The sequence below is a fragment of the Anser anser genome, assembly GCF_964211835.1.
Source record: "Anser anser genome assembly, chromosome: 7".
Taxonomy (NCBI): domain Eukaryota; kingdom Metazoa; phylum Chordata; class Aves; order Anseriformes; family Anatidae; genus Anser; species Anser anser.
Window position 1 is genome coordinate 34,765,394 of NC_139727.1, and position 72,089 is coordinate 34,837,482.

The following is a 72,089-nucleotide window of genomic DNA, read 5'->3' on the forward strand; positions in this document are numbered from 1 at the left end:
TGTCTACAGTAGCTATGACAGAGGTGAAGTCTTTGGGGCTGCTGTGATGCCCATTTCTGCAGTGCTCAGAAAGGGTGAAGAAACCTCTGAGCAACCTCTCTGTCTTTTTCATTAAAGTCCATGAAACAGTGACAAGCTAAAATAGGCCTTTCCCTAGGGGGAATCTCTTTCATAGGACATAGCTAAAATTACTGAGGACTCTCTTGCATGTACTCCAGAACATCTTAAACCTATATTACACCTAAACTGAGGAACAGATTGGGTTTTTTGTGTGTAGCAAATTGCTTGCTCTGAAAGAATAACAGGAGGAGCAACACCAATGCCAGAGCTATCAGGCTTTACCCTGCTTGTAGTCTAGCTGTATGATCACAAGACAGTTGATAGCATATTTCATGCTAATGCTTTTTTGTGATCTTTGTGCCACTTACAAGTATCTGAGATAAGACCAGATCTCTGGAATAGCAAGAACAGAAAAGAAAAATAAACCTGTATTCCTGGATATCTTTTGTCCTTTATGGTGTTTAGCCTATGCACATTATGCTGACAGTTTAACATTTTTTTTTTTAAGCTTTGCAGGAATCTTTATCAGACCTTGTTGGGCTTAAAGGATTTTGGCATATGAAGTCCTTTCTAATGGTGACAGTAATTGCACAGACTGGAATGAGTTAAGTGAGGTCCAATTCCATTGGTTTCTCCTGCATCGTCTAAACTGAAGCTTGGGTTTGATAGCAAGCCAAATTTTTAGTCCTCTGTTTTCAGTATCTGTAATGCTTTAAACTGAAAAGCCAAACTAAATCTCAGGGGGAGTCACATGGCTCACAAATGTGGATGCAAGTGGGTTCATATAATTTTTGTGCAATATTTTGTGTGTGAAAGTCTCTCAAACTCTTCTTGGCTTTTAAGTTTCATAAGAGAGTCTTTAATTACTCTTTGAATATGCCATTACATTTCTTTTTTACTCACAGCATTTTTTAAAATAGTGGTCTGTTTTGTTTCTATATATAATGGAAGTTAATAAAATATGTGCCAGAAGCCAAAAATATGATGAGCTATAAGGCATACTCCAGACTGTAAGGAAAAAGAAGAAAGAGCTGGCCTTTAATTCCACAGCCTATCAGTATTTCCCCTTGGAATTACTTTTGGTCTGTTTCCCCCAAAATGTCTGGCCTGAATTTAAATAATTCTCCCCTTTTCTAACTCTATAGCTCACCAATTTGTGTTCATTTAAAGCTGTCCACTGTGCCAAAAAACGGCTATGGTCCAAAGACTTAAGTCCAAAGACTAATTTTGAACTAGAGGTTCCCCACATCTTTTTCTTGGACATCATCAGCGTATCTAGGGTGGCTTATATCGTTTGAGCTAAGACAGCTGAAGAAGGAATCTCAGCAACATGTTACACTAAGCTACTTGCAATAATTTACCAGCAGTCCTGGCTAACTGGGGAGGTCCCAGTTAATGAACATGACTCTGATCTACAAAAAGAGCAAGCAGAAGGATCCATGGAATTAGTCTGACCTCAGTACTCAGGAAGCCTATGGACCAGATTGTCTTAATTGTCATCTCACGGCACATATAAGACAATCAAGTGATCGGATGCAGCCAGCATGGGATTATGAAACGCAGGTCCTGCCTGCCTAACCTGATCTCCTTCAGTGACAAGATGACCTGCTTAGTAGATGAAGGAATGGCTGTAGATGTTGTTTACATGGATTTTAGTAAGGGATTTACACTGTTTCCCATAGTATTCTCCTGGATGAGGGTGCACCCTCAGCAAGTTTGCAGATGATACCAAGTTAGGTGGGACTGGATCTGGCTGAGGATAGGAAGGCTTTGCAGAGAGGTCTGGACAAGCTAGATCAATAAGCCAAGTCCAATCACATGACATTCAACAAGGATAAGTGCTGGGTCCTGCACTTGGGTCACAATAACCCCATCCAGCAGTACACACTTGGAGAAGAGTGTCTGGAAAGTTGCCCAGCAGAAAAGGATCTGGGTGTGCTGGTTGACAGCAGGTTGAACATGAGCCAGCAGTGTGCCCAGGTGGAAAAGAAAGCCAACGGCATCCTGGCCCGCATCAGAGAAAGCATGGTCAGCAGGACTAGGGAAGTGATTGTCCCCTTGCACATGGCACATTGAATATTGTGTTCAGTTTTAATGCCCTCACTACAAAAATGATATTAAGTTGCTCAAGTGTGTATGCAGAGAAGAGCTATGAAACTGGTGAAGGGACTAGAAAACAAGACATACGAGGAGCAGCTGAGGGAATTTTGGTTGTTTAGTCTGAAGAAGAGGAGGCTGAGGGGAGCCTCTATTGCTCTCTATAACTACCTGAAAGGAGGTTGAAGCAAGGAGGATTTCAGTCTCTTTTCTCAGGTGACAAGTGACAAGATACATGTAAACAGTCTCAAGATGTGCTAGGGGAGGTTCAGATTACATTTTAGGATGAATTTCTTCATTGAAAAAGTGGTTATGCATTGGAACATGTTGCCCAGGGAAGTGCTGGAGTCCCAATCCCTGACAGTATTTAAGAGAGGTGTGGGAATAGCACTAAGAGACACAGCTTAGTGATGGGACTTGCAGTAGGAAGAAGCATGTCTATGAAAGAGCCAGCTTGCTGTTCCTGTATCTTCAAGTGACAGCTGGGGCCCAGACTCATCTCTCCTAGCTGTTAGGAAGTTGGTAGTCTGGTTCCTGTAGGCAGTGCGCAAAGGCAGAAATCTTACCTGAGCTGCCACCCTGTTTCCACTTCATAGAGGGAGCTTGATAAAAGATGCTGGGATCTGTTTTATGAGCACTGGCTGTTTGGTGTAGGAAATAAATTTGTGCTTCTATCAATCCATTGAACTAAATATCGCAGAAACAATTGGAGTTCCAAGTGTTTGACTTTAAAGTAGTTTTGCACACCACTGCTTCTGCACATGTGACATAATTGTCTCAACTGTGCTGAATCTTTTGTTTTATACTCTGCTGTATCGAGATGGTTAGCAGATTCTCAGGAGCACAAGACTCTCTCCCACCAGTTATCACAGACAGTATATTTGTGACAAGTACTGGCTCTTCCCCTTCCTACCAAACTCAGCTAAGTATGTTCCAAATAATTGTGTCAATTTTGCTGCTTTTGGTAGGGACATGCCGTCAGCAAGTGATATGCTAGGAGTGACCACTGGGTCTTTTCAGAAATGTGCACATGGCACTAATGGTTCTTCATACAGAAGTCCATTAGATGTCTGTGCTGTCACCTTGCAGGTGGCATGTGAGAAGCTATCTTTGCTCAGCTCCTTTCTATCAATACCCCAGGTGTCAGTTATTGATAAGCTGCTATCAAAGCCAAAGTTAGTTGAAAGCTCATTTGACCTTTTAAATCACAGCTCCAGCCACTGTGATATTTCTACTGTTTTAGGCAATTTGCAGTCATGAGACAGCCATTGACTTTAAAGGCGATTGTAATTTTTCAGCCTGTAAAACACTGAAGCCTCGTCTTGGAATCACAGAATCTGAGTTGGAAGGGACCCACAAGGATCATTGAGTCCAACTGCTGGCTCCACACAGGACCACCCAAAAATCAGACCCTGTGTCTGAGAGTGTTGTCCAAACTCCGGCAGGCTTGGTGCCATGACCACTGCCCTGGGGAGTCAGTCCCAGTGCCCGACCACCCTCTGGGTGCAGAACCTTTCCCTAACCCCCAGCCTGACCCTCCCCTGTCCCAGCTCCATGCCGTTCCCTCGGGTCCTGTTGCTGTCCCCAGAGAGCAGAGCTCAGCGCCTGCCCCTCCGCTCCCCTCGTGAGGGAGCTGCAGGCCGCCATGAGGCCTCCCCTCGGCCTGCGCTGCTCTGGGCTGAACAAACCCAGGACCTCAGCCACTCCTCATATGTCTTGCCCTCTAGGCCTTTCACCATCTTTGTAGCCCTCCTTTGGACACTCTCCAATAGTTTTGTGTCCTTTTCATACCAAGATGCCCCAAACTGCACACAGTACTTGAGGTGAGGCTGCACCAGCACAGAACAGAGCGGGACAATCACTTCCCTCGACCAGCTAGCTATGCTGTGCTTGATGCACCCCCGGGTATGGTTGGCCATTTTGGCTGCCAGGGCACACCAATGACTCCTGTTCTACATGAGCATGTCAAGGTCTGTAGAGAGGCAATATCCTTTATGGATATGGTTACTGCTGCAAAACCAGCAACACGTACAAGGTATGCAGCTTTCCTTCAGGTTTCTATCATGATTTTCTTCATGTTCAGGAATGGGTGGAAAGGGTTTGTGGCTATACCTACCAACACTTCCTTATTTCCAACCCCCTGGAATAACAGATCTGAGACCATCTCATGATGAGGTATATCTCACCACTCTGTTGTTTCTTTCGGACCTTGTGCTTGCGACTGTGTGCTAAATAAACCTGTTATTGCCCTATATTTCAGGTTTGCCAGTTTTACTTTTGTAGTACTGCATTGCACTACAGTAATAAAAGGGCATTTATTTCATCAACCAGAGTGGATGACACATCCACAGGCTTTCTGTCTAAGTAAAGTGCGATGTTGTGCGCTTGTGTGTGGAGATGTCTGTGTATTTACTATATCTGGATCTACTGGGCATTCCCAATTCCCTCTCCCTACCTTTCTGGTCCTGTCTTAAACCTGCTAAAACAGGCCCTCTCTGAGATAGCACTGCCGTTAGGGCCTGGGAACATTTTCTTGTGATTAGTCCATCCAGCGTTGTTGCACTCTGGTTCTCACCAGCATGTCTTCCTCACTCTGTCCCATATGTTTGGGCTAACCTTCCTTTCCCCTTACAAATCATTTCTCTGTGAACTACTGGCATCTCTACCCACATATTTTTGTAAGCACCTCAGTAGTAAATGTATGAAATCAGCATATCTTAAAGAGCATCGCAAGCAGGTCAAACTTTATTTTCCTAATGAAAAGTCTTAAGAATGTTTCTTCAGGCTCAGCTGCAGTTCAGCCTCTCACTTTCTTCCTTCTAAATATGATTTTATTTGGTATCTTAAAAACAAGTTCCAGGAACTTCCATCTGGTCTTGTTGTGAATCACAAGCCTACTGTGTCTTTTCTGTAAATACTGGCTTGGCTTTGCACAAATTTACATAGAAAATGATCAGAAGAAAAACTTGCATTGATTTCACTGGAAGAAGTTGAATTTGTTTTAGTTTGTTGTTGGTGTGAAAAATTGAATGCAAATATTTTGTCAAAATAAAAAAAAGAATGTTTGGAAAATGTAAGTGGATTGAAATGACAAAAATCACAATTTTGTTTCAACAGAATTGAGAGTTTGATTCCAGCTTCCATACCTTAAATAACTTATTTTATTTTTACAATGAAGTTTCAGATTGTCATCCAATGGTGGTTTTAACCTGGGGAATGGGTGTATTCTTTTTCAAACTCAGATCCCACTGCCCTATTTAAATGAATTATTGAGCAAAACAACAGAAATTCACAAAACTTTCTGAATTTAATCTTTATTTTATTTTATTTTTTCCAGAAAAGTAAGAAGGTGGCTTGTGCAAAATACTAAAAGCAATGTAAAGGTCATCCAGCACTCCTGGGAAAATAGCGTGTGCTTGAATAGTTGTTGATTTTGCAATAAGTTAGTACCTTTTTCTCTATATCATTCATATATATATATCATATATATATCATATATATATTATTCTCAATATCAATAACACAATGCCCATCAGGCACACGGGCTAGGACTGCCCTGGTGAAAGACATTTTGGATGCTTGCTCTTTTTTCACTGTTCACAGTCCTGAGATCCTGTCAGTTACACTGAATCCTGTTTTGTTAGCAGCGTGTTTTTTTTTTCTTGCTTTTTTTTTTTTACATAAGCAAATTTGAATAATATGCAGCAAATTGAATGACAGATAGAATTTTGAAGGCTAGAAACCTAAAACCTTTAAGCAGTGATTTAAAAGCTAATTATTATGGATATAGCTATTCAACGTTCATTTCTTAATATTGTTCCCTCAAGAAATAGTGATTTAGTCAACCAATTATTTTATCTCTTTTAGGGATACTTCCTTAATTGCAAAACAATCTAAAAATATAATCAGCATGCTAAATACATGTGGTATCTTGTTTAGAATGCCACGTTGAAGGAAGAATGCAATTAAACTGTCAAAATGTAATTGTTTCTCATATTTAATTTAAAGAGGCTGATTCACATTTGCTTTTCATGTTTAGGAGTTAAAAAACAAAGCAAGTTACTAGTACAGCTACTAGTTTTTAATAAAGACAACAGAAGCTCGGAGCACTGACAAAAGCTGCCTCTGTCACGAGATATTACTATCAAAAGAGAGGCAAACATTCACAGTTTTTCACTCTTCTCATAATCACGGTTCAGAATTCACTATTGCAGTATGTAAGAGGATATTTATAATTTCAGGTGCAGCTCTAACATGAGATGTGAAAACTGCAAGCTCTCCATCTGTCCATTGCCTTCAGAGCCACTGCTTATAGATATCTCCCCCTATGGCTGTTTTTTCCTTGATACTGGAGGAAATTTGGAGGAAGAAGACCTTGAGCCAACATTCGAATCACTCGTCTTCTCTATCTCCCCTGCTCTGGAGGGAGGCAGGCAGATATGTAGACCTGCAGTTGCTTTGCCTTTGTACACCTGTGTCAAAAACCACCTGCCGAGTGATGGCTAGTCCAGATTTGCCTTTTTAACCACTCCAGACTGAGGGACAGTGTAAGCAGCACAGCAGAACAGTCGTGGGATTGCTGTTTCATAGGAAACAGGCTTCAGTGTAGTGGAAGGAAATGCTAGACCCATTTAACCAAATCCTCAATCTTCAAAGGCAACTCTAAGCAGAGAATTCTCCTGCTTATGCAGATACATACAGATATTTTCACCAGCTTTTGATTGCAAGTCAGAAAGAGTAGGGTTTTCAACCTTTTATTTTAAATGTCGTGTTAGTTCAGCAGTCCTGGGCATGTTTTTTGGTAGGAAAAGCCTTCTTAAAAGTTGTATGACATCCAGTTAAGTGGAGTGAAATCTGCAAATCTTTGAAATTAATTCAAATTTGCTGGGCCCATGTAAATTTGACAGAAGATTTTCAATCTTACTTGACTTCTGCAAAGATACAAGCCCTGTGGAATCAGTAACACTGGAATTTAACCCTTAGATGACCTTAGATCATCTTAGATGACCTTAGATCATCTTAGACCTTAGATGGGGTGGGAATCTTCTAGCATGTACAAAGCACCATACTGAATTTCACTTTGTGGTAATAAACACAGTATCACAGGTCATTCCAGCCAACCCACACAAGCTCCTTACAGGCCTCTGTACTCAGTGGCCTGAGTTTCCTGAATGGTCAAGATGCAATTTGAAGTCTCTTTAGGTACTGCTGCCTTAAATAGTACATATATTGATGAACAGACATACAAATGCAAACACCAGAAGAATGCATAGCCTGTACAGATATTTGCAGAAGTGATATTACAGATATTTGCCTTAGGTATGTTAAATAATAGTTTATTTGGGGAATTGTACTCTCATTAAAATGCTTCCATTTAACTTTGCTTAGATGAAAATATGTTTTACTGTGATTTATTGTATTTGTATTTTCTTGTATATTATTGGTATGCTACTATAAAAACTGAGTGGTTTTACTTTTACTTTAGATTACATATTTTGTCACTTCTGTAACTAGAACAATAAATAACACTAGTAGGTTGTTATTCCATCTATGGTGCAGCCTTTAGAGAGGGCTGAGACATTGGCTTAGCAAATGGGTTTCCCACATATTTGTTGCCAGCAGAATACATCTGCAAGTTTATTCCTACCTACAAATGCAGGATCTAGCAAAAGGGGTAAAGATTTGTATGCCTCTATACTCAAATATCTTCCCTTCTCCTTATAGTACTCTCCTTGTCTCATAACATGGTCCAGCCACAAGCAAGACATGATACAGGAAGGGAGAATTCTTGGTGCAAACTGAAGTTCTTAGAAGACCCTGAAGGCTCACAGTTATGCCAAAGCTTAATGGACATGGATTTACACTAAACTGAAGGTGGCTTACCCGTCACTATAGAAGGAAATCTCTGTTGAATAGTTTCTGCTGTAGACTTACGCGACACGGAAAAAAGCCTGTCCATATGGTTGATGGGAATGGTGCTTATTAATGAAAAAAGTGTTGGCTGACTTGTGGAGAGAGTACAGATGGGCCTATAACACATCTCAGTGTAATTTACACAAAAGGCATGATTTTTGGTAGCACCATGGACTGGCCACCAGACTTGCCCTGTGCTTCCTGCAGGGCTTCTCCCCTTCTGAGGCTGCACAGAAGCATGTGGGGATCCAGGCTCCTGGTGTGTGTGTGTGTGTGTTTGTGGCCAGGGAACATCAAGGTGCTGAAAAGCTGCTGCCTGAGCCACTTCCAGGCCCCCCTCTATCAGATTTACCAGTCTGGGGGCGCCAGGCTAAAGAAAATTGGTGTAGCTGCCGCTTTTCCCTGTGTCATCACCACCTTTTCCAAATGCTTCTGACCTGAAACCAGGGCAAGTCTGAACGTGGGATGTCGCATTTATGCCTGCTACCTCATAACCAAGGAAGGGCCCCACATCCTCAGCCAGAAGTGTGTGTGGGGCCTGCTTTTTAAGAATCCTGCAAACCCTCAAGGCCTGACCCAACTCTCAGTGGCTCCACCAAGGCTTCAGCAGACGTGGAAGCAGATGAAAAACTCCTGCGTTCCTACAGCCATCCTCACATGAAAAAACTTATTCGTGTGTGCCAGGCCGGGCCTTGAATTCAGCTCTGGGAATTTCATACTGGATTTGTGTCCCGTAAGAACAAGCATTAGGGTTGCCAGTTTGAAATATGACAAAACCCAGCCGCCTCAGACAAATGGCTGCTACCCACGCTCAGCTTCATCCGCACATGTGCAGTGCTCAGGATAACAACTGCCAAGTCTATAGTAAAAGAGGCCAGGCAGGAAGCCAGCCACATGGCAACTCTAAATGATATTAATAAGACTTTATAAAAAGTTAAAAGCACAATGTAGCTTTTCAAAGTGTTTCTTAGAGATCTCTACATATGCATAGGTGTTTCATGTCTATGAGATAGAGGCTTGGGGTGAATTTAATTCAGTATACTTTTCTGGCTACGAATTTTTATTTTTGTTTTTATTTTTTCTCCTTAAAGCTGATGATATAAACTGGGACTCATTAAAAACACCTTTTGTTTTGTTTTTAGAAATCTTGAGTTTATGTCATTTGCTGCATCATTAGAAAGTGATGTAGCATCAGCAACTGTTCCAGAGGAGTCCTGTCTTGCAAGAAACAAAATATTCTTCCCTCAGTCAATGGCAATAAAAGGGTGCTTAGCACCTTTCAGGAGATGCTGAATGCCTCTCCCAGGCCTAAATCCAGAGATAGCATTCCCAAAGGACAGATACAAGGATATTAAAAAAGACTTTGATCAAAGAAATATTGCTTCTTTCCTCCTTTCACTAAGCAGATGTGCAACGTGTCTTGGGAAAGAAATAGAAAAATTCCTGAGTGATTTATTTGATGAACCTAGTTTTAACCCAGGTTATTGCATGCCTGATATAGTGATGCTGGTTATTAGTTTCCAGTTGAAAATGACCAGATAGAGGACATATTCACTTCATCAATATAATACATTTATTGGTTGTCAAGAGAGTCACATCACACAGATATGTAAATCTGTCACTTTGTCTTAAAAGTGTATTTCTCTATTACAATGCTGCTTGATGTATGTTTTAAGTCAGTAAGGCCTTTTAAATATTAAAAAAAAAAAAGACAAGGGGGAAGATTTGTCTATTCAATCACAGGATTTAAGACATTAAAAGCAGATGCATCATTTATAAAAGTAGGATTTTATCAAATGCCATTGTAAATGAAAGAATCATATCTACCATATGTAGATATGTGAATTAAAGAAACCTTCTTTCCCAGGAAAATTAACAAACTCTTTTGCTAGCATTAAGATGGATTAGTCTGTGAAGCCAGTTACCAGTTGACCACAAATCTCAATTTGCTATGTCAAAACTAAAATAGAATAGATTCTTTGTTTACATTATATAAAAAATAAAAGTTTTTCATTCTGTTTATATGCCCACTGAAGTAATCCTACCTTCAAAAAAAAAATACATTGAACATTGGTACTAAAGGAACTGAAAGTAGTAATTTAATTCACTCTTTACCATTACAAATAAGAAATATCAATAAGAGTAAATAATAAAAATAGCAAGAAGCTCACTGATATCTCTTCAAAATATGCAAAACTGGCTTTCTGAAATACAATAACATTGTATATTTTGAGACAAAATATAGCACCTAGCATTACAACATATCTTGGTACCAATGCTTCACAAGGGGCCAATGGTGCAATGACAACATGTGTTTGCTAGCAGCTCTCCCTGCTCTGTATTAAGACCAGGTTGCTCAAGCACTCTTGAAATACTGAACTGTCTCAGTTTTTTCTGTTGACCATATTTTTTGTGATGGGACAGAGCAATATGGCATGCCACTCACTTGAATTGACATGAAGCCTACCAATGGTGACAGTGAGATTCGTATCAGGCTCTTAAGGAAATATCTTAAGACAATGGTATTGCTCTAACTAGAAATGACTTTTAATAAGAACAAATATTTATATTGATCATGCAATAATGAGTGAATTATTGCATGTACATGTTACCTACTTTAGTACAAATGCAAAGGAAATGCAGGATTAAATATGAAACCTCTATCTGCCAATTAAAAAAATAAAATCAGCAGATCTTCTGTATGTAAATCTGCCACCAAACTAAATAAAGTTCTGTGTTTGCAGTGCCTCTAGAACTGGGTGCTGTATCATCATGAGTAAAACACATGGTAATCTACTGGCTGGGTGTCCTTGCTAAAAAGAATGTCGCTAGTACAGAGAAGAACATGATAATTAATTCATATGAAACCAATTTAGAACAAGGCGAGGTAAACATGATAGGAATTATTACAAAACATGTCAGAAAGGAAATCAAAACAAGGACGTAGCAAACCACAAAATTAATAGAGAGATTTTTAGCTTTATTTGATGAGAGGTGATAGAACAAGGACAGGAAGAGAGGAAATCTGTCAACCTAGTCTAAGGTGTTCTAACCTAAAATTTGAATGTATTCCATGACAGAAATTTGAACCAGATGAAAAGTGTGGTTCTGGGTTTTAGCCTTTCCCACTAAAACAGAGGGTTGTTGATATCCAGATCTTTGGTTCCTAATGTAACCAAGCTTCAGTTCATCAGGTTACACAACAGAGTCTACATCATAACAGCACAGCACTTTGCAAAACATAATTTATTTTCATGGAAAACTAAAAAGACACTGAGGGTGATCTTAGTCTGAGCAGTTTCACTGTTTCCAGGGTGCTTAGCTGGCTGCCTGGGTTTCCTAATGCTTCAATGAACAGAAGGTCAACTTTGGGAAGGAGAAGATGCAATCATAAAAATGATTTGCCCATTTTGTCATGATAGGAGAAGCTGCTGTACAGTAAGTTATAATTCATGACTAATGCTTCTTAAGTTCTCCCAAGAAAAGCCATTAGACTGTGAGACTAAGTATGGAAGCACATAGTACAACTGGATGGGGTTCCCTGGAAGATATCATGGCATGAAATTTGGGATGGTGACATTACCCAGATGCATTGAAGTCAACGGTGAATCTAGACATAATGGTGCTGAGGATGCCATAAGGCACAACAGTTCTGCATGGTGCATGTGCTACATTAATTGCAGAGAACATTATTGATTTCCTTTTCAGATTTAAAAAAAAAAAAATGTTGAGGCTGTTTTTATGTCTGTTTTCCTGTTCTAAAATAGAGATGGAAGAATGGAAGTGTTTTGGTATTGTTTTAAAAAATTGTTAACAGCAGTTTCTGCACTGGTATAAAAACAAATACTGATACTCCACTTTTTTTTTTTTTCCCTCTTTTTTTTTCCTCTCCACACAGCTGGACTGCTACTTTCCATCCCAAACTACCTAAGGCTCCTGATGTTTTAGGTATAGCATGCACCCGTGTGGACAGTTGCATCCTGAATCTTTCCACCCTGTAGAGATTTCCAGAGCTTCCGGAGCTGTTTAGCTGCAGCTCTCCCCCTTTCCTTTTTCCTAGGAAAAGGAACACATTTTGGGGATCCATTTCATTTGTCCAGTAACTCCAGTGCAGGCCCCGGTTTATGCCGATCCCTGCGGGGCTGCCTCGATGGAGAGGGAGATGGGGCTGGGACCAGGGAGCTCGCAGGTAGCTAGGAGCCAGCAGAGCTGCAGATACATCTCAGAACAGCAGGCACTGACCCTGCCTGCTCACATCCCATCCCCTATGGCACCTGCCTCTCCCTTTCCATCTTGTCCACCCACAGCCCCCCACCGCTAGCACGTTATCTCCTGCCCATCCCCTGCCTTGGTCCTCTGTTCTTTCCCTCCTCCTTCTGCCCACCAGTGCCCTGGTTTTCCCCTGGCTCCTACCCCTGCACACACACGTCTGCCTGCACGTACCGAGCATAGCAGTAGTAGTAGCTTTTATTACTCTCGGTTCTTTATTAATGCCACATGTGCTGTTGTAAGGTTAAGTTATTAAGTGATATCCAATAATTGTCTCTGCTCTAAAGTGGACGTTTCATTTAACTATACTCATGTGGATCTGTTTCAGTACCATTTATCATGACCACATTTTAAGAAACATTTCAATAGGCCATTTCTCTCTTTCCTTTCTTTAACGTAACTAGACCTAAAAGGTCCCGGTCAAAAATTAAATACAATTACCTTTGGAACAGCATAAGTAAGTGTGAGGCTTGCATGTGCTTTGGAATTTAAAATACATATTTTACAGGGCTATCATCTCAGCTGCAGAGTTAATTTTACTGTATTTGTGCACTTGCTGGAAATGCTTACATGAAGGCATACAATGACCTGTTTAGTTTGCAGGAGAAAATTATGTCATTTGCAAGCAAGCTTTCAGCTGTGATATTTTATAATTGTTTAGATGAAAACCTGATAATCCTCTACTCCTTCACATAAACTGCAATCCATCTTTAAAACTGTGATAATTCATAAAACCTGCAGCTTAATAAACTAACAAACCCCAGGCCTATGTTATTTTAAGGGAAGTCAATCTTTGATCAGTCAAGCTGAAATGGGTCTGATAAGTGGCGGCCTTCCTCACAGGGAGCAGCACTCCAGTTTGTTATTGCTATTTGCTCATCATCCTCGAGTGCAAAATAAGCAGAAGTCTTTCCGAGCTCCTTATCTCTTTTCACTTTCTTCTCTAGATCTCTGTCGCTTTAATCCAGCATGTCTGCTGCTGGTTAACAAGGAAATCCTGTGTCAATTATCGCCAACAACTTCCTGCTGTGAAGCTGTGGGGAATCAAAGCTTTTGAGAGCCTTTTTCACACCAGAGAGTAGTGCAGGGCCTAATTAAATGGCCCTCATATCCTGCAGCCTACTGGTGGCCAAATGATAGAGAGCTAATGAACGCTAACCTAATTTTTCCAAGAATTGTTTTGATTCTTCCGGTCAGCTGTTCTTACGGAGCGGCGGCTCCGTGTTCGCGCTCGGGGCCGCGCAGAGCGTCGAAAGATGGCAAAGATGGGAATCTGCTGGGTTCATTGTACGCGGGCCTTCGATTATATAAATATATATATATATTGCATATCAGGGAGGATATTTGTTAAAAATTGCTTCGCTGAAATGTGTTGCCCTCTTTCCTTGATAGGAATTGCTTTGGTGACTCTTATACACATGTGGGCTGCAAAATTGTCCTATAAATCCCCCTCATAAATGCTATCGCTACAGTATTATTTTTACAGAATCACAGAATAAGGTATCTGCCATCGCTCGTGCACAGCTGCCCCTCTCCCCCCGCCTCTTTTTCTTCTCCTTTTTTTTTTTTTTTTTTCCCCCTTCATTCTCAAATTGTTTTACCAAGAACTTGATCTCCTGCCTGAACAAAACTGCAGCTCTTGTACGGCTGCTGCTTGAGATTAACTGACCTTATGCTAAAGTTGCACACAAAAGAAATACAGATCTGTGCATCGCCTCTGCTTTTGAGCTCGGATGAGCACCCCAAGTCCCCAGCTGCTCTGCCCAGTTGTCACAGCGTCCTGAGCACCGTTAGCATTAGCACAGTGGGATGTCTCAGCACCTCTGAGAAGCCCAAATGAGGTTACCCGGAGCAAAACAACCTGAGGAGTAAATAAAACACCTGAGCGGACAGCAAGATGCTGCACTTACCCCGACCGTTCGTTTCCGAGGGTCTTATCATAGCGCATGTGCGTGAGGTGACAGACTTAGAGGTACCATGGGAGCCCTAACTCTGAATTTCCTGACTTTTATGGTTTTACATTACAACTTTAATGTTCCATTAGCATAGTTTTTTGTAGTTAATTTCCTTGGGGAGCTTGGGAGAGTTTTGTTTAAAAAAAAAAAAGTGGGGAGGGGGGTGGAGAAAGATGGTCAAATCTGCCCAGCTGTTTTGAAACGTTTAAAAGGATTTAATAGGATTTTTTTATTGTTATTTTATTTTATTTTATTTTGTTTCTAGAGAGGAAAGAATCCAAAATGCCAAACAAAAGTATGCACACCTGCTTTCAAATACAAAAAAGCTCAGGGTCCATCCTACCGCATTCCATACCCAGAACTCTGGCAGGGGCTGGTTGACATAAGATCCTCTGTTAAATTTTATTTTATTTTATTTCTTTAAAAGGCACAGGTAACCTACACATGCCTTTGGCAACAAAGCTTGAAAGCTGGAAAAGCCTCACCTAACCATGATACTGTTGTAATACTAGAGCAATATTAAATAAGCTTTTTCCTCTTCAGCACATTTAATATTTATTTACAATACTTGGTGCTTCTCACACATCCAAATGGCACCTTCATCCAAGGGCTTGCAGTCCAAGAAGAAGTCAGAAGTTGTGGGGAAGCAAAACACACCAGGCAACTTATAAACAGACAACTTGATGCCCTTGGGGTTGCATGGCAGAAAGCAGTTTTTCATCTCAAAAATGAAAGCATTCCATGAGATATTGATAAGCTGAGGAGCAAGGCACCAATGCTCAATGACTTTATTTCACCGTGGCCATCTTAAATGAACCAAGGACCCCTCTTGCTCTTCATATCTCAGCTTTTCAGGATGAGGGAGATCCTGGCCAGATATGGTGCAGAGACCTTCACCCAGCCCCAGGCTGGAGCAAAGGTGAGCAGAGGGAGAAGGCTTCTCAAAGGTGAGTTGGAGGCTTTTGCAGCTGGTATTTTCTGGCCACTGCAGCTCACACACCTGGGTGTGAGCCCACCATGCATGTGAAAAGTCTCCTCCTTTGGTTTATGCACGTGAGGGATCATGCCCTTGATATTTGTTTTAATAACGAGTTCTGGAATCTTTTTATTTTGTTCTTCTGCGTTTATGAACATTATATGTCTCAATTTTAGCTCTGCTGGTTGCAGAGAAAGTTAAACTTCAGTAAAACTGGGAAGTCTCGCGTAACCACATGATTCCAGGAGCTGCAGAATCAAGAAAAACACCTGCAAAACACTATGATTAAAGTGAGCAAGAGCCAAGTAACGTTCCTCTCCCTGGGACAACGAGTGCTGAATCTGCTCTGAGAACACGGAGAATTCTCCTTCCCTCCTGTCCCTGTTAGCCCCCTGACCTCAACCCTGGCTGTAGCTCCTGACCAAGGCAGTGCTGACTGCAGATTGCATTTCTCTGGCATAAATAACTCCCTTGCATCCCCGCTCCATCCCCAGCAGCCAGCAGGACTGCTGCCACTGATTAAACCAGCTCTGGGATTGACGCAGCAGAAGGGGCAGGTTTGAAGGCACCAAGTCAACAAAGGATCTCAGCAGGTGAGTGTCCCCTTCCTGATCCTCACTTTCATGTCTGGAATTACAAATGGGCTTCTGAGTCTTGCTGAGATGTGGATTCAGGCAATATCTCACCACGGGAACTACCTCCCATCTTTCTGACACTTAATGGCACAATAAACATTGTTTACCTCAAAAAGTGCAAATTTTATTTGCTAGTTTTGGAGTTAATGAAATAGTTTCAGAGAGAGTTATTGCCCATATCAGTACATTGAAACATGGCCTATTGCTGTACAGGTGATGTAATTAAATCTTACAGATATTCCTATATTTTTACACATTTAAGTATCAGCTCTGAAAGCATTGTTTTTGTGATTTTTTTCACTCTAACAAAATTTTGAAATATCTACTTCACTTAGCTATTAATAGTGATAGTGGATATTCTCTAACAGATGACAAATAGCAGTGAGGCTAAAAGGAAATAGATTTTAAACAGTCATTCTGAACTTCCTCCCAAAGTGCCAAAAATGTTTTAGGGTTTACAAACCATGGACCATATTTTACTCCCAGCTCCAACAGTATCTATTTAATACTATGCATAAACCAGAGTTTGATACATACTTTTTAGACTTCCAAATATATTTCTTAATAACAAAATAAGTAAATACACTTTCAAATCTCATGGAGAGCTTTACCTGACAAAGTAATGGACTAAATATCTTCAAGGATTTGATGATTCAGTACAAGAACATTTCAGCTAGTTATATTTGTTTTTTCTTCCCAGACTTAACCTGTTTCTTTTATTAAAATTGATAAAGATTTGATCCTGCTTCCATTTTAAGCATCACTGCACCAGGTCTGACACAAATTTATTAATTTTTTTTTTTTTTTTAATGCTGGTCTGCTTCTCAGATGGAAACAGGGAGTATTTGCTTCTATTCACACCATACACCAAACTATGAATATTATTTCAGTTATGATTTCCTATGTGTCTGTACTAAGGAAAGAGTGGAAATAAAGGACAAAACCAATAAAGATTCAAAACCAAAAGCATATGTATGGGAGAGTAATACACAAAACAAAACAGGGGCTGTTAAACAGATGACTCCACTGAAATGTAAAATATTCCACAAGTTTTGGCAACTTTGAAATGCTACACTTTCTACATTTCATCTATTAATCATTCCGAGGGATTTTTTCGGTTAGCCAAAAGGCAAAGTATTCCCTAACTGCATTACTGATTGTGTGCATATTACTCCAGCCATAACTACGTTGACAAATAGGATGAAAAAACAAGGAAATGGCAATAAATTAAAAACGATCAGCAACCAACAAGCATCAGAAAAAAGTGAGATTCTTAGGTAAATGGCAATAAACCAGACTATAAAAATCAGGAAACAGACTGGCTGAATGTCTAGAAAAAGGAATGAAAAAAAAAAAGAGACAATTCTGATGGAAAGTTTTCAGACAAGAATTAATTGCTTTACCATTGAAATGAGTCAAATAATGGGAAAACAACAACAACAACAAACTGCTACACAAAACAAGTCCACGATAGGCATGTCCCTGTAGATTACAAGCAGACAAAACTTCCAGCACCAAATAAAAAACCTTTACCGTTTAGGTTCCACATTATCACCTTACTTTGGGAGGGTAAAATGATAGATGTAACAAGTTTTTGCAATTAAAAAATAATAATAAGAAAAAGAATCTGCATATTAAATAACTCAGTTGTAGAGTAAACATAAAAGTCAGCAAAGGAACAGTAAAAATACCTTTGCTCATAGCAATATGCTATTCATTTAGCTGCCTGGAGAATATCACTCGTGAGTCCTTTAAGTACTGTCACAACAAATCATTGGAAACTGATGAATACACAATCCAGGATCCCAAACAACAAACTATTACAAACTATCTATGTGTGAAAAGACTGCTGGAAATTCCTCTAAGCCTCTGTAAATAGCTTTGAGTGGGGCTGGTTGAGGGCCAGACGCCCACCAGAGGCAAATCCTTGCTGATTCCTGACTTCAGTGTAGCTTTGCATTTTATACCCAGTAAATATTATTCCCTTCTGAAAATGTGAGACCTGAGTTATTTTCTCTCTGGTCAGGAGACTTAAGACAATAATGCCTCTTGGTCCAAACTGCATATGTGGAAGACAAATAATCCTGTAAATATGTGAATTTTTAAAAACTGGATAAGATTTAGTAGTTCCTAGATAGCTCTTATGGAAGCAGAGCATCACAATGAAAAGATAATCTAGATTGGCTTGGGCAATCTGATCTCACCACAAAGTTTACATTTAAACTTTATGTTCCTCTGCACAGGCTTACATTTTATGCAGAGTATCTCCAAGAGCACCACAATAGTAGCAGAAGAGCCAATACAGTTATATGTGTATTACAAACACATGGCACTTGCCTGGCCTTCTCCAGCTGGAAACACATCCTGAGGTGTATGGGGGAAAAAAGATAAAAAAATTTGAAATGTTAAAAGGGTAGGTTTATTTAGATATTTCAGAATGTGCTCCGTTTGTCCTGTACCAAGCCAAAATACCTCCCTCATCTGTAAACTGGCCACTTAAGGTTGTTTAATTTGTGTATCCTCATTAATTAAACTATTGAGAGGAAGGGATGTTCAGATTAAAAATAAACAAACAAAACCACTCTTTAAGTATTCTGTTATCTTAACCACTTCTGGAAAGCTGATGCTTTCCCCATTAAAGTACCAGAACCACTGCAGTCAAAATAAATTTGCTAAAGTTGCTGCAGGGAAATGAGGGGATGGCTGGCTGAGTGTCAGGGATGTGTCTGACCCCGTGAAATAGAGATTCATGCTTCTGATCATTAAAAATACTTTAGGAAAATAGGCACAGGTAAGGGATTGCTTTCATGGTGAAGGCATGTGGCTGAATGCTGATAACCTGACCATCACAATGGGACTCCATGCACTGAACTTAGTAGAACTACTCATTTGAGTAATTTAAGCAAAATGTGTCCCTTTAAAAGAACTTTCCATCCATAACAATGAAATTGTTACATTTGGGGATTGTAGGGCAGGATGACTCAACACAGTGTGCTAGGAAGTTTGAGGAAAGCAGAATTTTTCCTCTAAGTTGCAACATATTTCCTGAGTAGAAGCTGGCTTGCATCCCCCCACCCCAACAGATCAGAATAAGTCACAGCTTCCCATAAGAGGCTGACTTTCTTTATATGATGGAAACTGTATGAGTACAATGAAATACTTTTTTTTTTTTTTTTGGTCCTTTTTAACTGAAAAACAGAAATATAAATGTGGATATTTGTAGGGAAATCTCAGGATTTTGAAAATATGTAGAGCATTTGAACTTACAGCTAAGGAAGGTATCATAGACTGAGTACCTTCGTGATCCCCCTCTTCTCCTGCCTCTCTTTTTTTTTTCTTTCTCAGCTAAGGTAAACTGATTATCAAAGCTGGGTCAATTATCAAAGCCTAGTGCTTTATAGTGTGTGAGAGACACTAAACTCGATAGACACTCCACTTAGTTAACTGTGAACATCAAATCTTTCTTTCCAGGAATGGCTGTTCCAAACGTCAATAGCTGCTTTAGCCATGTTTGATAGGGAAAGTAATGTCTGAGACGGTGCTTTTCAGTCCCTAGCTGTAAACGAGGATTACTAACAATTTTGATGTATTTTGTTATAAACTGAGACCAACTGTGAAGTGACACTGACATGTACCAGCAAGAAAAAAAAAGAACTGACAAAAATCAAATGCTTTTCTATGCCAATTGTGCACAAAGGGTTGGATCTAAGTATTATTATAGCTGAGCCTTTCATGTTGCTATAGCCGTGCTTGTGTTTGCATTTCCATAATAAAACCTATTTTCAGGGGGTTTATAACTCGGCTGTAAGAAATTTACTCTCTGCTCCAACTTGGCATAACAAGGTATCAGACGGAGAACTGCAGCCCTTGAGCTTTGAAATTTCATCTCTGCTGCAGGAAGAAGGTTTTGTTTGCTCGCTTGTAGGTAAAGCTCCCTCTGCAAAGCCAATTTGGGCATGCATAGGGGATCTGATGATCCCAGATATGTTGGACCGAATTCCATTTCCAAAGCTGTTTCTGTCTGTAGAAGTCCTGGTGAAATGTAACCTGGGAGCTGAGCATGGAGTTGGGTACCAGGTGATGTATGTGCTCGGCATCTTTTTAAAAATCGCTCCCAAACCCAGCTTGTTCATTCCTTCACAGGCTAGGCGAGAAATCTCTTACATTAACACACAGGCACACATTTTGCATTTGAGAAAAAAGTGGGTGAAATCAAGCAGGAAAAACTGAAGAAAGAAATTCCTTTCACACAGAGCTGACAGTGGGGGCAGCAGCCTGGTTTCTCATAAAACCAAGTCTCAGACTGACGGTCTGGTTCTGCTGGGATGCTCAGGGGCCACCGTGAGCAGGGAAATCCAGCTGCTCTGCAAGTGTGTGGTGGGAGAGGGCAAAAGGGATTTTATGTCTTCTTCTCAGACAGCTGGAGCATGAGAACTTGCAACATGGATGCATTAAGTGGAAGCTGTGCGTAGCACAAGACACCGACCGCAGAGGTTGGTGCAGCAGGTAACGGGCTCTGGGGGACCCTCTGCCGAGCAGCTGTGCCGTGTTTCCCACTGGAGCCCTTCCAAGCTGTGTGTCTTTATTCCTGGGGGACTGTCAGTAAGACTAGGAGCCAGGAAGTCATAAAACCTCATTATTACTATTTATTGTTAGTAAACATTTGCGCAACGGTAACATCTAGAGGTACCGGCCAGGTACCGGCTGTTCCTGGGGCAATCTTTATTTCGGCTGAGCAGTTCGGTGACCAAACGAACATCAGGAACATACAGCTCTTTGACATCTGGGCTCCCCTATGGCCTAGCATGACCTGAGCTTCTAGAGCTCAGCAAGCAGGAGGATGGGGCCTGGGACTCAGCCTGGCTGCAGCACCTGGCACACCGAAGCACCGACACCTCCAACATCAATGCACTTCTCCCAGCCGCTGATGTGAGGAGGGAGTGGGGGAGCTGGGGGGAGAGCAGACAAATCTTTACAAGCTGCAAAGTTACTATATCTACAGCGCACAGGCAGAGCCAGAACCATGGGGAGTACAGGATGGAAACAATCTGCGGAGCAGATTTGCCTGGAGCTATGCTGCCTTTGGAAGGAGCGATACCGTGAGTGCCTGGGGGGGCCCTGGCACTGCTACACCTGTGAGACAGGTACCCCGACCCTGCTGCCCCAGGGGGGCATGGCCTCTGCTCCTAGCAGGGAGAGACTCACGGAGGAGAGGAGGGGGGATTGGGTATCCCTGGTCCTCCCAGTCCCTAAGGAGCTTGGGGAGGAGTACGGGGATGTGTCTGTGCCACCAAGGGTGGTACGGGAGCCCTTCGTCTGCAAGCACGTGGTGATTTCACTGTCCCTTCCCATTCCTTAACACAACTGGGAAGGGAAAGGACAAGGGATGAGGGCTAGAGATGCTGAAAATGACGTCCTGCCACCCCTGGGGCTGTTCAGCCAGGCCTGGAGATGCCAGGGAGGCACAGGGACACGGGTGGGTGCAGGGGCTAGGAAGAATGTGAGAAATGGGTGACCAAGGGGTGGCAGATGCAGAGGTGATGTTGTCCCTCCCTCTCTCTGCAATTTTTCATGCCACTTTAAATACCAAGAGAAAACATCACTGCTGCATCACGTTCCCTCTCACACTGGGGCAGAGCAAAGCTGCCCTCGCAGGGAGAGGGCTCATTCAAGACTAAATATACAGAAATATTGTCAAATGCTGTTCAAAATTATTGTAATTACCTTTAAACTTGCATTCCATAGTTTATTTTCAAGCTACTGACTCATTTGGTGTTTGTATGTTTTGTAAACATAATTTGAAAATCTGCCACATAAGATATATTTTCCTAACAAGATGTGATAGGGAATTCATGTCAGGCGTAATAGGCTATCAAAGCAAATGCTGTATTTGAATCTTTCGTGCTAAATGTATGAAATGTATGAAGTAATTATGAATCCTACAGTATCAAAATTTTTCATTTATGAGATGAATGTTGCTAAAAAAAGACTTGTGATATTCTGATTGTGTTAAGAACAGCTTAAATCCTGCTGGGCCAAATTCACTCCTGGAATAACCTAGTTTAAACAAGGAGCATAAATTTATCCTCTATATTTAAATATTTTCTATATTGTAAATAATAGATAACTTTATATCCAGTGACCATTCCACAAGGAAGCTTAAAAAAATGACCAAACATTTAATTTGGTTCTAAATCACTTTTTAGTGGATTCTTTGGCTTACACTTATTTAACTTCTAACTAAAATTTGAAATTTATGTCAAGATGAGATTTAATGTAAATCTACTTTAAGAGCAAAAAATTAACAGACTTGCTCCCTGAGGAGCAAAGTAATCATGGTAGATGCATTTATTGCAATGAGCTTGAGGCATATCTACTCTCCTTTTGTGACTCTTTCACTTTTATTGACTTTTTCGTTCTTGGTTAGTTTTTTGATTTTCAGTGAAGATTTCATGGGATATTAATGATGCTCCTCTAGGAACTCTGAAAGGGACCTTTGACTCCTCTTGGGCTTTATTTACACTGAAAAATACATCATTAGGAAATGGAAACTAGCAGATTTTACCTTACAGAACACTAAATAAGGCTTTACTCCTAATGAAAAGGAGTGCCATGAGATACAAAAAGTATTTTTAAACATGCCACGTCCTTGTCTACATTAAGGGCTGAACCGTGTGTAGCATTACACAGATTAGAAGATATTACTCTCAGACAGGAGACGTTCTCTGTTAGGCTTGTCCTTCTTCCCTGCTTGTCTGGGCTAAATTCTGTTTGAATAGCTGGAGGGGAAAACAAAAAAGTATCTCCACCTCATCTTCCCATTGCCACGACCAATCTTCTGCTTCTGTTATATTCCCTGGCCCTGAGCTCCACTTAGATGTTGGCTGGTGTATTGGAGAGCTACTATGCTACCATGATGGGCAGCATTTCCTTCCACGTTTTTCCTTTCCCTACCAAATAAACAGAAGGGATGAGGCTGCATTTTGCCTTCCTCCTTTGCTGATATATGGATATCTCTCGGAAGACAGGTTTCACAGTATGCATAACCTTTGCCAAACTGTCATAGCAACAACCATAAAATGGCTACATCTGTGTTTAAATGGTTTTGCTGTGACTTATGGTTTTGGGTTTTTTTCCTGCCCTATGTGAAAATGTACTTCCCAGGAATAAGAAATGAAAACCTGCAAGTGAAGGCAACGTGAGTTAACACTTACCAGCTGGAAAAGGGAGAGAGCGAGAGCAAATAGCAGCAAGTTCATTCAAAAGCTGTATCAGCTTGGCTCTGTGAAATTTAAAGGATCAGTCCCAAGAAGGCATGCTGGGGAAAAAAATCTGTTAGAGGACAACTTCTTCCAGCTAGAGTTAATAGAGACCAGACAAAGAGGAAGGCGCTTTCTGACCTTGGACACTTTGCTGCAGAATGAAAATGCAGTACCAGCTGTACAAAGGAAGATAGTATCTGACCAAGCTGAAATAGTCCTGCAATATTTTATTTTTGCAACAATTCAAGAATAACTTAAGAACTCTGAGTAGTTATGAGCCTGCTTCATAACAATCCTAAAATATAAATTAAATGCATGAAACATTAACGCAGAAAACAACATTATGTGTGTTTCGTGGTGACGTATCCTTTGATGTGGTGAGATAGCATAGCCACATCCCCCCTCCCAGCCATCCCAGTTTGCTGTCACATGGGGCATGTGGTCATCCCAGCATGTATCCCGCTCTTGCATCCCCTATGCCCATTGCTGAGAGCACGCTCACCCCCAAGGAGCTGTGTTCTGCAGCTTCCAGAGCTAGAGCTTTTACAGTTGGTACCAGTTACAGCTGGTACTAATTACTGCACCTTAAGGATGCCCAAAAAGATAACAGAGTCACCCTCAACAGATGCACAGTGAGATGAGATTCCTCTGCTGGAAATAGTTTTAATCCATCATCAGTAATGTTGATTTATTCGGTTTTCCATTTGATCCTAAAACTCTGGTGGATGTATGTTGCTGAAAAATTGTGATGGACAAAAGCAACAATAAAAAAATACACTCTAGTTCCAAAATTAAAATTAAAAGGGAATAATAATCCTAGAGAATGAGTCCCATCTTATCTGTCTTCACGGCAGCCTTAAATACACAGGCCATTTGTGCTTCTCAAAATATCCCTCAAGCAGCAGTGGTGACTCTGTACCTGCTGCAAGCTGGGCATGAATGCCAGCAAGTGTCAGCACAGTTTGGCAATGCTTATCCAGCAGCAATATCAGACATAATTCTTTGTTTCTGCTGTTATTCTGGAGATTAAGGATGCAAAGTTTGGATAGATTTTCATGTCAGCTCTAAAGCATAAGGAAATGTCAATCTTCTGTGTTAACTTGTAATGAGCACGCACAGAAAACAAAGGCTATGGGTGAAGACAGAGACACCATTCCAAGTAATTCCCCTAATTTGGAAGAAAAACACGTCAGATCAGTTTTTTTGCCACTAATGTTTTGAAAGCTTCTGTGTAAACAGATCACTGGGCATTGTTAAAAATTTGGAATTCAAACTAGACTCTGCTGAAAGACATACTCTGATTTGCAGCACAGGAATGTGCGTCTTTTGTATGCACAATTTAACAAGTTTGGAAAAACATTTCCTTGCTGCAGGTCAAACATGCCCTTCAGACACTCTTGGAAGGTCACATGTTATCATGAAATCTTCCCATTATCCAGCAAAAGTCAGAAAAACACTTTCACCTTAAGTGGCTGAATTACACATCACATTTCCTCCCTCTGTTACACGCAAATTATCACAAATATTAAAGTAAGGACTTGATAAAACGTGATACGCTTTCTTTTGCTGTTTAAGGCCAAAGGTTCTTTAACAGACTGAATCCTATTCCTGTCACTTCACTGGTATGAAAAAAGTTGAAAAGACTCATATGAAATCATGATAGCCTGTGTCCATTCAGCTTCTGCATTTAAAACTGCAGAGGGTATTTAAGCATTGTTTTGTACTAGCAGAGACAGGCTCAGGCACTGCTCTGCTGGATGAGAGTGACTGAAGATGGCCAACAGAGCAATCATTTGAAATTTTAAGCACATTTACTCACACAAACTTTGTATTCACTCTCTGTTATTTTCTTTTTATTGTGGACCGGTGAGTTTTGTGCAAATATTTAAGAACAATTTGCATAAAGCCGGACTGGAATCCATGGCACATGTATTGAAAACTCTTAGTCGTTGAAACCTCTCTCATGCCAGGAGGCAGCAGCATGAGATGCTCTCTCCCACCTTGAAATTTTGAATCTTGAAACATGTTCCTCTGCATGACTCCCAGACCAGCCAGCAGTAGCAGGGATGAGAAATCTCCTGAAGGACTGCTATTTGCCCCATACCTGTACTCTTGTCTATAATTCCTCATGATTAACAAGGCCTGTACCTCTGTAGCATGGGTTAGATTCATTTCATTTTAGAAACCAGCACCCTAATCTAGCAGTGACATCCTGCCAGGATCTTTCCCAGTTAATGTCTGCGAAACATTTGCACCAGAGCTATAAAAGGGTAGTTAAGGAGTGATTCTCCATCATCCTGGATCTTGGTTTGAATTTTGCTAACAGTAAGATTCCCTTTAGGCTGCATTATTTGACAGCAGAAGTACATTTGTATAAATAAAAACCTTACAACTTTAAATAACTGAATTTTGAATATGCATTTCATAACACATACAAACACTCCCACATGAGTAAAATAGCTAGAGCAAAGAATTAATCATATAACTAGTTAGGTTAACCATGGCCTTATTTGCCTTATTTAACTTATTCACCCTTCTTGTGCTATTCATTAAACATACACAATGGAAGATTGAAATAAGAGGTGAAGCAACACATCTATCCTAATGGCATTTTTAAAAAATATGCCCATTTAAATGGCTATTCCTTCCCTGTGGTAGCTGGGTTTTGGGGAAGACATTTTAACATGGCTGAGCTATTTCTTTTTGTACTGGGATATTTTGGTGTCTGTGTTATTTTCATTGTTTGATGATATGGGGGAAGATGCTTAGAAAAGTACTGAGAATACACTCATGGTAAAAATTGCAAGAGAAATGAAACAAAGCCTTACACTTTAATGGAGATCAGCCACCAATCTTCTAGTGTTTTGGACTGTAATAAGCAGCTGTCTACGTTTCTTCTGTCTCACCAATACTTTGTTAACATTAATGGAGATGAAGTGAAGCCCTCCCACAAAAGCTCAAACAAAACCAGTAAAAAAATAAACATCCCTTTCCTTGGTCATCAGATGACACTTTTTATAGGGTTCATATTATTAATGAGTTTGTGGGATAGGAATAAACACAACTCCAAACACAAACTTCCTGATACCAAAGTTTATGGAAAACATGCGACACTGTGTTTACTGCTAAGAAAGACCAGCACAAATAGGTGGTTGTTCCTAGATTCACAGCCAACTCTCTGAGTGACAAGGGTAATCAAATCTTCATCTTGCAGCCACCCTTACCAGAAACAACCCTGGCAGCAAGGCAACAACATTTGGGTGGGAGCATCACCATGGCCCTGGACACTGTGCCTGAAATTTTGAGTGCAGTTGTTTTCAGAAAATGGATGTTCAGTGGTTCCTCAAGATCAGCCACCAAAAGCATAGGGGAAACTTGGCACCCAAATCCCAAGGTATTTGGAAAATGGGGGTCAGATTTCCCACCAGACCTTGGAGGGTCTGGGTGCCGGTGTTCTCCTTAGACCTACCTGTACATTTCTCCAGTTTTCTCCTTGATGTCAACAGGAGTTCCCTGCATGTGGGGAAGAGCTGAATATTACTGTCAAGATCTGCCATGCAGATCTGAGAGAAGAATTTTTGTCCTTAAGTGTTGAAAATGTAATGATCTATTTGATAGTGAGAAAAAAAGACAGAAACAGTATGAAGATTTTTAAAAGAAAACACACACACACGCAATCCAAGGAGCCTTTGAAGTCAACGGCTTTGAAATAAAAAGCAGCCACTTTACCAGCCACGTGAAACATATTTTGTTAACATTCTAGGTGTTGTATTTAAAACTGAGTTGGCCAAATTTTGTCATCAGAGACTTGAATATAACTGGAAGCAGAGATCATATCTGTGAGTCTCAGGATGCTATCAGTTCTAAATGAAAGTAACGTGTGATAGCACACCAAGAGATCTCTCGAGGCCGTTTCAGAAAGTGTTTTGGGGAGTCACCAGACTGACTTTATTCTTTCTGTTAACAGAGCTGTGTCCTAACTACCTGCTTTATACAACACGTTTGATTCTTTAGCTTGAATCAATGTTGGGATTTCAAAAGGGATTTAAGAATGATGAGGGACCAAGCACAAGCATCCGTTAATGGGATTTGGCAGCCTCTCTGATTTAGTCTTCTCTAAATGTCCCAGTCTCTATACAGTTTGTTGCTGGTTATTGTGAGTACTGCAGGTAAGGGGCACCACGGTTTAGTTCTGCAGGTAAGGACCATTAATGGTGACTGCCTGTGAAGAGAAAATTACATCCCAGGAAAGAGGCAAGTCTGTAGTAGATTCTCTAATCCCAAAATGGTATAGAAGACCACCTCATTTTAGCCAATGTATTGAAATGTGGAGATTAGTCTCCCTATGCAGTAGATAAATTGCATTAACGTGATTAAAAAACTCCTATACTGAATCTCCTCTTATAGTTAATAGAGGGTCAGACTTCATTAGTTTTTCAGTGAAAGCAGACCTGTTCATTTAGGGAGGTGGAAACTTGTCATCCTCTAAAATGGCACATATCTGTGTGCACAAATTGAATCTCACATTTTGCCTCACCCTTATGGACAAGTGGGTGGGATTACTTTTTGAAAAATGGAAGGTTTTGGAAAAATGATGTGGAAATGAAGTATACTTGCTAAAAATATGTCGTCTTTGATGCTTTTGCTAATTATATCCCTCTGCCTGTGAGAAAAGTCTGGCTCACAGCAAGCAAAGGAAGTAGAAATATTTCACAAAATACTTCCAAGCTTATCACGTGGACTATTTGTTAGGAAAAAGGATACCTTGACATACGCACATGTATCTTCCATTCACACAAATGGGGAGTCTGTGGATGCATACAAGGAAAGAAATCCTTTTGTGGTGAATATTTTTCTTCAGTGGAATTATAACAAAGCTTCTGGTGGCAATTTTGGAGTAACACCTTTTCTAGTTGCTACCATACCCCTTAGGAACAGTTTTAGGGATTAACTTCATACTTCACAGTATTTGAAATAAAGTATACAGTATTTTTTTTTCTCCAGAATTCACATATCTTATAAATACATACAAGGAGAATAGAGCCTATCAGTTCTTGCAACATTTAATTTACATTGAAAATGATGAATGTCATTCTGTAGAGAGGACTTGCTAGAATACTATTTTTTTTCTTTCTTTCTTCCTTTTTTTATTTTTTTTTTATTTTAAGGTAAAGCAAGATTTATGAGTGAACAGATTCACTTCCAAGATGAAACAGAAAAACATCTGCAAGATGAGAATTTACTTGCGTTATTAGTGCTATTCTTTCTGCACTGATGAGTAGTACAGATAATCCTATTCATTATAGATGTCCATAACTTTGCTAGCAAACATTTTAACTCCTTAAAGATGCCAGCACAGATCCCACACCACAGCAATAATTTTTGAGCAAAAATAGGATGAAAGCTAAAAATTGTACCTCAGGACATCATTTAGCTTAGTTCATAGGCCATTGCTGTCAGGGATCTATTCTGATCTCACACCACTTTTATACAAGTATAATTAAAGGGAAATAAGGATCTCTTGAAATGGATTTCAGTAGTGAGTCTGGTTACGTAAGAATAAAATCCTTTCTGGTGTGTAAGTGCTTTTCAGCACGGTGCAGCCAGTGACTCAATAACATTTGCTGACTTTTTTTTTTTTCAGAGGGACTTCCCAATCATAAAATTATTTTCCATTAAAAATGAGATTTTCTCTTCTTGATTTTAATAAAAAAAGTCTCAAATTCTAGGGGAATGCTTCATTAAGCACTCTGGTTTTGCTTTGTTTCAATTCAATTTCTTCAAGCCTTTTCATCTTTAAATATACATTTAAAAATGTCTGATTTTCTTATAACATTCTGACATGATCAAAGTGGAATGTTTTAAAAACATATATATATATATATATATATTTAAATGGAATTCTTATGTCACAGTTTTGACTTTTTCCCCATTCAAAGTGAAAAACATTTCTATACATCAGAGTTCCCTGCAGGACGAGGGTGACTGGGTCTATATAGAGAAGGAAAGCCTCATCTAAGGATCCCAGCAGCTAAATCCCCTGTTGCTTTGAAAACAGGACTGGTAAACTTTCAGGATCAGAATAAAGAAAAAAAAAATTAAAACCATCAGGCATGTACAAGCTGTTTACAGACCAGAAACACCTTATGCATGTCAACGAATACCTTCTACTTGGAAAAAAAAATAAATCTATAGTACTTGAGAGAGAAATGAATTTTAAAATCTGGGGTGAACTTTCTTATCTCTCAAGATCAGTACAAAGACACTGGTAGGTCCAGAGCCATGCTGACATTGGTCTTCTCCCTGTCCAGTCTCAGTGCAGTTTGAGCGTCTCAATCCTGGTAGTAGAAATGCACCTTCTGCTAGCACTTGGCAAAGCACCATCTTGTGTGGCAGCAGAAAACAGGGAAAATTGACTTCCAAAGGTAGGGCTATGAATGCATTAGAGGAGGATTTTGAAGAAGGCTGCAATAAGAAAGCCAAGCAGCAGACCTGTTCCACACACCATTGCTAAATTCTCAGCTATATTTCTTTCACACACGCTCTGATGAGGATGGGTAACATGTAGAAGTGTAAGTCATTCCCTTATCATGTCTCAGAATGCTTATTGGTATTCTGTGTGTACTAGAGGGCTTTGTAAACAAAGTATTAGATCATTTTTTGTATAGATAGATATTAAAATTGACATTTTAAGAAGCATAAGAATGAATATTATTCCTGGAAACATTTTGTAGTTTCAAAGTCAAGCTGACTTGTGATCTAAAAGAGCAAATATCACCAAATGTTGTCTGCAAGCGGAAACATACGTGGCACTGCCATAATCATGTATCATCAGACATAAAGATTTTTCCATTTGCAATAGCAAGAGGCCATTTCAGTGTTCTGTAATTGTTAGTGGTTGAGCCTAGATGAAATGCCTTGGGGCTCTCTTAAACCTGCAATGCCTTACAGAGTCACCTACTTGCTGGGGATGACCTCTCCGGTGTAGTGCCACCATCACACTGGCAGTGGCGAGGCTGAGACCTTCTGCATGGCTTTGCTCTTGGGCAAAATAACTTCCAATTTTCAAAGAAGTCAGGTGGACTTCTGGGCCTGGCTCCAGCTCAGATTTGGGTGTCTTGTCTCCCTGTGGCTTGTCTGAAAGTCCCAGGCTAATACGTTAAGTGTTGTAGAAATATTCTGACTTCAAAAGAGCACGATATGCAACCATAACCACTCAGGGGTTCTGATGCTGATAATACAGTACTTAGAGGGGACTGCTCATGCTATCCAGGATGATAATACCAGAATTCACAAGAAAGAGCTGTGAGCCTCTAGCACTTACCAGCTGTAATACTGAACAGATTACACAGAAAAATCAGGCAAAAAAAGTAATATGCTTTCACCTCACAGCAAGAAACGCTGAAGTTCAGGAAGAGGAAATGTGTATTAAGAGAGCAGGTTAAAAATCTACATTATCCCAGACTTTCATGAAATCAAAATGATAGGCACGATGCTAAGTTATTATAATGTATTTATTACCGGAATTGCTTTCATATTTAACTGATTTGGCCCATCTTGAGACCTGTTTTAAAATGCACCACCTTGTCCACCTTTCCATTTTCATATGAAAAACAGGAAAGCAAAAACTAATTTACTCAGGGAGACACATCGACTGTTTGCCCGTTTATCTCTTACAGACCACCCCTCAGTCCAATGTTGACAGTACATGATATTCCATTAATCTGCCTAATGAAAATTTAACCAGTGTTATAAACAAATAATTGGCTATTATCCTCTCAAAGATCCCGAATAAATTACTTCTGCTTATTTTTTTCCCCTCTTCTCTCTCTCTATCTCGTCCCCCCCTCCTGCCCCCATGCAAAAGCTGGCTCTCTCTGATTGATGTTGAAAAATAAACCCTATAGCTGCCACTCTGCTAGTGCAAGCATTGAAACCTGGGATAGGCTTAAGGGAATGCTTAAAGAGTGGCCCTACCTACTTCAGCTGTGGTCCTTTTTGAAGAGGACCTGGGTGGTGCAGGCTCCCCCCCTGCCTCCTCCCTGGGGTTCCTCTGGTGCCTGATTTGCCTCCAATTACATCCCCAGTTCCTCTCTGAAGTCACACAAGTCACAGCCTTCTTCCCTTATCACTTGTGCTGGCTTCCCTTCTTCCTCTTGTGTGCCTGCGTAGTGACAGGGTAGGGTTTTTTTCCTTCAACATCCAAGCAGTGTGAAATGTCTCTTCATTTAGAGCAATTAAAGTTGAGAGGGATTTTAATGTAATGAATCACCCAAATAGTTATTTAGTAAACGCTGATCCTTTGGTTACTGGGCTCATGGTGCTGCTGCCTGGCAAAGCCTCTGCTGTACACCTCCTCCTTGCAGGTGACATCAGGATGCCAGCACCAGCATCACCAGTGCTCGGTTATGTGCATGAAGGAGCCAGATATTCTGCACAGCATCCCAACATCCGCATGGACCTGCCCAGCTGCAACCCCAACCTCCCCCTGACCGGCTGGGCAGTGCTAAGCCTCTGTGCTGGCCATAGGGGATGCACTCAGATTTTGTTTATTGTCAGCAAGACATAAATTATTAAATTTAATTATTATTTTCACAATAATACATTTTTTTTCCAAACATATCTTTGCAATTTGCACAGTGTTCCTCCACAAACAAGAAAACTGGAATTTTTAAATATTTGTCCGAGCTAAAACAGAGACGAGTGAGCAGAGCATTTTTCAGGTTTTACCCGAAATGCTTTGCACAAATCCTTACATCATTTAGGATGTTGTTCATTGCTAAAACAGAACTCAGTGTTCACAGACACTTTAATATACAGCTGAACATATAATTAATTTCATTTTCCATCTGATAGGTGTACAGGGGGAAAAAAGGTCAAAATAAAAACTTCCACACTATTTGGCAAACCTAAATAATTAATTTCTGTTTTGGTCTTATTTATTTATTTGTTTTAAATAAAGGAAGGCATTGGTTTCTTAAAAGAACTCAGGTGTCGTTCATAAATGCATCAAGGAGGAAGAGCAGGAGCGATTCTGCAGGGCCTCTGCGTGAGGATGCCAATGGATGGAGCAGCTCAGCTCCTTTCTATAATTTACTGCCACCATGGTGAGAAGAGCAGCAACTATCCTCTACAGCAAGAACCTGTTCCTTATTGTCCTGTGTTGGTTTACAGACAAGAATATTCATTTTCTGCTGTCTTTTAATACATCCAGGCTGTGAAGGTCCATGCATATTTCTGAAATGAGGGAGTCCGAACGCAGCTCCATCAGGGGTCAGCAGGCATGAAACAAGGAGCGAAGTCCTACACATGCACATCAGGCTGCAGGAGCTGAGATGTAGGGGCTACAGCCCTGGAGTTTAGGGGTACGGGTTGCTGGGATTGTCCTTTTTTCTACCCTGCAGCAGGGGGTAGAAGAGCAGGTCAGCTCTCATCCTCTCGAAGCATGAGGACTGGGGCCATGGAAGGAAGGAGCTGCAGTGCCTGTGCAGCCCAGCCATCCTCAAACTGGGCAGAAAAGCCTGAAACCACTGCAAGGAGCAGTGCTCTCCCCTTCTGAGCAGGAAAGGGAGAGCAAAACCAGCACTGCATTTATCTGTAAGTGCTCAAATTAAGAGTAGAAATAAGATTTCCACTATGATGACAAATTAATTCTTCCTTTCATAATTTTATTAAAATAAGCATCTTCTATCTTTTAACTAGACCTGACATATGCTTACATAGATACAACACACCATGTAACCTAATCTGCCAGCAATCTTGAAGCAATTAACTCCTTCTAATCTTTAGCTAACAAAGCCCACCATGCAAAAGGTCCCCGGAGAACAGCACTCCAAAGGCTGCCGTAAGCTCCCTCCAACTATTCCCCTATTATTCGGTGTGTAGGAGCTCATTGGAGTGCTCCGAGAGCAGGGATTCGTTTGAAACAACAAAGATGAATCATCACAGATCATAAGATCTTCATTAACTCCTTATTTCTCTACTAATTAACACAAAAGGAATGACTTGAATGGTTGACAGGCAGCGAATGACCCACAGCTCAGTGGTTAATAGGATGCAAATGATGCCTAATGAGGGTCTCTAGCTGCAGTCTGGGCATCTGGCCTACTATTTTTGTTGAGGATTCAGAGTGGGCTTGAGATGAAAACAGTTTAACCAATAACATTGGCTGCAGCTGAGTTCCTCCTAAAGTCTATGAAATTATGAGTCCAGCACGCACAAGAATTAGCTTAAACCACTCATCAACAGGTTTGTATCCACACAGCACATCTCAGGGATAAGAAGTCTTTATCTTTTCATGAGACACGGAACCACAATTAATTTTAAAGTATTTTTATCTATGTAAAAAAAAAGTTGTTTTGCAAATTCCTAACAACCTCTCAGTTTACAAAGCAGACAGATTCCAAATAGCCATGATACAGGCATTCAAAATCGTTCATTCAACTATGTGTCCCCTTTCTAACAAAAAAAAAAAAAATCTAGTGTGCTCCATACATTCTTCCAGAAGCTGTTTCCAGCTGAATCCTCAAACCCACCAAGATCAATTAACAGGCTGCCAGTGAAGAGACGTGGTGCTGCCAGCGCCTCCATGAGCCCCTCACCCACTGCCAGAAGCTTTCAGAGGGACTTCAGGGTGGGAGCCGTGCACAGGATGGGTGCGGGAAGATGGGAGACCACAGCTGATGTCCATGCCACGGTCTGGGGTGAGGACATCCCCCTCTGCATTTCAGGGCACGCAAACAGAGAGGCCCCTAGTTACACTGCTAGGAGGAGAGACATTTTTGGGAAAAGCGGTGTGAGGATTTATAGGAGGACATTCCCCCCACGTACTGGGAGAGCCCTTCAGCTGGGGTAGGTTCATACCAGCCCCCCAGAGCTGTGCCCCTGCTTGTTCTACCAGCCCACCCCCCAGCTCCTCCTGGCCAGCATGTCTGTGCCCCCAGGCATTGCTCCAGTGATGCTGCAGGGCTAGGAAACAGCGACAGCAACAAGGGAGTGCTTGTATCTCTCAAAATTCTTGTACAAATTTAGCTTTTCTTTCTTCTTTCTGTGTTAAAACTGAGAGAACAGGCTCGCTATTTAGTTGCTCATTTTTATCAAAATGTTTATACTGCCTTTCATTTTTCTAGCCAACCGCTGAGCAGGACCATAAAGTGAAATAGATCTAAAGGACTTGAAATGAAAAGTGAAATCTGCTTTCGTTATGTAGGTGGATTAATATGTAAAAACAATAAATGGATTTCTTTATTTAAAAATAAAAATTCAAGTGTGATGATTTCCTCCCCAAAGAGTCTACTAACTAAAAGTAGTTACGCTCCGGTGACAAAGGCAAGCATTGAATATGTTCTTGGGTTCTGCTTTTGTAACACAATAGTTTCAACTTTGTTATGTGCAAAAACATTTGACCAGAAAATACCTTTTTTTTTATTTTTTTTTTTAAATTTTTTTTCCCTGTAAACTTTTTTTTTTAAAAAAAAAAAAGCCCTAAGAGCTGGCTCCGCAAACCGCTTACGTTTCCTTTTATTGTCAGCAAGCATCCAGGAAGTGTCAGTCTAAGCCCATTCAGCCATACATCTTTCCCAGCCCATCTCTTTGCTGGATGCCTTCCGTGCAGGGACGAGAAGCAGAGCAGGCAGGGCGCAGAGGCACGGCGCTGCGCTGACGTGCACTAGGCGTGCAGGAGCTGGTGCGGCATCACCTTCTCTGGACATGGGCTGCTCATCCTGAGGCACTTAAGGGATTAATGAAATGAAATTGTTTTTGGACTTGCTGCACTCTCGCTTATCTTTTAAATCCATAATGTCCCACAGAAGGCAAAATGTAGTAATTTTAGTCAGCAGCCTCTCATTAATTTTCTACCTTTGGGGGAACATACATTTATAGAAAGAGGGACTATATGGAGGCTAAGCTCATCACATGGCTTTTCACTTAAAGAGCTCAGCATGGCACAGCAGAGACAGAAGCGTAACATGCTTCAAATGAAAGCATTCTCAGAGTGAATGATGCGTGCCTCAACTGTGTCTGCAGATATACGCATCTTTATGTATATATATATGTTTTTATATACATGTATTTATACACACATATATACAAACCTATGGAGTCATCAGTTTTGAAGATAATCTTTTAGGTTAAGTATTTTCCCACATTAAACTGATAATTATCCCCTCCTTTTCTTCCTCTGTCCCCAGACACCAAACAAGCTGGATTTTTGCTTCATGTATTATTTATGCCATGGAATTAATATGCAGATTCACAAAAACTTAAAAACTCATAATTATTCATAAAGGGCTTTAAGGTTATTTAGTACATATTTATGAAACTTTATGTTTGCTAGGAACTGTGTTTGAAAGTGCTATGGAAGGGTGTTGACTGAGGTTAATTACTAGCATGGAGAGTAATCTGAAAATGATCAAACTCTTTGAATGAAAATATTTGTCAGTATTTCTGATCTATATTTAAGTGAAGTAATGGACATCAATAGCCTTGCAAATGTATTCGGAAATGGCTCTGCAAGAAAGGAGATTTGCATATCTAATGCAAACAACCAATGAGGAAAAATATCGTTAGACACCTTTGATCGCTCAGCAAATGTAATAAATGATAGAGATTTATCCTGCTTGTTGTCCATCTGTGCTGAGTTATGTTATGTGCTTATATAAATATGATCTAGTCTAGAAAATATTAGCACCAATTTAAAGTAGCCAGAATCCTCCCCTCTATTCTGGAATAAGGTTCAGAACCGAGGCGTGAGCTGTTTATGATAGCCAAGATTTCTGTAGAAGTTACTTAGGGTAAGTACAGGCCGTATGTAAATAATACATTATATTGGTTTTATATTTACATAAATCTTTCTATCTTATGCATAATTAACTTCCTTTCTAATCCATTGTGCTCGAAGGTTGGAAACCTATAAAATATGCTATGGGTTACGTTGTGTCAAACAAGCAGCACTGGCAGCAATTCAGGAAGATAGGAGGCACCCAAAATATTATTACTGCTCTAATCCTACCAACAGGTATAAAGACACTTAATTTTATGACCTTGACTGGACCAGCAACACCTGTGTGTGTGAGAGAGCTCAAAGGGTTGGGGCTGTATCCTGCCAGAGAGCAAGTGTCTCCAGGGGCTGTGTCGGCTGCAGAGCACAGTGACTCTGGAGTAAGGCACACAGGTGCTTACAGTGATGGGATGTGTTAATCTCATAAATGTGGGGTTTACTTAACCTGTGCTTTTCTTAGGATGTGTATCAATTGATGAGCTTATTACCCAGAATCTATTGCACACAAATAAATACAGCACTTAGAGTTATTTATTTGAACGTATCATGTTAAACCTACAAAAAATACTATAAAGCTCTAGATCTTGATTAAACAGAAACAAACGATACCTTGGTTGACAGCAGTAATTATTATCTCGGCACAGGATGACTCCAGAGTGGCTCTGGACACGTCAGACCCTGTTCATACTCATCCTTTGGTTTTTGAAGGCATAGAGATCACTTATCATTGAGGGTCTGAACATTTTGTACTAATTTAACAACAGATATGTTCCTCTCCTTTCCTCCTCCATAGGTAAATGCGGTTATATCCCCGGCCAGGTCCCCTTGGTTATACGAGCAGCTCTGTAACAGCTCATGCAAGTTGCTTTGTGGGGGCTGCACATTAGGAAGGGTGATTTTGTCTCCACCACCAGAGTAGAAATGCTGCAAAAATAATAACAACAGCAGTAACAACAGTGATGATGTTGATGAATGTAGACCAGCCCTTCTTTTAAGGTTAGTTGGAAACACGGGGTCATCTCATGTTCTCGGCTTGGATGTGGTAGTTCAAGAGACTTTGTGGCCCATTACTGATGCTGCTTCTTCTGGGTGGTCTCCAGCAAGGCTCTGCTTGGCACTCAGGGTGACTTTTCCGCACTGTGTGTGTGTGCGTGAACACAAGCAGACCCCAGTGCCCCCACTGTCCCTATCATCACCTAGGTTTCTCTGTGTCATACTGTGCAGCACGGTGGATTTTGCTCCCATCTCTTCTTCCAGCACTCATAAGGCCATGGTGACAGAGAGGTTGTATCTGCAAGGACCAGTTTTGGCATCTTTATTTTCCTTGGCCAGACCAAGAGGGGTGTATGTGGACCCCTGTGTCCCTCAGCATCTCTGCAGCCTCTCACCGGTTCTGCCCTCTGGGGGCTGTCTATCGCTGTTCCTCTCTGGGCTAAAACTGAGCAGCACAAATTGAAAAACCAAGCCAAGGTGTATCAGGCTCTCCCCCTTCCTTCCTGGCCCTGCTCTGGATCTCTAGAGCAAGGTCATCTGGATGCGACTAGGAGGGAAAAGGGACAGCTGAAGCCTCAGCCACACAGAGGCGACACCATCAAACAGTCTCTTTCTCATGCTCTTCATGGAGGAGCAGTCCTTGCCAAAGATATTTTGAAATAAATGGAACAATAATATAGCCATAATAGTTGCCCTAAGTGCAATGACTATAGCCTGGATAGATTTGTAATCTCTTTTAATAAATACATTAAATTATTTGAAATAATGTCTTATTTGCCAACAGCTTATTCCATAAATATATATGGAATATAAAATAGGAGAGATTCCCTGACATAATTAAAATTGTACAGCCAAGTAGGAGGCAGGGAATAGTGTTATCTTTTCAGCTGCAAACTCTTTTACAGAAATATTTCTCACACACAAGCCTTCTATTTACCTTTAGGGACAGTATAATTGCATACTGAAAGCGGTGCAGCTCTGAGGCGCTGGCGGCTGGTGCCTCCACCTCCTACCCCCCGCCCCAGCTGCAGCTGGCTCAGACACACCACGGCTCCCCCTCTGCAGGACCAAGGGCACCCCAGACCTTGCCACCTGTATGGACACAGCCCCAGATGCTACATTAAGACCTCTTTTACCTTGAAACAAATATATCATTCCTTTGCCATCACGGACGGGCAGCCTGGATGTTCGCCCTTCTCTGTGGCAAGGGGCTGAAGGCAGTCAGGAGGGATCTGGGGAAGGATTTCTCATATTTACCATCTCCAGAAGGTCCAGAGCTAAGCAGAGACACTTGAGCAAAGGGTATGAAGGTTACGGCAGTTGGTTTTTATCCTCTGTGCAGACTAGGCATCAGGCAGGGTGATGTGTTGTTCAAATGTCTTAATGCCATTACCTAAAAGGATTAGGTCTGCATCGCAGAAATCATGAATAATGCAATAGGTTATTGATTAGATCTATTCTTAACAGTTAATGTATTGGGTTTTGGAGTGTTGGGGATTTATATACAGGATGACACACCAAAAAATGCGATCAACGCTGGTTTAGTATCTTATACTGGATGCTACTTCATCCTGCCTATAAAAGCCTATTTATAACAAAGGCTTTTTACTTCCTCAGCAAATTCATCTGGAGAAACTGTCTCCTCACACTGCAGACCATTGTGTCAGGCAGTAATTTACCTCTCATCTAAGGATTGGCACCCACTAAAATAACTGGAAATAACAGAAGTTTCCAGACTCGTGATTTGAGGAGTCCTGCTCCACCTGCCCAGCTGCACACCCTTGGGTGCACACCAGTGTGCAAGGCATCGTACCCAGTTTTGAACTGCTGCCTGTAGAAGGTCCTTTAATATGTCCTGAAAGTGTGTTCATGGGGAATTAGCACAAAGTAGCTGTAAACTCACCCCATCGCTGCATGCTGACTTCCCTGTGAAAACCTTTGCAGGGTTAAAACATGAGGTTGGAAGGGTGGTACAATGGCACAGGCAATAGGAGCAACAATATATATACAGTGTAAGAGATAGCTGGGAGACAAGAAGCCAATGCAAATCTTTGCTTGCTTTGCTGAAGAGGTCACTTGCAGGGCTTCTAGCAGTCTCCTCTCTGAGAGGGACAGCCAACAATTTGTTCCATGGCCAGGTGTTCTTCGAGGAGGCTCAGTTTTATTTTCACATGCTTTTCATGGCTGTGCAGTGGCTGCAAGGTGATGTGATTGCTTAGGGTTGTTAGCATCTAAAAAAGGAAAACAAACAAGACAGTGGCCTCTTGCTGTGCCCCTTCCCTCTGTGACTTAACCGTCCCACCTAGCATCACCTCTTCTCACCAGGACACAGACTACCTAAAACTGAACTGATAACTTCCACACTTCCTTCTCTGCACCAGGAATCATGGTAAATGGACTTTAAATACATCATGAAAGGGGGAAAATTTATTCAAAGAATAGGTATCCTGCAATGACTTCATGACAACCCTGTGTACAAAATGCTTGCATGCCAAAAATGCAGCATATATTCTGTGTATGCACGCATGCCTGTGCAGATGCACAGATAGGGCATGTGCTCCTGCGTACACCTGCACACCTAAATGCCTACACACTTTTTATGTGCTCAGTTTGCAGAATAGAATAGTTTGGTTGGAAGGGACCTTCATCTAGTCCCACTGCCTGACCACTTCAGGGCTCACTTGTATGCATAAAATATGGTGTATTGTATTCTCTCATTACCTTCAGTGGGTTTTGTATCTGGTCCATCTTGCAAACACACTGGGTTGTATTTCACACTCACAAATTGTATTTATGAGCCCATGTAAGTATACATCCTATCTTTGGTGGAGGAGTTGCTGAATTATTTTATCAAAGCAGTGCTTATTTTTGCTGATAGCAAAAAGAATTTCTCAGCTATTACCCCAGGTTTTATTTGTTTGTTTGTTTGTTTTGTTTTGTATTTTGGTTTGTGAAGCACACAGTGCACATTTTGGGGAACTGTAAGTATATAATCCCAATCATGTAATTTTTCAGAGCAAACACCATAGCATAATTTGCCAGCAGACTGTAGAAAGCTAAACTATGGATATCTACAGCATACAGGACAATGGTGCTAATTACAGAATTACATAAAGTAAAACAACTCAAACCTTTACTTAAAATAATTATATTAAACTATAGTTTAAAAAAATATTGCCTGAAGTCATGCTGGAGGGAAACAGAAATGAAATCATATTTAAACACTGAATTTGAAGAAAATGCGAAATAACAAAAATGGCTATTTGTCAGCTGATCCAAACCCTAGAACATCAATTGCAATGCTCACTATTGCTTGTCAGGAAAAACATTTAAATCACAGCAACTCTTTGACATTTCTTAAATCCAAATTTAATGCAGGGTGGAGCTGCTGTTATTCCCTTCCACCCCAGTTAGGCATCATTTTACATCATGTTGTGCTGCTTATTAGTCAGGCTCCAGTTATAAGTACATGAGTGATGCCCTTGACTTCTTACAACTGCTGTTGTCTGTCGTCATGATCAGAGATACAGTCCTGCATATTATGGGGCTGATCTAGACATCAGCTGAAGTCGATGGAGAGTTTCCACTTTGGTGTACTTTGGATCCATCCCTTATTAGAGGTCAATGGGGATGCATTCTGCACACACATGAATTGCAGGCCTGTATGCTATTAGATAAGACCTGCTCTCTGTGCACCACCAGACGCACTGCTCTCTTTTCACCCCTGTGCATTCAGCAGATAGAAGAGCTAACTATGAAGAGCTGCTTGGTTCAGAACTTGTCTGAACTTCACCAAACACAACATTTCAGTGTGAGGGTTGAGTTTGCTGTCATTCTACACATAGGAAGCAGCTGAGAAGTTTGGATTTGTGTCTCAAAATCACCAGAGCACAATGGGGTCCTGGCATGAAGGCCATTTGCAGCATGCATTGCTTAGCAACAAAATCTGTGGCTTCTTCAAAGCAGAATAATTTGTAGGTGCTCTGCTGTTCTTACACCTATTAGCTGTGGTCAGAAAACAGGGGCTGAAGGAAAGTACTACTTCAGTTCCTCGGTAAATTATACTATTCTGACACAGAAGCCAAGGCTCTAAAATTAAGCAAATATACACCAAATATTACACAGAAACCTCAAATGCAAAAAAAAAAAAATAAAATGTGGTCAGTCTTTGAACTCATACATATAACAGACACTGGAGTATTAAAACAACAGAGGCACTCATATCAGCTTGGGAACTCCAGCATAATTTAGTCTAAAGTTATTCACAAACATTATCAATATTTCTGAGTTTACACTCGCACCTTTGACTGTTGACTTAAAGCATCTAGTCTGGTTCATGCTACTGGTAATGTTTACACTTTGGAATCTATTATGCATAGAAAAATTAGGGATTATCTTTGACCTGGGTCCCACATATTTTTATGCAAAACTAAATAATAGGGTTATTTATTCATTTAATCAATTCCATATATTTGCCATAAGCAGGCTTGATTTCTTCTGAGGTCGCAATCAACATCATACTTCTGGGAGGACATATGGGTTGACTATTAACACAGCTATCCTCAGCTCTCACATCTTTTCTCAGGTTGGGAGCACTACATATTAATATGGGTTAATCATTATATGGAAACATCAAAAGGAAAGTGATTACTGGGGTAGTGCAGGCACATTTAACTCTTAAATGGGGAGGGATGTGTGTATTTGTTAGAGAGGAAAAAGGAAAACCACAACATACTCTACACTCACACAGAAAGAAAAGATTTTAGGCAATGAATGTGTCTGCAGGACCTCTTGCAGAGTGCTGTAGGCTCCCTCTGACCATGATGTGGTTGCTCTGTGATAAAAGCTATATAAAAGGTAACTATCACTTCGTGGCTGCTTGGAGTGCAGAAACAGGATGCAAAAAATCATCTTGATGCCTATAATTACAATCCTCATACCTTTTGCTATGCCACATGGCAGCATAGCTGCCAGGCCCTGCCTCAGTTTTCATCAAAGATCTTCGCAGAGCTAAAATTCTGCTTTTCCATACACTTACAGCTTCCCGGGCTTCACCGTACTACCACATAAATGGACCTGTTTATTTCAAATGATATCTGCTTCAGAGGACATCATAAGTAGCTTTAAAAATTAATGATTGCTAATGACCTGCGGTCCAAGAATCAGAAGACTACAGATCTTGGGATAATGAATTAATTCTCTTTTTCAGTCTGTTTGGCATTGCTGGCAAGAGAAAAATGGAAAGGCAAAGAATGTCAAATATATTTATCCACGTAAATCTAGCAGTAACAGGCTTTAAGGAAAGTGAAAGCATATTATTTCCTTTCAGAAGAATAGGAGTAGATTTGGTTTGAAAAGAAGAGATATCCTTTCTAATGAGGGATAGTGGATCACTGTTTCCCAGAAGTTAATGTATTAATATAAATAAATAAATAAATATATATATATATAAAACTGAACTTAAAAGTCATGTTGATGTTAAAATCTTAATCGAAAAAGCAGTAATTTTATTATTAGCAAACACATGGGTGAAACAAACAAACAAACAAACAAACAAACCCAAACACATTAACTCCAAGAGTGAGGAGAAGGAACAGTTAACATAATGGATACCTGCCACAAGCAACTGGGACCCTGTAAGGATCATCAACATTTAATGACTGGAGTAACCATATCCTCCTTCAGCTGATGGAGATTGTATAGGAGCAGATGGAGTAAAATGCTAACAAACGCTGTGTACCAAGTGTAATAGGAGATGTGAAAGCTCATCAGGATTATGCCATGGTGAAGCTAATTGCCAGGCTGCCTGGATTCTTTAACAAGCATGTTTTTCACCCTTTTTCTCTTTTGACTCATGGTTATATTTTATTTATTTAGGTTTTAACACCTCCTCTTATAATTTGGAGACAAGGGGAATCAGTTTCAGCATCAGTACAAGGCCTCATGCAGCAGCACTCCTGTAGCTGAACATCTGCTTGACAGAAGGCTCCCTAATCTCCTCGCTGATGGGAACTACATGCCAGTTTTGAGATCTTTCTCATAGCTTGTACAGCAGAAGTAAAGTGCTCAAGCACTCTTGGGACATACCAGAGAACTGGGATCTGTGAAAATTCAGAAAGAGAGAAGCCGTAATCCATGGCAGAATCACTGCAGGAGACCCTAAAGGGGCTGGGCAGGAGGCTGGATCACGGCGTGGTGGGAGAGCGCCCTGTGAAAGAGCTCTGCACCCGAGTGCAGCCCATCTTTAGCAGGCAGAGCACAGCTTTTTTTTCTTGTACCCCTCAACGGCAGGCAATGGGATTTTCACTGTAGGGTGCCACACAGATTTTTGTCTTGTTATGTGCAGGGTCCCTGGTACTTGAACTTCATCTGATATAAAAAAGGTTCTTTTAACAAGGAAAGAAAATAAAGCTGATGTATATTTTCTACTGATATTTTGCAGGTGGATACTAATTCCTAGGTGGAGGAGAAACTCCCCTGAGATCTGCAGGACAGGCTATTGTGTGGCAGAACAAATACTGACAGCAAAATTGCAGAAGCTGATGGAATAGCGCAGAGGGGAAGGGAGGGAAGAGCTCTGCTCCTTGTCATAGGGTCCTCTGTGGCTACTCCAAAACCAAAGCAAAGAGCAGGTGCAAGAGGAATGTCACCAGCCAGAAGGTGCTAGCCGTAGTTACATGCTTCTCAACCAGCATCAGAAAAGGAAGTTGGAAAGCAAGAGTGGACTCGAGGGAAAAATGAAGCAGAAAATGTCAGGGAAAATATTTCTCTCCTAAGCTGGGAACTGATGCAGATGGATAGTTACCAATAAAAGCCTTTGCTATATAATAGGAAGATCTCAACTTATAGCTTCAAAGACTTAACTTTATATTTCCTCTTCTCCCTATCTCTGCTAGAAGATTCAGTTTTTCACCCTGCCAAGGCTAGATTGTGCTTATCAGCAGCTTGAGGCTTTACGTCTCAATGTGAGCAGTCCAACTTCTAAGTGTAACTTTGTATTTAACTAAGGAGAAAACAAACCAGGGCTGGTATCAGTGAAAATAAAACCTTCCAGGTCATGATGGGCCAGCAAGAAAGACCACAACCATGTCGCCAGCCAAGGCAGCAGCACAGCTTTTTCCTGGGCAGAGGCTGAGGAGCCCCGTGGTGAAACAGGGACCTGAGCCCAGCAGCCTGGGGACAGTGGGGTGACCGGAGCAGACCCCACTGACCTCTTGTGATGTGCAGGGCTGTGTTACCAAACAACTAAAACTTTTGCATTTTCAATACGTGCAACTCTCATATGTGCCCGTAAGTGATGTAGAAGGATACAACTGCACTTGCAACATTAATTTTCTCTGGAGCAGGTTTCTCAGTATTTAGTTCAGAGAGTTCACCATCTGTAAAAGCAGGTAAGTCCGTGACGTTAAGCCCTTGGAGGGTTATTCAAAATAATGTGGTCTCAATCCATTTTCCAGGTTAGCAAACTTAGAAACAAGCTCAGTTTTCTTCCTGCCTCTGCTTGCAAAGTCCATGAAATGATTTGTGCACGCGTGTTTCATCAAACAAATATTCCAGTGCCTTTTTAATAACAAATGACTGCAGTAACAAATGTACCTTTACCAGGCAGACAAGCACGTGATGCTGATGCTTACTATAGCATATTGTAAGAGCCAAACTCTGTCCTGTAAAAAAAACAGTAAAAATAAATGACATTTTTGGAGCTACCTTTCCAAGCAAAACTAAGAAAAATTAATGAATGTAGTTCCATAATCAGAATTAACACACAATAGGATTTTTCAAAATACCCAGGAGTCTTCAGACTGATGTGATATTATGCTTGTGCTGGTCTTAATATTATTGTTTCTGTCTCATTTTAGGTTACTTTCCAATGTTTATTATTAATTCAAATTCTCAGTATTAAAAGAAAGATATTATCCATATGGTTGACGTGCTGCTCAGTATGTTCATAAGTTCTCCAACGTTTTGATTAACACTGACAGAAAACCCTTTGAAAACATATGGCCCTATATACATCCTGTCATTTCTAATAATAGGGTACATTCTTCAGTACATTTTCTTAAGAAGATGAATTCAGTCATATTTTAGAAACATGCTAATACTTTGTTAATTAGTCCTTTGAGGTCAGGGGAAAAGAAAAGACTGAATGAAAATAAACTTTTCCTTGAGCAGACACCATGAGCACTGTAGATAATTTGTGCAACAGAAAAACGTGATATCTATGAGTAATAGTCTCTATATACAGCCAGATTTCTTAAACCAATTAGCTTCTGGCATATTCCTGAAGATATTCATGCTCTATTCGATATGCCAGACCCTTCCAGCTTTAGCATGAAGACTGATTTTGATGCTCATTTCACTGATTAGGTCAGTACTTTGTTTCTGGTGTTGAATTTCTGTATTTATACAAATTGTTTCCCTTTTCTAACACCTTTGGGAGGTCACAGGATCCCATCACATTTCTCCCATGCACATGCAGGTCTGATACCAGAAGAAGTAGAGCTATCATTGACTTGAATTCACTTTGGCTTATGTGGTAACATGGCATGGTTATGTATTAGAATTTGTCACCAGGGACCATTTCCACCTTGCTTGCTCTGCTGGAACTTTTGTCCATTGTTTTCAGTGTGATTGTAGAAGTTCCCACCTCCTTGGGCTCTTTTAAGCACCTTTTTCCTCATGTAGCTACCTGTACTACTCATCCACAGACTTCTCTAGTTCTACATTTGTTCAGGAAGAAGCTGCTCAGCCACATATTCTTTAACATTATACTTCAGGATGTGACTGTGCAAAAATAAGTCAGTTAATCTACATGAAAACTGTGCGGCTAAATACCAAATATATTTTTAAAGATTATATATCTATATTGAACATTGTAGACCTGCATATTTTCATATCATACACGTTTAAAATATACTTAAGTTCTTTTCCATCAAATATGTGTCCTTAATGCTGATAAATACATGATGTTAAAATTGCATCATTGCTATTAATTATATCAGGTAATACCCTACTTCTATGTTTTACTTTCTCTCTCTCTTTTGTGAGGAAAACCCAAAGACATACAATCTGATTCTCAAAAAAATCAAAAAATACTAGATGTTTTTTTCTTTTCTTCTCTATCTCCTCCCCTTCCATTTACCCCTGCTCTTTTTCCCATGGGAGAAGTCCCTGTCTGGGCTACGTCATTGAAACATTCCTGGGCAAAAAGCCATCAATCCTTATAAAACTCCATATCTGACTATTACTGTAGATAAGTTTCTCTGAGCCCATCAAATTTCTCCTTCTCTAGACTCCTCACAAAGCGAGTATCAAGTAAAATTCATGGGCTTGGTCTGTAGGGAGGTCAGAGAAGCCTAGTGTGTCTGAAAGGCCTGGGAAGCTGTGGGACAAGGTTATCAGCACTCCCATTCCATACGGACAGGGGAACTTTTCAACTCCTAATCAAACCTTACCCACACTGCAGAGAGAACTTCACTCCCCATCTTGTTTCTTGAAGGACCACCAACAGAAAGGAAGTAAATATCATTCAAAGCTGACATATTTTCCATTCCAGGTAAAAAGCATATTCCTTTGATTTTTGCCTACTCTAACATGCATGTGAACAGCTTTTATATAAATAATGAAACCCAACAAAACACCTTCTAGAAAATGGAACATCGTCTTGCATATGTAACATTCTTTTTAGGAGGTAACAGGAGAAAGAATGAAACACCTTTAATGGAGGTTAGCAACGTCATTCAGAGCTCATCTGAAATAAAAAGGAAGGTAAGATCACAAGGAGGCTAGTACAGGAGCTGGGCAAGATTAGAATGCTCCAACATTGATGGAAAATCACAATTAAAAAAAAAAAAATAAAAACCATATTTATGGTTTGGTTGTCAACATTCTGTGTGCTTTATGGGAATATTGTTGCCCTCCCGTCCTGATAGAGTTTCAAAAACAGGACAAGTTTTGTTTAATTGCTGTCAAGTCAGACAAAATATGATCTTGTACACTTCGCTTTACACTGATAATATGTGCCTGTCTTTTCAGAGCTGCCCATCCTCCCTGCCTGTTTTTTTTTTCAGAACCTGAGAGACACAGAGTGCCTTCAGACCAGTGACATACAGCAGCCTTGCAGATTGCTACTTAATGCTAATAAAACTGTGCCTGTGCTATGCTGTTTATCTCATGATACTCCTTAAATTACAATGATGTTATTTTACTTTTTTCCCTTCGTTCTACATTATTTAAACTGCTGCACATGATACTGAAAACTCGAAGGCTGTTATCAGTTTAGGAAAAAGGTATTAAATGGAAAAGATTAAGCTTTTGGCCTGAATCCAGCAAGCACTTAAATGCATGAGTTACTTTACTCCCATGAGTAGTGTCTCTGAAGCCAATGGGACTAGCCATGCATGGAGGCGCGACGTTTGTGTAGAGACTGGTGGGAGCCAGCCCTGCTGCCAGAGGTTCAAAACTTGGGTCTGCTCTTAGCTACGTGTGCATGCTCAAATTCATAAGACATGAACGTATTACACATGCTCACTACACTTTTTCAAACTGTCAAAGCTTTATTGCTACATTTTTTTCCTCCCCTCTAAAACCAAAGCTAGGCAGATGTTCTTCATTTTTCTTACCTATATGCCAGATTTAAAAACTCAGGTTACATTTTTCTTTTCAGAGAAAAAAAAACAACACACAATACACCAAACTAATGTTTCAAAAACACAGAATACATATTTTCCTATTAAGCATAGGGCCTGGAAATGCCTAGCCAGGTTCTCCTCAGACAGTCATAAAATAGGAAATAGATCTAAAAACTAAATGGTTCACTGTAACAATGTTCATTCCCCTACAGAAGGGTCACCATGTTTTTTACACCTGCGTCTTTCCTGTCCCTACATTAGATACTGTTCTCAGCCATCTCCATCTAATGTAAAAGATGTCCTATGATAAATGTCAAAGTTAACTTTAGTTTTGTCTCAAATAAGGAAAAGCAACTTGCAATATCTAAAAAATCATGTAATACAAATTGTGTAATGCCTGCTAATTAGGAAGCAATAAAACCTTCACTTTGGCATTTCTAACCAAACAAAACATTCCAGAATCTAAATATTTAATTTGTTTGCAATGAGAAATCATTGATAATGGATATACCTTTGTACTGCGTGAAAACAGGGGCCTGGCAGCCCCTTATGCTCCTGTTCTCGGGTACATCCCTGCAGGAATCAAATCAAACAGCAACAAGAGATGTAGCCCTATCAAAGAAATTACCTTACAAAGGAAAATATGACCACAAGATACCTGCATCAAAATGTCTAAAGCCTGGTCTAATTCAACATAGCTTACTATAAACAGAAAAACCTTACTAACATCAATGGTAGCAGCGATGAGAAAGGTCATGCATGCACCAAAACCTTATGTCAGGCTGGCCCTACTCATGGATACTTCTGGAAAACTGGCTGAGAATCTGTGATCTTCTGCAAATAAAGTGTCATCCACACAGTCCATGCCTTTGGGGCTATGAAAAATTGAACAGAGTTATGAATGGCTAAAAGTGATAGATTGGCCATATCACACTGCGTCCTTCTCATAATGCAGAGTTTTGTTGTCGTTGTTTGTTACCTTATTAATTACTATTATTATTAATTACTATTATTATTAATTACCTAGGTTACCTTATTAATTACTATAGAAACTTGCTAAAAAGTTTCTTGCTAAAAATGAAAGCCTTATTAATGCAGACAGCACAGATCACTAGAGAGATTTTCCTTTGACAATATATGCTTGCAATATCAAGTGGTCTTATATTTAGTTGGCTGATTTAGGAGAAAAAAAAAATCAATGTGCCTACAAAACTTATTTGTAAGGATGATGAAGCTCCTGGTCACAATGCCTAATTTGCCAAATATTTGTTTCCTAGTTATTAATGTCTGCTGAATATTTTAAATCCATAGTAATTCAATATTCAGGCCAAGTCTAAAATAAACCTTTTACTTTTTTTTTTCCCTTTCGATTATTTTCATTAAAGATATTTTTGTCTTCAATCTTCCATTTCAATCTTGGCCTTTTAAAAGGCCCTCTTTAACTTTAAAAGCAGCCTTAATTACTAGACATTTTGTCTCCTCCTTGGCAACATAATACAAGATGTGGAAACTGGATGCAGAGTCTAATAAAGTCATAGCACCATCTGAGAGAGGCAATAGGGTGCTATATTCAGTTAGAAGCAGGAAACAATTTACATCAAGGTCCAGTAACAGATTATCACTCTCTGTTCTTCAGGTGTAAAAGTGCTAGCTCAAATTTTCTAACAGGTGTCTAAAGACAGAAACATATTGACTGGTTTTCGAATAGTAGCCAATAGACTTAGTGCTTTATTCTGATAAAGTTCGTAGGATTTTGAAGGACTTTGATTTTGTTTAAATAATTCTGGGGTGAATGACCTGTATGCTTTTATCTGCAGAGAACTAGGGCGGGGGGGAGCCTTTTCCTTAGCTCATGTGATAAAAGTAAAGGAATGTAATATAATGTAATTCTGTCGCTTGAGAATAACATAAGTCTATTACCACAATTTGAGTCCTGCATTAAACTTTAAAAAGGTCCATAAGACTGCAGTTTCAGAAGTTATGGGCCAGCTCCTATTTATAGAAAGATTGCATACTTTCAACAACAAGAAACAAAAATTATGAACACTTTCAAGAAAAATTGAGGGATTTTTTTTTTCTAACATCTGTAGAGACCACTTATCTTGTTTGAGGGACGCAGACGTCTCACACATCACAAGACCTTCCACTGCTGTAAGATTCCTGGTTGAAGAAGTACCTCTGAAAATGCTGCTGAAGATTTCTGCTGGTCCAGTTAGGCAGCAGATACACCTGTATCCAACTCTTTTCACAGAAGAAACTAAAGCATCAAATAATCAGCTAAGCGTTTAGACTTGATGTGTTACAGATCAGAAGACAATGACTATGCACATATATGCTTACAGGATTTTTTTTTTTTTTGCCTTTTTATGCCACTTCACAATCTAAAAGTATTTATTTTCTCAGCCTACAAGGGGTTGAAGAAGTATATGCATTGTGGGGTGAAGCCTGATCTGGGTGAGAAAAAGCTCTAGTGATTGATTTTGGAAAAAATGTAGAAGAAATTCTAAAGTATTGTCTTATTCTTTTCTCTGAACTTAGTTGGCTTCAGAGATTTGGGGGATGGATTTAAACAAAGCTTTTAAAATAAATGTTCACATTTTTAAAATATTAAGGTGTGAGGTGTGACAGCATCCATAAGCTACTGAGAAAATTATGAATATCTTTGCAATACCCTGCTATGCATCACATTTTAGAATGTAGTTGCTTTTTCAGGCTGACTAGGGAAAAGAAGAGGTAGTAATTACTTTATTTATACAGCCAAAGTCATCAATAGTGCCTGTGCACTGTAAAAATAAATTTATTTCATGCTTTTTAATTGCAGACATAGTATGTCTGCACTTCTTCACTCTTGTGATTTTTATTTTTGTTACTACACAATATCCACCCTGATTACTTTAATGTCTTCGTGTTAAGCCAGTGAGAACCTCAGTTCAGTCAAGGGAGTGCTGGGTGGTAAGAGTTTCCTTAATACCTGTACAAATTCTTTTATATACAAGAAACACATAACATAACATGCACTGCATGTGACCTGCATATGACTATTATAGACATGATGCAAAAAATGGCATTTAAATGCCATATTTATGAAAGATCTCAGAAGACAAGGCAGAGAGACATAGTGAGAACTCCAGAAAAGGCAGCCAAAGAGGAGGAGCTGTGCAATTTTTTTTAAGAACTGTCCACTGATTTTTCTGTCCTCTTCATAGTGCTGTACATGCAGCCAGGGAGGAGGTAGGGAGAAGGGTGGCGAAAATGCATCCACACACCCTGCTCCAAACATCTAATTTACTTTCTGCTTGGCAGTCATGCTTCTTATCTAAGCACTGAGGGGAGCTTTGCTGCTCCAAAGGGCGGCTCAGAGCAGCTGTATTAGGTCCTTGATGTGGATTGCCCCCTGAATGACAGCTGTCAAGTGATTTGTCACTAACACCAACATGCCAGAAACATGCCAAAATAGCTCTCATTGGACAGAATATGTTCTAGTAGAACAGCTTTAATGATGGAGGAAAGATTTGATTTGGCTTCTATATTATGTCCATGATAGTGTTAATCTCATAAAAAATAAAAAACGTCCAGAATTTCTCTCTAATAATTGTAAACACTGCTTCCTTTGTCAAGTTCTTGATTTATTGGAACTTATTATAGAGTTAGACTTTATTGTATTTGCTTATGATACCACAGTAATCTTTTCCCAGGCTTTCACTTTATTTTGTTACATTTATCTAGCAAGCCAGATTCACACTCCCACAGTAACCATATGGAGAAAAGCCACAAAAGCTGTTAAGTACATTTAATTACTGTTTTGATGAGCTCATATTTTAATTATGTTTATTGATTCTGTGTGTGTTGAAATAGTTTTAGCATTTCAAGAAAAAAATGGAATCAATATACTGTAATTACTGGGCATTTTATATTTTTTTCTGTGTAATTAAAACTTTCGTATAATATTTTAACACTTTTTACTAATCCTTCAGTTGTAGTTGGCAGCATTTCCTTCTGTGTTTAGGTGAGTTTTAATTTTCATTCTACCACAATGTGAAGCTAAGTTCAGGACTAAACACCATTTTCATTAAATACTTTGTTTCCTCTTAGACCTTCTTCAGAAAGCAAAAATAACATGCACATGGTGTTTACTAATACAGCACTAGTCATGACACAATAGAACATATTCTACTTGGACAAATCATGACAGCACTGGCTAGCACTGTAGCAACAGATTAATGGCTAAGACAGCTAAGAAAGGGGTCTTCTAGCATAACTGTCCCTGCCCTATTTCTTTAAAACAGCTGGCATTTTATCTGAAATAGTAAAATTTACTTTTTGACTTGGAAACAAAAAAAAAAAATCCATAAGCCTATATTCAGGTAGAAAATCTTTTGAAGCTGTTTTGGATTTTTAAATCAAATTTAACTTTGGATGGATCTAAGCTTTTGGATGACTTAAAATGCTAAAGCAGATGTGAAGGCATAGGGACATGATCCCCCAGTGGCATAAATGCCCAAAGTCCTTTTTGTTTGAATGGAACATAATTCTTATTTCATCATGAAAGAAAATGACTTTGGACACAAAGTTTGTCTGAAAGCAGATAATACCACACTTTTGGTTGCAGAATGGTGGGGAACCAAGTAGACCATCAAGCTTTGAAACTGCTATATATCATGATGAAGAAAAGCATGTTTTCCTCCATGAGTTACCCTCATGAGTGAAATAAAAAATGTTTGCATATAAGTACATTAAATATAATTGATTTATAAATAACAGACTACTCTCACTTGCATTCATCGTGTGCCCATTGACCTAGATGAAAGAGAACCTGTGCACAGGAAGAAGAGTTAGCACTGACAGCAAAGGCGTTTTTAGCAGAGGGACCTGAACAACGATTGCTTTCACCAGACACTAGCCTTTCAAAGGTGCAACTGAGTTTTGAAATTTCAGAAGTTCTTATGTGATGAAAATTCCTTCCTCAGGATTGGCTCTGATGTTTGTAGACATGAAATTGTGAGCTTCAGACCTCTCTCTTTTGCTTTGTCTAGAGATATGAATAGCATTAAAAGGAAAGGATATTGTCAAATCATTTAACTAGCAATGCAGTTTTAATTTATTTGCACCCATGCATGTCACACGGACATCAAAATAAAAAAAAGAAAAAGAAAAAAAAGAAAAAAGAAAGGAAGAAAGGAAGAAAGAAAAGAAAGAAAGAAGGAAAGAAGGAACGAAAAAATGAAAAGAAAGAAAGAAAGAAAGAAAGAAAGAAAGAAAGAAAGAAAGAAAGAAAGAAAGAAAGAAAAAGAAAGAAAGAAAGAAAGAAAGAAAGATCTAGTCAAATGCTTGTATTTAAAGAGTCTGCTTGCAAAAGCATCATTTTCACCCTTTTCAGTATACTTTTGAGTCTCTGACAAAATGGTAGAAGATTACTCTGTGCTCCTGACAGTCAAACTGCATTTGTTACATGGATAGCTATTCTTAAAGTGCTGTACCCTTGGCTCTCAATCTGAATCTTAAATTACCAATGAGAAAGTAATATCTTTTCTGTGGAACTCATCTTAACTTGACCCCAGGCATATAAAGTTAGCAGGGCTGGAAACTAGGTGCTGTCTGAGGAAAGAGAAAAGACTTCATCTATTTTAGTACTGTATATTACCTGAGGGTCATGAGATTACTGTGAGAAGGGGCAGAATGTATGACTCTGGCAACAAAAAGAGGTATCAAGAGCTGAAAGAGAATATTTATGGGAAAAAAAAAAAAGTAAAAAAAAAAGGTAAAAAAAAAAAAGTGATAGCAACAAATAGAACTACCTGAAAGAAAAGTAGAAAGGATAGATAGGAAGAATACAAAAACAACATAACTGTCCATTTAGAATGAGATAGGCCATGATTAGAAGAGGTTTGAGTGTCATCTTGACTCCTAGAGAAAAGGCAGTGGAAGAGGAGAAAACAGCAAAAGGAGGCCCAGAGAGGCAAAAGCCCCACTCGTTCTTCTTCAGAGCACTTACCAGGAGGATGACCCTTAGTTCTGGCCATCTGTCCCTGCTAAGGACTGGAGGAGCCCGTAGACGTTACCAGGAGCCAGAGCAGTAGGACTCCACAGAAGTTGCTCCAAAGCCTAGGTTGTCTGTTTTTTTTAGGAAACAGATTTCACTGAGTTGTCCAGCCACCCGGGAGGATCCTACAACAGCAGTAACAGGGTAGCAGGAGAAATGTGGACGGATACCTCTGACAGGAGCCGGTGTCCTCACTGCTGGTACTCACCACTCAATCTGTGTTTTCCATGGGCACCAAGATGCAAGAATATCTAAAAATTGCAAAAATTCAAATTCAGCTTTCAACAAAGTTGATGGGAACAATCTCCTCTGATATTAGCAGTGTTTACATCAACCCCAATGCAATTTTAGATGGCCTCATTTGTGTATTTTCTGCCAGTCCCTTCATGCACAGTACAGTACAATTCAGGTATCCATTTTCTCTTTTTCTGACATTAGTTTTCTTCTTCCATCCTTTAATAAGGTAATTTTCTCTCAACATAAAACACATGCTTACATACGTAAGTATGAAGCATTGGTCAAATAGATACAGTTCAGAAAAATAAGTAAATAAATAAAAAAATAAATAAAACAGAAGAGTGGAGCAGTCCTAGTTATTTCTTACCATGGTGCAGAACTGCCCATGTTAAGCTAAAAGACACAAATCTCCACAAATAAAAAATAGCTAATTCCCTTGAAGTTGGAGGAATTGTTTGTGGTTTCTGCCATGGAGAGTCCAATCTTTCCCTAGGAACACTAACTATTTATATGTTTATGTTATTTATATGTTAAATATTTATATATTTATAACATATATATATGTCTGGCTGTTGACATCTACAGGAGTGGATGGGACATGCAGGAGCATTTGCCAGTATCGTATGTCTGATTGATTCAAGCATGCATTACTCAATGAAATAAAAAGATTTCAAATAATGGAGATGGTAGCAGTGAATGGATGATTAGGCTGACAGCTGTCAGCTGCTGAGTTATGACCAGTGTCAGCCCTAGCCTTGAATTTCCTGTCTTCAATATGTGTGACAACATTATTATTGTTTCAACACAATTTCTTGGGTTTTAAGACAAAAAAATAGAGGATAATAAAAATACTCTTGGGCGTGTACATATAAACAGTTTTTTGAACAGCTTGTTATTTACCCATTAGGCTGGTAGAAATCCTTCAAAGTCCTTTCCGTCTAAGGAATAAATACCCGTTTATAAACTTCTTTGCAATGGTGTGTAATTTAATTTATAAACCAAAATGTCTTCTGCAGCTATGTTACAACTCCAGGCAACTGTGCAGATAATGTTCAAGAGAGCAGCTACATATCTGAAAATCTTTAGAACATTGGTAAATGTGTAAGTACAGCACATATGTTTTTCAGTGCAGTATCTCAGCTGTTTCATTTCTCTCTTTTGCTCAATATTCAGACCCCTGAGAGTTTCAACCCTGGCTTTGGTTTGGCAGTTTTACACTCATAAAACTCATATTCATGCAGGGTTTGTGAGCCACCACACAAAAAGAAGAATTTTTACTTTTTTTGCATTATATCTCTAAGCTATAAAAAAAATATATTTTTTAAGAGAAACATAATCAGGCTCTTTTCATTTTAATTAGCAATATGGTGGCTTCGTTGGGGAAATTATACAAGAGTCCCTCTATGATCTTTGTCATTGGACCAAAATGAGATAAATAATATAGGTGAATTAATCATCTATGAGGAAAATGAGATGACTGACCCACAGTTACATTAGATGGGACAATAAAAATTGTTTGTCCTGTAAGTGATGAAAGGAAGAAGAAAATTCCAGATGTGGTGGTTATATTTGGTGTTCTTGGGTAAAGAGTCTGAACAACTGTCAAAAAAAAAAAAGGACTAGACAGGAAAAACCACTTGTATCTGAGTTCGCGCTAGAGAATTGCACCTCAAGTACTTCTGTTACTATCAAACAAACTTACTGATTTAAACTTAGTACTGCTGCAGATCATTTTTTCTTGCCTGTGACTAGAGACCATACATTTTGCTTTGTAGAAGTTTGAGTCATAGGCAGCTTGAGTCTTGTTACTTTGTCAAATAAGAAGTTAAGAACCTTAACTCTATGTCAGTCTGGTTCTTTAGGCATGGGAACCTGTTTATTCACTTGCTGAGTGTTTGCCAGCTGAGGACCATTACTAGGAAGATTCTTTTCTTCTCCACTTGTCAAAGAGAGAGGGCAAGCAAAACAAACCAACCCCAATTATCAGAAATGATAGCAAGAGACTGTCAAAAGATATTTCTTTAAGGTCTTGCATATGGATGATTTTGTAAATTACAAAGAAAGAAATACGTAGCAAAGTTGTTGAACTCTTCTTGACGAGATATCTCCCAAAATAGATTCTCTTGTAGCTATTGATGCCACTAACAATCTCTCTAAGAGCTGTGGAACTGCATTAAATGAAAATTTATATACAAATCTGATTGCAAACTGAGTAAAATTGATTTTTAAGATCAGAATCTGTGCAACAACCATGGGCCATATCCATAACCCTACTCACTGCATGTTTCACAAAAATATAAGTAAATGTTAAGGCTCATCTCTGTACTATGGATGTGTATGTAATGTCACATGTGCACACAGATCCCTCCATGTCTTTCAAAGCTACATTCTTCTAAGGGAAGGCTGAGAAAGAGGGATATATCTTGCCCTCAGTGCATCTGCCTATGGGAACTATTTTGTCAACTTCTTCCTCCAGCCTACTAAAAAATTTGTTTCAAGGAAAATAAATCAAAACAGAGCAAACCAAAGAAAGAAACAGATTAAAATTAAAATTACAGGGCCGAATTTCTGCCCCACCAAATTTCACTACAAACTTAGGATCACGAGAACTGTGGAAAAGCAGCATTACCCCAATTTTATTCTACTCTGTGGGAGATTTATCTCCATTGATATGTGCAACACATTGGAAAAGTCACATATCGAAGTGTAAAAGGCTGCCTTTAAAAGAATAGTATAAAAGTGAAGGAAAGTTCAAACAGAACAACAGCTAAGGAAGATGTGGTTGAACGTTTTTACCACCTGTTAATAGGCAGTCAGCTGGCACAAATAACAACTGCCTTTACCTGGAGATCACTTTGCTGTGTACCTCTCCCCCCATCTCCCCAGCCACTCAGACTGGGTCACTGGGGAAGGGGAAATCAGAGTGTTCCTGATTATAGGGAGAAATCAGAGAGGGTACAAAGTTTTACTTAGCTTTAGATTATTCTAAATTAAATAGAGTGGCCTGGTGAGGGGTCTCAGCCTGCGGGGCAACCTGATAGTGAAGCTAGAATCACAGTCTATCTATGTTCTAAATTGATGGCAATGAAAATAATACTCCCCAGACACAAAAGTACACTTGTTTTCAGATTAATGCATCCTGAATGTGAGCTTTTCATCTCCTTTCTGAATGAGTTAACGTGTGCTCATTCGCCTTGGCCAGAAACTGAACTGCAGATTCATTATTTGGAAACTTATTTGTGCTGAAGTCCATAAGGCCAGTAGCTTGGGAAGATGAAAACAGCTTTCCACAGGCTCTCATTTTGGGAAAAGCTGCCTGCCCTAGGTTGCCAAATGCATTCCCTATGACTCGTCCATTTGCAGGTTATGTTTGGGCTGTAATTGAAACAATGGATACCTAACTGCCTTCAGGCCTGATCCGAGGATCTCCAGTGCCCCTTTGCAAGGACAGATGATGCCTTTGAAAAAACATTCATGGCACTCCCCTAGGAGCCTGAGAATGCTGTTGCCTTGCACCAGCACCGCATGTTCCTGCTTCTCAGAGGAGAGCATCACTGTCTGCCATAGCTGCCAGATCCTGTTCTCATATTAATTAATTCCTGGAGAGCACTGTCAATTAATATGTGTAATGGATGATTATTTTTACAAATGTTCTAGCTTCATTTTGTGCTTTCTAAATTGCTATTAATACCAAATGACATTATTTTTGGACTAAAACAGCAACAAATTTTTCAATACTTTCAGATATTGCCTTTTCAATAGCACAACTTAGTGCATTTTTCTCACCTCTCTGTAGAAAGAAGACGTAAGATAGAAGATAGCTGTAAAATACATCTGTCAAGATAAGCTTGTAACTTCTGTTCTTTCAGTGTCTGGAGAAAAACTGCACTAATTTACACACAGATGTTCTGTTACACTTAGCTTCTGTTCAACTTATTCTCTTTCAATGAAACAGAAAACTGAAAGAAAAAAAAAAAGCCAAAATAGCATTATCGGTTCATTCCAAAAGATGTGTTTTGATACTGTCAAAACATTTTCAGATGTTCTGGCAACACCTGACTTGCAAAAGCACTTCAGTTATGACAAGCGGTGTGCTCTGATGGAGCATGTCTTGTACAAGGTTTCTTCAAAGTTCCTCAAGTCTGATCTCATTTTATGTTTCTTGTTAACAGAAGACTATTCAGACTAATGAACTAATTTGGAATATGTATATATATTTTCACTGCTATTATAGCTGTGTGCAAACAACTGCCTTTAGTCTCAGCTGACAGAAACTTCCTAAGCATAACTGATATCAACACTGTTGAATCAGAAGTACCATCCTTGGCCAAGTTCTCTCATATATGTTGATCAAATCTCCTTTATCTAAGCAGTAATTCATTATCTCCCTGCTCTCTGTGTGTTTGACTGTATCTTCTTCCTGGAGAACACTAATTCCACGTGTTCAGTGCAAAAGAAAAGAACCAAGATTGCTTGTCGCAGAGTTCTTGACAAATTGCAGTGGATTCACTGAATCCCACGTAGCAGAAATCCTCTTTATCTTTTAACATTGACATTGCAGATGCTGTTCCTGGATACTGGATATTGCTGTGCACTCATAAAGTCTGCTTGCTATTTCCACAACTGGCTGTATTTTGAAAAGAGCTAAAGATGGAAAATCTTCACCACAAAAACCTGACGTTGCTAGTTCATGAAGACTCTCTTTCTTGGAAGAAAGATGTTAAATTACCATAGTTTCTTCCTGTGATGCATACAGTGATAATATGCATGGCATAAACTGAAGAACTGAGAAAAACACTCTCTCTCTTAGCTATGGAATTCCCCCTCATACAGTTGCATTGCTGTTCAGTCCAGGAAAGGCAGTATCTCGTTTTGCATCAGTGAAAACCATGACCAGAAATAAGAACATTATGCTACAGGACAGGAATATGAAGGCATGATTTGGATTCCTTTACTGGTAAATCACAAAATATCATAGTTCAAGATCACAAACTCTTCAAAAATAAATGAGCTGAGAGTATTTTAAGAGATTTCTGTAAACTATTAATCTATTGTGGTCTATTCAGTGATTGCTTCAATTCATAGGGTGTATTTCATAGTTGTCTTGACTACAGACAAATCATGAAAAATTGTCAGGATTATTTTTATGCATTTGTAAACAGAACAGATCTAAAATTAGCTTAATAATTGTGGTTTATTCAAGTACTAAAATACTTAGAATGGAATACTTGTAATGTAGTAGTCGTAAAATGTCAGATATCACAGTTGTCTTGGCACAATTCTGATTTGACAGATGGTTTTTGACTTTGCTTGTACAGGTAACTTCACGCTGCTTCTGTTTCATAGAGCTAAAACCTTCTGATCAGAGCATATAATCACATCCAAACCCAAGGATCTTCTGTTAATGGCAAAATGTGTGAAACAAAATAAGCAAAAATTGGTGTGTCGGGGGGAAACAAAACAAAACAAAAACAACCAAAGCCAGTATTATTTCAATAGTGTTTTAGCTCATATTTTGGGAAGGGGCATCCAGGTATGTAAGAATTTCCTTCTCTTCATGGGCTTTTCATTCCCATTCCAGCACGTGTACAGGTGAACCACCGTCATATAAATGATTTTATCCAGTTAATTATTTTAGACTTCATTTTAGCAATGCTTAAAAATAAAATTACACTCACAAATAAAAATGTTAAAACATTTGAACTCACTGGAGCTTTTGAACAATGGTTAAATTTTAAAATCTACCTGGTTAAACATGAATTATCATATTACTTATGAAGTATTTTTTAAAAATATTACAATGTAGAAGCACTGTAGAATTACACAGCCATTCACTAAAGTGAGAATATAAATTCCCCAATCCAATAGTTATTTGACTGAGCTAATATTGAAACACTTAATAGCTTTTAAACAAAAAGCGGTCAAATTTCTTTTAAAAGTGGTACTCTGATCATAAGATTTAAATTATCATATTCATTAGAGAAACCCTATGTTAGGAGTGAAACTTTAACATTGTAGTGAACCAAGTTGACACAGAGAAATATATTTGCCTTAAAAAGAAGATAGACACTAATGTGGGGTATATTGGCACACTGAAATATTCTTTGTCGGGGCTATTGTATTTTTCCTCAGAGCAAGTTATCATTTAACTTTCTACCTTTTTCTAACAAAAAGACAATCAATGTTTTGAAAGAAGAAATTAAACATTTGTTTCAAAACATGACAGAAGCAGGCAGAGCAGACATGGTCACATGTCCTCATTTTCACTCTAAATATAAACGAAAACATGAGTGTTTATTTTTAAGCCTGCAGACCAAAGCTTCTAATTGACCCCACTTGGGAGACAGGCTGAATAAAGGGCCATTATGCTGTGATGAGATATGCAATTGCCTTGAACTTGCCAGGAGTTCAGGTGTGGGTATATCTGTACCCCGAGCACTTGCAGGAATGCCGGTGTCTGCGTACTCCTGCTCATGCATCTGCCTCGTGTAGACCTTGTAGGCACCGGCTCTATTTCACTGGAATAACTTCGCTATTCATGAACAATAAGGTTCAAATTGTACTTTCCTTTAACACAACATTAACTCTCAAAGAGCTGGAAATTCAGTATTCTGTTCCCTAAGCTTAGATTCCAAATCAGTCACTGAGAACATTATATGAGCAGTAATCCCATTAAATATATCATCTTGCAAATATCTAAATCCAGTTAATTAACTTGTATTGCAAAAGAACTCCAAGATATACTTTTCAGTGAGCAAACTTACATTTTAGGTTTCTAATTATATCAGAAGGAAGTTTTATATCTCCTTTTTATATAAAAATTAGAGTAAAATCATCTAAAATCTATAAAAACAGGTGTTATAGACAAACATATATTTATTTAGAAATAATTCTTTACTAAACTCTTATCTTGTAGAGAAATTATATACAATAGGGGCCCCTTAAATGTGGAAAATGAGGAACATTATCTGAAGAAAGTTGTAGGATATGTTCCACTTACTAACTAAACAGGAACAAATGACTGGACAAGTAATAACTGCAGTAATTCTGTAGCTCTCGAAGAAGGCAGTATTACAATTTCTCTACTTGGAAATTAGTTTGTAAAAGCTAGCAGCAGTGAGAGGGCCAGGCTGGGAATGAGAAAAAATATCATACAAATTTCTTTGCAGCCTAAAGCAATTTAAAAAATGGATTAAAAAGAGATTTTCAAGAGATATGAAGTAAGCCATTTTCCCTTTATTATACCTGCAGTTAAGGCTGAGACATTCTTCCAGCCAGGATATATTTAAAGTAAACTGTGAAGCTATGTTTTCATGTGATTTCACTTTACAAACAAATGAAAAACAAAACCAACCAAAGGCCATCTCAGGGTGCCGCTCATCAGTCTCTTTTCCCAAAGTACTCACCCAGGGTTTCGCCTCCTTTTCCAGGGGTGGCCATGCCTTGCTAATGCTCCAGGGCAGCTCTTTCATTCCAGAGCTGGTTCAGCATCCATCATCAGGGAGAGGAGGTGAGGAGCGCAGAGGAGCCCATGCACATCCTCTGAGCACATTACGAAGTAGAGCGCTAAGCAGGGATTGGAGAGGGATAAATGAATGCAGTATTTCAAGGGCTGCACATAACCATTTGTTTTGCTTTCAAAAGGAACAGTAGCTGGTAAGTTACAATATTTAGAAATTCTTTAAAATAATTTGACACCACTCCGGGTTTAGAAAGAACAACCGATTGTAAAAGGCTTTCACAAAACACTCTCTGGCACTATGCAAAAATAAGTAACGTAGCCTGAGCAGTTTGCCTTATGGACCTTTACAAAGGCGTACACTGAACCGTAAAGCTCAAATGAAAACACGAATCCCCGCAAGCATTCAGTGTAATGGAGGACAGGGACCCAGGCTACATAGCTCATTCAGAAAGACTTCTACATGCAAACAAGTCTGTCTTCTCTGAACCTCCTGAAGGGCTGCACAATGCAGTGTGATACTGGACACTGTCTCTCTTAGTAAAAATACCACCATTTTTTATTGCAGCTAGGTATTTCTGATTACATGTTCCCTTCCAGACCCAGTTGTACTGCTTTCTGCTGCTGGCCATTACCACTCCTTTGGATTTGCCGACTGATACCTGTGTGAGGCAAAAGGAAAGGAGCTAGCTTGGCCAATTTAAGCCCTCAGTCTTCGCCAATGTTTTGTGTTTTGTTTTGTTTTGTTTTGTTTTTTTTTTCCCTAAAAAGAGCATAGGGATCATATACATGAATAGCCCAATTTTGGACATTGAAAAGGATGTGTACCTACACCTTCACATGAAGCCCTCCAGAAGCTGCACAGTGCTGTCAAGGCGAGGCACAGGTCCTCTTGGGTCTGCAGGCTGGTTTCTCAAAGAGTAATGACAAATCTACCAGCTTCCTTTGTTAATGGGAAGTGTCTGGAGTAAGTGACACAGACTTTTTAATGTCCCATGAAAAGTTCTCTTTATATATATGTATATGCCAGGCATCATTGCAATGTTACTTAAATAATATTCTTCATATTCTATGAAATGTGATTTTGGGCAAAATTCTTACCAGTTTCAGACAAAGGATTGGGCTCTTTGTTTTCAAAGTGTGGATAAGACCAAAGATTAAAAAATGGAGTAGAATGGATAAACCCTGCTGTCTTTAAAAGACTGACCACAAAAGACAATATATTTGCCCATTAATGTACAACACTGTATTTTAGAAACAAATCAGTAACTATATATGTGGTTTGGTATTTCATTAATTGAATTCTGCCGACATTAACAAGTGTTGCTACTTTTTCTTTTTTTCTTCAAATTATGCCAATTATGATTTTTTTAAAAATGAAAATAATGATTCATGTTTTAGATTGAGTTGTGTGAACATGAAACAAAGGCAGTATGGAGGAAAACTGAAAAGAATTTTGAATGAATTCCCCCCGTTTTATCAGCATTTCAGGTCACAGTCCACTTGCCAATTATCCAAATGGTACTCAGTCTCAAAGAGCTAATAACAATTTAGTCATTAAAGAGGAGCTTCCGGGATTCACAAAACCGTCGTTGCCGCATCCTCACTTTACAGTGCCACGGGTGGCTTTGTGGTACTGCGGTCTCACTGCTCAGTGTCACAACTGGCTGAGTATGACAAAAAAGCCACTCCCTCAGTATACAAGGATACTGTAATACCATTATTTTTACCCCGCTTGTAAAAAATTCTCTCGCCCTTTCTTGTCTTGCTTTAATATATTTAGCTGTTGTGGTATCTGTTACTCTGCTATACCTGCTTTGTCAAATTTCTTCTAACGGAAGGCTCTCATTTCATCCCATCATCCATGCTGTCTGCCTCAGGCATTATTCAAGTCTCCTTTGTCTCAGTATCTCTGATGATAGGCTTCTAATTTGGGATCTCCTATACATAGCTAAACCTGGGAACACCCACACTGGGTTAGGTGGTCCTGTTGGGAAAGCTGCAGACTATTTAACACGCCAGTAACTCTGTACACATGGAACTTGCCAGGTTCAATTCCCTTGCTCTTGAAACGTTGAAGATGAGAACATTTTGTTCCATAGTGGTAGAATTGACTGTGGTCTATCTGTCTGCTCCTGGAGAACAAGCTATGAACTAGTCTCAATCCAGAGCAATACAAGCATAGCGTTGGCACTGGACAAAGCAAAGAAATGGTCTTCACCTCCAGATCAGTTTTAGACAAGGGTTCCAGGTCAGCTTGGACGTGTGATCCAAAATCTAGAAGCAATGTAGCACTAGGTAGAAGGTGTCTTATGACAGCATTTTATAGCGCACAGCTTTTGACACCTTTGGCCGTACCTGCATGCACAACTGTGATTTTGGATCCATTCGAGATCCAGGATTTGGAGGTATAAATCCAGGCCTCCAAATCAAAAAGAAAAGCCTAGAGATTATGTTATAGAATTATATGGGTTTGAAAGTTATATGAAAATTGAAGTATTTTTCACTTCATAGATTAAACAGCTGCTTCAGGAGTTGAACATGACCTTGAACAACGTAGTTGTCTGCAGCCCAGTGTGTTATCTGCTCTTGGCTCATTTTCAGTCGTTCGGACAACAACTTTGTGCCAGGAACTTCACCTCCCATTTTCCAGTCAGGGAACAGCAAAGTGCATTTTCTTTGCCTTTTCTCTATCGTGAGAAATACATCATTTCTCCATCTGTGGCCTCTGGCAAGAATGCAGAAAGGTCAGGTAAATTAGTCTTCAGTATTGTTTACTACTGGCAGATTTTCCAGAATCCTCAAAAATACTATGACTTAAATTTAAAATAAACTGTACTCTTTTAGCTTGCCTACATTCAGCTCTATTTCCAGTGAAAGGGTTAATGCCTATATTTTACCCTTTTTGGATCAAGTTGTTGAAAAGCTTCATGCACCATAGGAACCTGCAGTAGTACCCTAATGACAGTATAATTAGAAGTATCATTGTGGTAATGATTCTTTTCATCTGGCAAAAGGCTTTTACAGAAAAGATCTCTTATTCACTTAGTTTCACCTGCCCGTTCTCTTACCTCTGCAATGCTCCTTTTCTGGGTCAGTATCTGAAGTTAATACTGGGTGTTTGACAAGGCCTCAGACTTTGTGCTCATCAAACTAATTAAAGAGAAACACATCCAAAGCCTGGTGAATTATTTTACTTTTTAAAAATGCTGCCCATTCATCTTGTTTAAAGATTTACCTGGCTCAGTGGGTCTGATTAATGAAAAGGACAAAGGGGCTCTTGTCAGTGCAACCTACAGTCACTTGGTTCAGGGTCAGTAGGTTGAGCGAGAGGCCTCCATGTCTATATTTAGTCTCTCTCTACTTTAAAAATCCAAGGGATTGAAAAGTTACTGATTTTATCAGCATACAGAGGTTTGGAAGAAAAGGCAAGAACTGTCTTGATCTCAAACTTCATTCAACTCTTTTTGGTTTGTTTAAGTTACATAGCACACAGCTGATCCCCCACAGTTGTCCTGGATATAGATAGGTAGAGATTTATGTTAACATCAAAACTGAGTGTGAATACTTTGGAAGTGGGGTATGTACTCTGAGTGAGCTTAATATGTAGATTCCAATAAATTATTACTGTGGAAAATTTATGGTAAGATTTACAGTAATAAATAATTTTACATAAATTCTAAAAAGACAAAAAAGTGTCTGTGTGTGTATGTGTGGAATATAATGCATACTAAATACCAATGAGCTTATAAACTAATCATAAACACCCTGATTCTGCAAAACACTTTTGCATAGAATTAGTTATACTATCACAAATGCTCTTGTTAAGTTTTAGCTGGACTGGAGTTTTCTATGAATAAAAAAGATTTTTACTTTGCCATAAATTTGAAACAAGGTTGAAAAAAAAATCACATTTATGCAATTCCAGAAGGAGCAACAAACCAGATTGTTACTCAAAGTCGGGACGGTTGACAGTTCCCCTTTATTTCAACAGGAAGATGCAACCTCCACCAGAATTACTGACTTTGGAACACTTCTCCGTGTCCCCTCCCTGTGCTCTGCTACCAGTTGGGAAGAGCTGAGCACGGGCTCCATGTGTCCCCCACCCTCCCTGCCTCACCTGCCTGCCTGCCAGGCAGCAAGCTGTGAGAGCTGGTGCCTCCTTGTGACACAGGCAGTGAGCAGGAAAGTACCCAGCAGGGATTATAATCTGCCCTCTAGTGAGTAATGCAGTTAGCATTTGGCAGTGTCATTAGCATTATTTATGCATTACATAATTACGTATGCATTACATAGCTATTTCATTATGCGACAGTGATAATGCTCATGCTTTACACCTTCCTAAGAGGCTCTTTAATACAATCAATGGATTGAGCATCTAGGAGTTTGTTGATAGTTATGGGTACGATCATTAATAACTCTTTCTACTGATATATTATAGCTATATAGGACACGAATCATGCCTATCATCCTAGGGCAGCTACTGTTGCACAAAGCCATCTGTAAGAACATCCTGAGATTGTGCAAACCAACCCTCCAGCCTGAGTGCTTAGGGCCAATGTTTTCAGCTGTGTGAGCTATCAGCCAGTAACGCCCAGATCCTCTCCTGTGATTTAAATGGCACAGAAACAGATTTGAAACACACATTTTTAGCCAAAGGAGCAGGATGACAAAAAGGAATTTGTGATTTGGAAGGGCATGGTCCCTGAGGTTTTTTCTTGTAAGCTGTCTTTGACAACTAAAAGGCCCTTTATCAAGAGTTAATTGCATCATGCCAGAATAACTCAACAGCACACCATAGCAGTGCTCCTGTACCCTGTGACAACTCTGCTTCAGGAGATGGGAAGAGGTTCCATAGTTGCCCCAAATGCCAAACCTCCTTTAGGGCAGGCACCACAATCCCACTGTTATCTTGCTAATTCAGTTGGGCAGAAACGTGAGAGTCAGCATCATTAGAGTCTTGGTCTGGAGTTTTGCCTGTGATGTGCATTCTTCCTAAAGCAGAAACCTGAGAGCAAGTCCTGCAATGACTGACCATGCAGGAGCATTGGGGCACAACCAAGAAGAGTGTGTGTCCCTCTCAACTGCAGTGGCAGTTGCACCCAGCCTAGCCTCATGTTTCATCCTCCATCATCAGCCCTGGCTGCAGCTGTTCTAATAGAGCTGGGGGAACCCACCCTCATCCAACAGCCACTTCATTCCTGTAAAGGAAGCTCTTATTGGTTTCATCATTTTATCTATCCTACCGCCTAAGAAACGTGTTTCAATAAATGGACATTTATTGAACAGTCTTTGTCACAACAGTATGTACCCTAAAGTAAGATTTCCAAGATTCAACTTTCTGTATTCAAAATGCAAAATTCAAAGAGGTTTTATTGTCAGACTTTCACTTCTCAATAATTATGTTTTAATTGTTCTTCAAGTCCACATTACAATTTGTCATATATTCAAGGAATTAGGATAGAGAAAAAACCACTTTCCTTTTGCTTAATAAGTCAAGAAGAAGTGTTTTAAATGATGCTTTTTGAATGCAGCCATGCAGTAGTATTCTTCCTAGATTTTTAAATAGGTAAATACTACTGGGGGATGTGAGCAAGAAAAAAATAATAATAATTAAAAAAAAGATAAAAGAATGATGAGATCACTGGGGGAAGAAAAGTGTCATAGCAAGTTCCATATAACAAGTTAGACAGCAAACATAGTCAGCTAAGAAAAAAGAGATCAGGCACTGAACTCAGTTTTTATTGTATTAAATTTGAAATACCACATCTCTTCATTCCCATGAGAGAAGTTTTTTACAATCTCTAAGTTCTTTCACACTGTACTTCTGTAAGAGCCATTTGCAGCCATGCTTATGGTTTTCAAGGCCTGTATCTCTAAGATACTAAGGCAAATTTTTTTAGCATGCCGTCAGTCAAAGTGCACTCACCCACTGAAGGTCTAAATGTTTCCTGCAGCAACTTCGTAGGCAAAGACTTTCTGATACTTGTGAGCCCTGTAAAATATATTGTTTACAAATGAGAAATTCTGATGCCTGTTATTCCAGGCAGCAGTAAGTGTCAGATCTTCCTTCTCGACATCATTACACACTTGCAGGTGTTAGGTATTTCATTATTTAAGAGTAGGCAGAAAAAGCAGACAATAAGTATTCATAAAATGTCAGACATTCTCCAAAGAGCTGTTTGAGTTAATGCAGCCCATAAAGCTCTCACTTTTTTTGGGCCTGAAAATGATAGTTATTCAAAGGAAATTATGTCACTACTTAAAATATTTTACCAGAAGAAACTGCTTAGCACCATATCTTTAACCACCAAGAAAGAAACTGTAGTTTCCACTACATTACAGCTTTCTGACAGAAAAAAATAATCTCCCTATCCTGGGTCAAGAATATGAACACTATTTTTGGCTGGGACCTGACTCAAGTTGTGTGCCCTGCTTGGTGATTATCCATACCATTAACCCTGTAAATCCAGTCTTTTGTCATCTGAATCTGGAATTCTCTGGGGTACACAAATGGATGTAGAGTCAGCTGAAGGCCAGCTCAGTTCAAAGAACCTGAGTTTCCTCACACAGGTATTTGGATGCACACAAAAGCTTGGCTGAAGAACAGAATTAACAGCTGCGAGGTGACACAAAACACTACCTGACACTACCCTGCAGCTGAAACAAGTACTTGGGATCTTGGTGGCTGCCTTGCAGCTACACTTTATGCTTGCCTGGCTACTAACTGGAGCAGCAAGCTAGAGGGTTGTGATGATGACAAATACATGCCCACAGAGTAGTTTTCTGCCACTTCTTATTCATCCCTGTGTGGGACTGGAGCAGCAACCTTGCCAGGTCTCCTTTCAGCAAAGAGCTGATGGGTGCTTCTGAAAGAGGAAGAGCCGAGAGGCAAAAAGACGGTGCACGTGATGGGCAAACAGCGAGCATCAAGAAAGCAGAAACCATGTCAAATAGGTTCCTGCTACTGCCTAGGTGAGGATATAAAAGCAGAATCAAAATAACTGGGTTTGGATACAGAATGGGTTCCAGCTTCTGCTAGAATTTTAGGTCTGTGACAAATACTTGCGTAGCATATTTGTTTGAAGTCTGCAGATCAAAGTCAGTGCACAAACCATGCTGTTGGTTATACCTTTACAAAGCTCACAAGACACCAAAAAAAAAAAAAAAAAGCCTAATGGCCAATGTAAGAGGAAGAGTAACTCTCTAAGATAGCTGAAAACAATGTTTGTTTTTAAGGATTTCACACAGATGTAAATGCAACATATTTCACCTGTATAGCTTTACAACACTAGCAAGGGCTGTTCACCTCTAGGTGAATGATTCTTGTTATTTGTACGCATTTTTTTTTTTAATAGGATGAACAAATAAAAAGCACTAAAGTATCTCATCGCTGTCCATGTTTCTGACTTCCCAGAATAGTCTTAGAAATCAACTATGCTGCATAGCAAATTAGCTAATTAAAAGGGGTGGAAAATTACATTCACATTGTATAGTTCATATTTTCTAGAAGACTGAATGAAGGCAATCTAACATTCCCTCTTTATCTGTTATTATAAAATACTTCTGAATTAGCAAATAAATTCTGCACCAGAGAATATTTTTGGAAGGTCTGTTCAAGTATGCAATCACAATCATTGGTGACAAACTGGTAGCGATACAGCTTCGTGACTTTTGCCGGATCCATCAATACAGTCATTCTGGAGGGCCCAGATGTTCGGTCTAACAACTCACAAGCCTTATGTGTGCTACAAGCCCCTCACTCTTCAGTGAGGCTGTGCTTATTCCTGTAAAGACAAAGTAGGTATTTCTTTCAATAACATTCACTTGTCGTTAGAAAAATATCCTAATTATGAATTCAGAAGTGACAGATTGTGAGATTCAGTTTGCAAAGATGATGTCACTGGTGGGGAATTGGTGGGTAACCTGCAATTACCTCTTTGAATAAAGACATCAGTGTTGTATCTTGAGAAATAATGGCTAATGATATGTCTTCCAAAAGGAAATAGCGTTATTAATTACCTCACTGTGAACACACCACTTATTGACAGCTTTGAAGGCCATTCATCCAATTAAGTATAATGACTAAAAGCTTCATTTGGCCTTCATGCTTATACAGATGGGCTAAGAACAGAGAGCAAGATCCTGATTTCATTTATAACCTTCATAAATATTCAGAGAAAGTCACAAACACCCATGGAGCTACCCCAGTTTCTATTGCTGTGATTAGAGTCAGACTGAGGCAGGTAATGATGGTATAGAAAGGGCTGTAAATTGATACCTCTAATACCTTGAAGACTTATTGTTGTGCAATAATACAATCTGTCATCTCTTCTGATTGTTACTAAGCACTTTGCTTCCAAGCACTTTCCTATCAACATTTAGGGGCGGATTTCTTTCCCAAACTATCATCGAGACCTACATGCATTTCAGTGATAGATGATTTAATTGCAACCGCAGCCCTATCTAAGTTACTTCTACCTTAAAAAACAAAACAAAACAAACAAAAAAACAACAACCAACAACAACCAAAAGAAAAAGAAAACCACAAACAAACAAATAAGCAAAAAGCAATATTTCAGAGTTTCCACATTTTTTTTTCTCTCAGGTGAATCAAAAAATAATTCTAAAAAACATTTGTTCAGAGAAATGTCTTGGCTTCAGACATGAAGGATCATTTTTTCTGCACCCATCTAGGCATCTCTAAAGTCCTCATTAATGTGTCAGTTTGTTGATCAATTATTCTAATGGCTGCAAGACATATCTTACTGCACGGCACAGCTCAGCTAACATGCCTCTAAGATAACAGTGTGGCTATTAATGTTGCTTTTGCCCTCACTGACTTTTATCTTTGAACAGCAACAGGTTGCTAATGATATGTGGTTATCGTTTTCGCATTTTGGAACATCAAAAATGCTGACAGACTAAGGTGGCAACGGTTTGTAAGCACTCAGGTAGAACATCAAAGACCTTACTAAAGGTTTAGTACACACCAGCAGTAGCAACAGTTTTAGATCTACCTGTGCCACCATTATAATCGCTTGGAAATCTGATACTGATGCTCATATGACATCCAAGAAATGCTTTTTTGTTAAATGGAAAGCAACATTACAGCCAAATGGCAAAGCAACTGCAAGTGCTTTGTTTCTATGCAGTGCTGAAAAGCCAAGAAGTTCACAACCTTGTAACAGCTGACATTGGAGAATAACTTAATGCTGCCAACAGGTCTTGAGAGAATGCAGAATTATATGTAAATACATCAAGTAAATGTTTTTAAGTGATAGGTCTTCACCCTGTGCAAACAAGTTGCAACAGCAGTATTTATCAAAAGGGTGCCTGATGCAAAGAAGATTAATTGTTTATGCAGAGGCATTCAGTCTGCATTGCAATGAGTGCAAGCACGGACAATAAACGCTTCTAGAAACCACCTCCTTCACGGCAATGACTGTGAATGAACTAAACACAGTGGCAGCAATTCTAAACATTATTTTAATACCTCCTGCCACTTTACATCGGTTGTGTTCATAACACTTGAATATATATTTAGAGTTGACACCAAGCAGAGAGAGTAACTGTTACTAAGCAGGCCAGAAATACTACTGCTTTGTTGAGGAGCCTCACATGTGAGGATACCCAACAGTGGAAAAACACACTCTTGTCTGGGGATCCCTGGAAACCCGTTGTCCCAGGGACAATTTTTTCAACTTGAAGCTAGTAAATATTTATCTTTTCTTGTTGTACTACCAGATTTCTACTACTATAATTAAGGTCTGGTAGTGTGGCAGGCGATGCTTCCTGCAAGATGGGCAGGGATCCCAAGGATAGGTCTATTTTGCTTTTCCTGGCTGCTCTTCAGAAGTTACATCTGGCCTCCATATTTCCCAAGGTAAAACAATCATTTCTGCTACTAGGAAAGTGGGACCCAGGTATAGGCAACATGTCAATAAAAAACAAATGGATCAGATGGCTTTGAAGTGAGAGCCTGAATTTTGTGCAGAATTACTTGGCACATGCTTTGGAGATCTGCAGTGCCACAGGGACAATTCCACAGCAAGGCTTCACTGCCTGGTCAGCCTGGTCAGCCCCCCAGGCTCAGCTGTGGAGCTGCAACTCAGTTTTGTCATCGTTGTTATTGTTTGAGACATTTCATTTTGCTTATGAGCTCAGAAGAGAAAGTTCTCCCTGAAACGTTCTCTGCAGCCTTGAAACTAATTAAGCAACAAGACAAGCGGCTTCACTTTCATCATATCAAGTGCCAAACAGCAATGAAGTAAGTACATTGATTGCAAAACTGCAGTAATACATCCTCCCTGTCTTAGGTGGTTCTCCGTAAGGGATTCTACATACTGGACAAGGAAGAATAAGACATTATATTTTCTTAGGGTACAGCTTGTTGAGGGCTGAAAAACCTGTCTTCTGATCTTGCACTTGGTTGCAAGTCAGTAATGCATAATGAGGAAAAAGGTTCAAAAAACTTGTAAAATCATTAGGGGAGTTGTTTTATTGATACATGATTTTGTAATGAAGTTCATGCAGAAGTCATACAAAAATAAAAGACACACAAACAAAAACAAAACCAAAAACAAACAAATAAACAAAAAAAACATCCTTATTCCTAGAAAGTAAACAAAAAACATTTTCTAATTAAAACATTTAATTTTGACAACTACATAAAAAAAAAAGAATATTAACATTGAAAGTCTGATTTCTCTATAGCATTCTAATTCAGGACCTCATTTTCTAAACATTTAACTTGAACAGCAAAAAGAACAGCACTGATT